Source organism: Lissotriton vulgaris, chromosome 7 (genome assembly GCF_964263255.1).
Source record: "Lissotriton vulgaris chromosome 7, aLisVul1.2, whole genome shotgun sequence".
NCBI classification, from domain to species: Eukaryota; Metazoa; Chordata; class Amphibia; order Caudata; family Salamandridae; genus Lissotriton; species Lissotriton vulgaris.
Genome location: NC_141695.1, coordinates 989,854,497 through 989,926,585, shown reverse-complemented (window position 1 = coordinate 989,926,585; position 72,089 = coordinate 989,854,497).

The following is a 72,089-nucleotide window of genomic DNA, read 5'->3' as shown; positions in this document are numbered from 1 at the left end:
AAGGGGAAGACTGTTCCAGAGCTTGGCGGCAGTAACGGTGAAGGACCTGCCGCCAGTCCGAGAAAGCTTGAATCTAGGAACCATCAGCAGACGAAGGTTGTTAGATCAGAGATGTCTGACTGAGACAGAAATTTTGAGACGCTTTCTCATGTATAACGGGCCAATTCCATGTATAGCCCGAAATGTCAGGATCAGTATTTTGAAATCAATGCATCGTAGAATGGGGAGCCAGTGAAGCTCTTCTCGATAGGCTCTGACTGAAGTACGGGCAGGGATGTTACCGATAAGCCGAGCCGCCGCATTTTGGACTATTTGCAGGCGATCAATGAGGTAAAGGGGGGCACCTGCATATAGACTGTTGGCATAGTCTAGATGGGTGGTGATAAGAGCCTGAACCACAGTTTTACGTGAAGATTGAGGGAGGAAGGGGAAGATTTTCTGGATCATACGTAGTTTGGAGAAACAGGACCCTACCACTTTGTTGACTTGAGCATTTCCAGACAAGGAATTGTCAAAAGTGAAGCCGAGGTTGCGAGCTGCCTGCACAGGAGTGGGAGGGGGATTCAAGATGGGAGGCCACCAAAGGATTGCAGGAGGGGGTGATTTCTTACTGAAGAAAAGAACCTCCGTTTTATCAGTGTTCAGGGCAAGATGATTAGCTGACATCCATGTGCAGATGTTACCAAGGCAGTTTCTAAAATTGGAGAAGAGGGAGTCAGAATGGTCTCGAAATGAAAAAATAAGCTGAGTATCATCAGCATAGGAGACCACCCTGACCCCCCAGGACTCCACTACCTTGGCCAAAGGAGCCACATAAACATTAAACAGTAGTGGGCTCAAAGCAGAACCTTGGGGCACTCCGCACAGGAGAGGTTTGTCCTCGGATTCAAAAGGGTGTATCATAACCCTTTGAGAGCGACTAGACAAGAAAGAGGTGATCCAGGCCAGCACTGTCCCACCGACCCCTAGCTGTTGTAGGCGGGTGGTAAGTATTTTATGGGAGACAGTATCGAAAGCGGCGGATAGGTCGAGGAGGACCAACATGGCCTCCTCGCCCCTATCCACCGATTCCCTGATGATTTCGGAGACTTCAAGCAGTGCGGTCTCAGTACTAAAGCCGGACCTAAAGCCGGACTGAGAATCATGTAGCAACTGGTTAGACTCTAGGTACAGTGCCACTTGTTTCTGTACCACCTTCTCCAGAATCTTAGCAGGTTTAGGCAGGAGCGAGATGGGACGATAGTTGCTAAAAAGTGAAGGGTCGGCACCAGGTTTTTTCAGTATGGGGACAAGCCTAGCCTGTTTCCAGACTAAGGGAAAATGACCATGTGACAAAGAGGAATTCCAGATGGAAAGAAACGGGTTCACTAGAATAGGGGCAAGAATGCCCATGACTTTGGCCGGGACAGGGTCCAGAGGGGAACCAGACTTAACATTGCGTAGCAAAGCTGACGCAAGGTCTGGAGTTAGCTCAGTAAAGGAATTAAAGGAACAAGAGGGGGGACAAGAATAATCGTCGGGGTGATCCAGAGTCGTTGCAAAGGAAGAGGAGAGTTTAACTATCTTTTCTTGAAAGAAATCAGATAATCCATTACAAAGATCTTGTGAGGGAGTACAAAGGGATTTTGAAGCGGGGGGTGAACAAAATCTTTTACAATAGAAAAAAGAGTTTTTGAAGAATTCTGCGCCTGCTGAATAAGATTGGAAAAGTAGGTTCTCATTGAGGAGCGTTTAAGTTTATGGAATGCATTCAGGGCAGATTTGTAAGCCAATTTGGCTGAGGGATCATAGTTGAGACTCCATTTACGCTCCAACCGCTTGCACTTACTCTTCTCTTCGCGTAGCCGAGGAGAAAACCAGGGAGCAGAGGGACGGGATCTGGATGAGGTGACAGGGGCAAGAGGGGAAACCAAGTCAAGTGCATCGGAGAGAGACGAGTTCAGTCTCAAGGTTTCTGAATTGAGGTCATTTTGCTGATTAAGGTGAAAATGAAAATGAACCTCTAAGGAGTCACAAGTAACTTTGGTCCATTTACGTCTTTTTCCTTGATTAAGGGGAATAGGGGGAGGAGGGGAAGGGGCCGAGAAAGAAAAAGGAATAAGGAAGTGATCGGTCCAAGTCAAAGGGATGGGGGGAAAGGTAGAGAGAGAAGGAAGATTAGAAAAGATGAGGTCAAGTGTATGGCCAGCTATATGGGTCGGACCAGTTACTAATTGGGGCAGGGTGAGACCTTGTAGGGTATCTAACAGAGAGGATGCAAGAGTGCAGGAAGGATTATCGATGTGAATATTGAAATCTCCTAATACAGTAAAATAGGGGTGTTTAAGCGAGAAATCAGCGATAGTGTGCATCAAAGTAGTAAGGGAGGAAGAGGTAACAGCAGGGGGTTTATAGACTAGTATGCCTGCACAGATGGTACCAGCGGGGTCCATTATTATAAAGTGAGCGGCTTCAATGAGGCCCAGATTGGGGATTTTTGTCAGATTAAATTTGAGATGGGATTTGGCGATAATCGCAAGGCCCCCTCCGGTCTTAGAATTGTCTCGATTGATGCCAGTGAAACAATAGCCAGGGGGAGTAGCCAAGGTGATATCCGGATTGGAGGAGTCTTTTATCCAAGTTTCGGTAAGAAACAGTAAATCCCAATTATGGGTTTCAAGAGATAGCCAGATGTCGTGGGCATGGGCTGGAAGAGATCTGCAATTGAGTAGTGCGGCCTTTAACATGGTAGGAGGCTGTTCATTGATAATAGAGTAAAGTAACGGTGCTTTAGGTACCATAGGAAGAGAGAAATTACACTGAGGGCAGGAATATACAGTATTTTCTAGGTTAGAGGCATTACAGCTGGTAAAGGGAACACAGGTAGCATGACGGAGGTGACGCAGTTGCTGTGAGGACCAACAAATTTTAGAGGCAAATGGAGCAGGGGTACTGGCGCTGGGCGCGGGTCCGGCGCGGACGGGCGCAGACGGGCTTGCCTTCGGCGCGCCATCGGCGCGCCCGCTGCACCCGCCCGCTGCGCGGACGGGAAGGCCCCTTCCTTATATCCATGTCCAGCTGGGGGGTGGGAGGAGGGTGGGAGGCATCCAGGAGCTGGAACGCTACCCTGCCTCCCCCCAAGATGGCGGTTCCGTTTTACCCAGCCGGCGAGAGCGCTGCGCTCGGCTGCACGGCTGCACCGGTAAAGGACTGAAGATCGGGACCCCTGTGACGACTAGATTTCGTCAAAACATACAGGCGGTCAGTGTCCGATAATTAAAATCTCACAATTAAGATATGTACAGTTTTAAAAATAAGCCGGTCAGCGTGACTGTAGGAGGTCGTAAATCACCACACAGATAGTTCAAAGCTTAAATTCACACACTCTCACACAAGATAGGTTTGGGAATGGCTTTAGCAAAAGAAATGCCCCCGGCTTCCGCCTCAGGGGAGAACAAGTAATCTAAATGCAGTATCACAAGCACTCCTTATGTAGTGAGGGAGGGCGGGAGGCGTCCAGGAGCTGGAACGCTACCCTGCCTCCCCCCAAGATGGCGGTTCCGTTTTACCCAGCCGGCGAGAGCGCTGCGCTCGGCTGCACGGCTGCACCGGTAAAGGACTGAAGATCGGGACCCCTGTGATGACTAGATTTCGTCAAAACATACAGGCGGTCAGTGTCCGATAATTAAAATCTCACAATTAAGATATGTACAGTTTTAAAAATAAGCCGGTCAGCGTGACTGTAGGAGGTCGTAAATCACCACACAGATAGTTCAAAGCTTAAATTCACACACTCTCACACAAGATAGGTTTGGGAATGGCTTTAGCAAAAGAAATGCCCCCGGCTTCCGCCTCAGGGGAGAACAAGTAATCGAGATTGAGACCATTCCATCACATATTCATACAAAAATGCTGTATATGTGCTAGAGGCTGAGGTAAAATATTGTCTCTAGTATCCTAAAAATAGAAGCTCTGTTCTCTAAGAATAGTTCTATTTTAAGCAGAGTACCATGTGCCAAAAAAAAGTAAATATTTTGGAAAATGTAAAAAAATAAGTTCCCTTTCAGGGGAAACAAATTGTTCCAAATATTTTCGGTAGCTTTGTTTATTAAAACTGAAGGCTGAATTCAGAGGTCAGGGAACGCTGTGTGCTTGTTAAAATATTTTCATTCTCGTTGCTCAGGGGAGAACATCATTTCAGACAGACTTGCAAAAAATTGGTCTACAACATCAGGTGAAAGTTCGACCAAGTTTGAAAATGCGGCAACTGTGCAGTTCTCTGCATGATTGCTATCATCGATGTTAGGATCAGCAATGCTCACAGAAGGTTGTACCTGTTTGGTGCTGCTTTCCTCTCGTACCTCACCGCCACCTACTCGTAGTGGTGAAGTCTCAACGTATGCCGTCATCAGAATAGGTAGCCGCTGGGGACAACACGATGCATGAGTCGTTACAGGACCTAGCAAAGTATCGATATCCATTGGTACTGCTGATGGAAGTGTAAGACAGACGTCCAACACGCATTCTTCGCCGCATAGCAGACATCGAAGCACAGTTAAGATGTAATCTTGCCAAATCGGCATGAATGAAAGAAACAAGGTTGTACTCAGATCTCTTAGCCTGGCCAATCCGAGGACCTTAGTGATACGGTCTCGGTATCGTATTGCTAGGATCGTTTCTTCCATCGTTGCTGGAGTCTTGTGTGTGGATTGGCTTGCCATATCGGTGCAGAAGGAGCAAAAATAAAATTCCTTCCACGAGTCCCAGGTTAAGGGTAGGCCGCCAAAGACAGAATGGACAAAATTCGGGAAGATGCCCAGAACTGTTTCAAAGGGTGCTAACAGTCCCGAAAAAACTGTCTTAAATACATGTGTGATGCCACTGGTATCAGACATGTTTAAGATTTGGCTTAACATTTCTACGAAATGCACGGGGCAATTTGTCGACAAAAGGGAATGTATCTCTGCCGATGTCCTTGCCACTTGCAGATCATACGTTTCTTTGGATGACGTTAAAGGCACAGTTGTCTGCAAAAGAATAGACTTCATTCTGCTTAAAGTATCAATTCGAATAGAAGAGATATTCAAGGAAGGCCATAACGCAGCCCCCATATCTGGATTGCTATGTGGATACAATACTTGCATACAGCAAACGACCCTGGAAGTTACGGACACGAGATAGGCTTTTCCTGGCACCATGCCACAACAGCTGTGGTCACTTATTAAAACGTAACTGCCGTTAGAAAGTTGTTTAAAAAATGGCTCTATCTGTTTTGCAGGCGTGCCATGCAGGTGACATGAAAGGTTATTTGAAGACCCTTTGCAGGCTCCATGCAAATTAATCTCTTGACACAGAAGTGTACCGCTTAGTGATTTTTTACAATTGTTACCACTAAGATGGTATCGGCATCTGTGCAAACGGCTTCCGTAGCTGCTATCACCCGGTCAAAAACAAAAATAGACAGCGATATACTGCAAGCTGTCAGTGCTTCTGTAAAAGATGACATAAAAACACTCCAGAAAGGCTTTCCAGTAAAGTACTCATACATAACTGATGCGAACAATGTTCCATTTGCTTGAATCCCTGGAGTGGGGGATAGAGCAATTCCAAACATGGAACACAGATTAGGACTAATTTCAGTGGCACACGAAGGGCTAGCCTCTGCACATGCTGGTATTTCCGCCACAACATCATTATTAAAACAGAGATATTGGTGGCCGGGCATGAGAAAGCAAACTAAGAACTATGTTCTAGAATGCGAAATATGCCAAAGAATGAAAGTATTAACAGTAAAACGACCAGCACAGACGCCCCTTCTAATCTCAGATAAACCGTTAGCATGTGTTTACCTGGACCACTGTGGTCCCTTAGAAAGGGATGGCAACTATAATTATATCATGGTTACAGTGAATTCCTGTACGAGATTCATTTGGATGTGGCCCCAGCGCTCGGCTGACGCCAGAACTGTCATAAAAGATTTGTGTGTCTTTATCGGCACATACGCAATTGGCATGCTACATTCTGATCAGGTTCCTGCGTTTAGCTCTTGAGCTTACAAAGAGGCCATGAACAGCATGGGCATTGCATTGCGGTACTCTTCTCCTTTCCATCCTGAGGGAAATGCGGTAGTGGAAAGAAAAAACCAGGACATAAAGCAATCTATAACGACGAGGGTATTAGGTTTGGGTGTTGGGTGGGGTCAAACATTTAACAATTGTCCACCGTAGTCTTAATAATCTGCCAAGAAATTCTCTAAAAGGTCTCACTCCATACGAACTATTGTTCGGTACTAGAATGCACATTCAGGATCTTGATTGTCACACTTCAGTGGTAAAAGAAAAATCCTTTGATATCAAAGACCGTTTGGCTGTTTTACAGGATTTAAATGAAACAAGAAAAAACCTGAGTAACATAAAGTTGAAACAACAGCCGACAGCCACTGAAGAAAAACCACCTGTCCCAGCTAGAGTTGTCTGGATTCCAAAGATGGGATCTGGTCAGAGAGAAGATCGCGGTGAAGAAGGAATTTGGGCCTTCTTACAGAAAAGCAGTTTCTGTCTTAGCTGTCAGCGGAACAAGATCAGTTGTACTACCGCCTCTTGCTGGTAAAAAGGAGAACCGAGTTGTATCCATCGACCTGGTAAAACCACAATCATGTGGCCAATAATAAGTAGTAGGCCCAGTGGACTTCCAAGAAATAGCAGAATACCAAAATTTGCTACAATCCAAGAGGCTCAAACTGAGAGACTAATCACATTTGATAAATCTGCAGTGAATAACAAAGGACTATACAATAATGCCATGGAACGTGTGCCTCTTGAAACCCAAATTGCAACAGTTCATCATGAAACACCAGTCTACAATGATGTAGCCTCTGACTATGCTAATGAAACAAAGAAAAATGCAAAAGCAAATGAAAATCCGGATATAATTCCAACAATTGACAGAACTGCATCTGGCTACTTCATCAACTTCGACGACTTTTCTGAAGATCCAAGCGAGCATGAAGAAATGCCCGCAAAAAAACTTTCAAAGACAAAGTAATTGAACTTTTTCACCAACTAAATATACATTTCTGATTTCACCATGGATTGAATTTTGGATTGTGTTAGGTGTAATTACTCTACTGCTTTGGCTTATCATGGTTCTATGTTTAGGAACATTCATAGATGGAAAATATAGTACAATGGACACAGCAAGTCAGAACATCAACTTGGTCCTAAAGCCTCACACATCCTCCTACATCGAGAAAAGAGAACTGTCACCAGTAAACATCTCAGCCAATCCAATAGCTGATGGGGTAGCATGGGGTAGCATGGGACAGAACTGATTATGACATTTTTGGCCCGGTTGAGCTCCTGAAATATCTACACCAGTTCAAGGTTTCATTAAGTGACTTTGTGACACCCAGTACCTTTTCTGATGATTGGGACTTCGAAAACATTAATAACATGATGTCAGATTTAGTAATGTCAGCCAAATTTACAGAACATGATTACTTACAGGGTTCATCGAATTATGAAGAGTTATACTGTAATAATCATTTTAGGGATCACTGTTTGCATAAAACTGCTCAGCCTAGAAATGTTTTATCAGATAACCAATGGGAACACTGTCCAACTTCGCCAAAAGGCAGCTCGAAAACATTTTATGAGAAATTCCAGTACTTCTCAGGGTTTAATACCAGTGATCCAGAAACGTTTTATTTTAAAATGTTAATTAGGACAGGAATGAAACAATGTTGACAAATACTAAATTGATTTATTCTGAAAAATGTTATGACAAAATGTCTACATTTGGTTTCAAATTTTGGAAAAACACAATTGAAACAAAAACGATCTGGGGTACCAAAGATTGGCAAGTACAAGGCCTAGAAGCATTATTTAGGGCCTGCATGATCCCAGAACAAATTATATTCTTGAATGACAAAATTCAACAACTACTTGTCTTGGCCTAGCTAAGATAAAAGACTTAAATACACCGTCTATTCCAAAACCCATAACTGATAGTGACAGCACTACAGATGTGGAGAAAGACATATCCCATATTTTACACCAAACAGAACACATCCTGATTGGAAAAAGTGGTTGATCTGGCCAACAGACACAAATAACTGTCAAGATAGATTCCTGAACAAAACTCAGGGGTTCAAAATGACCAGGCCAGACCCAAGATACTCCCAGAGACAACATCGAGGGATAGTTACAACATACAGTGTAGGGAAACTATGCCTTGAGTGGCTAGAGAAATCCACGCTGGCCGAAAATAAGCAACACTTGACTTTACTTAAAGATGGTGCTGACTTGCGTGATTTCATATTGGGACCACGCAAACAGCGTCCAAAATGTTTCATAGCGCCCGGTATATACGCTGCGTACAACGAAGCTTGGAAAGTAATGCAAATTGAAACAGCAGAAAAAATACGAGAAATTGATCGTATAAATTTGGAAAAATCCCTTTCTGTAGTGGACAATGGGTTAACGACTCTGTCTTCCAGAATATATTCACTGGACAGCATTGTATCATCTGCTTTTGATATAATAGAGCAGGGTTTACTAATGTTACAACATGGTCAGTCTTAATTACGTCCTATTGTACAGCCTGGTTGGACGTTGCAAAATCTGTGTTCAGGCTACGTCCCATGGCGTTTAATCAACACAATGTCATTATTCGGTATCTTTAACCTTACTGATAAACAAATCAGTTTGGCACTAAAAGGAGCAGACTATACGATTCTGAGCATTGAAAAACTTGAGAGATTACCATTGACAATGTCAGAGAGACCTGTCATTGAATGGATAATACACGGAACAATTACAATTCCAATAACAACTTTCCAGTTTAACCTCTTGGCTGCTAATGACAAGGGTAACTCGTCATGGACTTTCCATTGATTTCAATGGAAAACAAAGGGTCCTTCAAAGAATGCCTTAGCAGTAAAGGGGTTAAATACTGCCAAGAGTATATACCTGCGGGCCAGTATGAAAGGTTGGGTAAAGAATACATCAAATCAACCTGGGGTTTACCTTATACACACAGATGTTATAGTGAAGGGAAAAAGGAGGTGGAGTTTTTACGGGAGAGAGGGGTCTGTGTGAAAAAGCACGACTGAGTTACTCTAGTGTCTTGTGTCAGATTATCGCCTTACCAAATGTTGGGCGCCATGTACTGTAGTTCCTATTTTCCCAATAGGCTCTGCGCATTGGAATAACATAAACAGCAGTGTAGACGTAGGACTGAGGTCATCTAGGTCTCTACTGACTATGTTAGACTTAATTTAGGTTTGCGCCAGCTAGCTCAGAGGTTACTAGAAACTTTCTTGAATGAATAGGGCGGGATGAACTTCCCTGATTCAGACGAGAAGGGATTCAGTTTCTGACAACCGCATAAACATGACAACTTTGCTCCCTCAGAATAAGAGTGTATCTCTAGAGTTGTGTGAAAACAATAGACAGCTATTTCACTCAGTCAACCGTGCATACTTAGTTTCACCAGAGTGCAGAGAAATAGAGAGACGGGCGTTTGATATGGTTTCTTAGCCATATGGTACTTTAAAATGTATAAAATATATACATACATAAAAACATTGACTAACGTACTCAACTGGTGCTTCTAACTATGCCTACCCCAGTGTACCTGACCTAAGCCTAATACTTGGGAAGGAGTAAGTAAGTAGCAGTTTAAGTTAAGTTGGTTAAGATTGTTTTGCCAAGAATCTGCATCAAGAATTCTCCAAAGGGTTTAGTCAGCTCCGTACCTTGTTAATAGAATGTGGGAGGTCTGGTATCTCTTTCTTCAGGACTCGATCTCCCTGCAACCCGCAAGGGTAGCTGGAAACACTGGAGCTGGATTTTCTCGGCTGGAGAAAAAGACAGCGTCTCTCTCAGTGCGTCAAATGGGAGGGGCTGCTTCCGTGGGCTCTCACATCAGCTGGGCTCTCGGGCAAGTAGATAGCCGCTCTGCTCCAAACCACTGTGTGTTTGCTTAAGGCAACTGTTGGTATATTTATACCTGAAAGGTGCCGAGTTTGACGTAAGGTTGGACATAAGACGTCACTAAGAACTAACAGTACTTTCTGGACTCCAGGAGTTCTTGTTCAATTCAAAACAAAAGCAGGGGGGATTTCCCGGGCTGCTGGAGGCTTGGTTTGTTTAAAGAACGCGTTGTGCTTTCTAGCAGTCGATGGGAGTAGCCGTGCTGTGCTTTTGACTGCATGGGCTATTACTGAATATGTATATGATTGTTATGCCTTTATAAGGATATCATTAATTATAACCACATAAGGGCATGAATCGGGAATATCAAATTAGGGTCCTAGATAGAAATACAACACTTCATTCAAGTTTGTTGACATTTACATGGGAATGTGTACTGCGTGCTACACTGAAGAATAGGTATACTCACACCACACCCAGGCTTATATATATATATCAGCTTATTCTCAAAAGGATCATTGTATATATATATCATATTTCATTATTTGTTTCCTAGCACCAGAGATGGTTCCAAACATTGCATATGTTACCACTCTATATATAGAAAAAGGTGAACCCTAAGGTAGCGAATCAAGAAAGAGTCATATATATATATATATTCCCTGTTTGAGGTCGCCAGTAGGTAGTTTATAGTTAGGACCTAGTTTCTAGAGGAAATCTGCAACCTTCTATTTGGAATAACTTTGGCGCTGGTCGACAAACTTTTGCGAAATTCTCCAAGAAAATGGCCTGCTCCGCTCCTTCCCTGAAAGTTTAGGGGTGATTCGTCAAGCGGGGCAGAGAAAAAAGGGGGGGTCCCAAAACGTGTTTTCCCCATGTAATTTTCCATAGTGACCTTTTAGTGAGGCTACAGCCCGAACTGCTGAAAGGAATTACACCAAATTTGACAAAAAGGTAGAGTTCGGTTTGCAGATTTCGCTTTTTGTTAAATGGTGTAAATCCCTTCAGGAGTTTCTTAGAAAATCTAAGGTAAAATCATAGATATAACTATAGACAAAGTACCATACGCGTACAGTGCGCGTACCTTCCCGAGCATAAACTTTATGCTAATTGGCTGTCAACACTCCAAACCAGGAACTGTTGGCAGCCAAACCGAGGCACAAGAAAGCAGCAAAAGAAACGCGAAAAACATGCAAGGGGGCCAGAATAGAAACACACTGAACCCCTAGGCCTGCTCAGGGGGTCCCACAGGACCCCCAAGGCCCAAAACATTTTATATATTTTTTTAATTACGGGATACGCATAGGTACGCGTACCCTGCAGGGAAAAAATAATCCGGTCTGATTTTTTTTCTAAGTAGCCCTCGGGGGGACCAAATCCCGGGGGCTTTATAATAAAAAGTATGGGGGGGCCCAACCCCCCCACACAGCCCTGGGGACCCCTGCCCCCAGGGCAAAGTAGGTATAATAGCGGAGGGCACATGGCCCCCCCACAGCCCCGGGGACCGCCACCCCTGGGGCTTGGATGTGAATGATGGGTTGGCCTCTAAGACTCCCCAGCCCCGCGGAACGCCAACCCCGGCATCGTTTTAAATAAAAAAAATTAAAAAAAGCTGTGTGGGGGGTTCAAGCCCCCCCACACACACCCCGGCGGACCATCACCCCCGGGTTTTAACTGATGGGCGGGGGGCCATGCAGCCCGCCTCCTGGAGCCCTTGATGGCCCTGGGGACCGCCACACCCAGGGCCGGCTCCTGCAGTGTCCCGGGGTGCCTACCCCAAGGACACTGGTGTTTGCAATAGTTTTTGAAAGAGAGAGCAGGAAACCTGCTCTCTCTTTCAAAAATCAAAGTGGTTTGCTTTTCTGCATTGGGAGCAGCGTGTTAGCTGCTCCCCATGCAGAAAAGCAATGCCGGCTCCCGCACGATGCGGGGAGCCGGCAGGTTTCACACATGTTATAGTTAGCTGGACATTTCACTCATACAAAACCATTGAAATTCCCCCGTTATAGTTAGTTCACATAACTATAACTCGCGAGCCCGCAATGCACTGCTGATATCACATATTGCATCGCTCATGACATGGTCAGTGACATCACTCATGACATCACTCATGACATCTCAAATTGCATCACTGATGACATCATCCTTGTGAAAGAGTGGCAGACCTCCTCTCAGCGTAATATAACCTTTGATACACAAATTCAAAAATAGAAACTAACATTTTCAAAACAATGGAGATACCAATACCAGTTACAACAACCTATTCAGTAATTCCAAAATCTACATACACATCCACTCATTCACCAACAGTTCTATAAAGTCACTCATACATGTACTCACTCATCATATGTACTCATACACCATTTACTTGCATATACAGCTATACACACACCACTACACTTACTTCTACATAAAACGTACACATACTTAATCTCTTAAACAATCACTTATAGAAACTTATTTATACAGGAACTCTTCCAATCTCTCACTCTCACATATACTCACTTATATACATCAATACTCACATATACTAGTGTAAAACATATGTACTTACTCATAAAGACACTATTGAGATAGTCATTCACTCATTAACACACCCATACACACACTAATCTACCCATACAGTCCTGCACATATGCTGTCTTAAAAAACATACAAACAGTGAGTTACTCATTCATGCATCTATACGCTAAGTAATGTCCCACACCGAACCATACAGACACTCATACTTATACTCAAAAAACAAACTAATAACCCATATGCACACTCATGTAGCTTCTCACCAACCCATGCAGCCACTTATACACAAAGTGAGACACTGATACAGATATTTAAATATTTAAACATTACTCGTTAATACATGTAGTCACTAAGATACACTTAATAAGTTAGTTGTACAATCAATTTTACAAAAAACCCATCCATTTAGACACTTATTTACCCATTTATTCTTCTGTCGACCTTTAGATATGCATATTTGAAAATATTTATTTTTCAGAAAGACACACATTCATTGGATGATGTCATCAGTGATGTCTTCAGTGATGTCATTTGAGATTTCATCAGTGATGTCATGAGTGATGTCACTGACCATGTCATGAGTGATGCAATATGTGACGTCATCAGCAGTGCATTGCGGGCGCGCCGGTTATAGTTGGCTGAACTAACTAGAACGGGGGAATTCCAATTGTTTTGTATGAGTGAAATGTCCAGCTAACTGTAACATGTGTGAAACCTATGGTTTTTTTCAGTGAAAATATATATAAATGAATGTCTGACAAAATATCGATAACACAAAAATCGATATACAAAAATATCGGAACAAAAATATCGAAGTCAAAAATATAGGAATCCTATCCCTAACAAGGTAAGTACAAATATATCGAAAATAAAATAAAGAATGACAAAAATATCGTTTTTTGTAAAATATCGTTTTTTAAAAATAAAATAAATATCTAATATTAACAAAATAATACTTAGAAATGTAATAAACATATTTAAAAATGTACTATAATATTTCAAATGAATACATAATGTAATACAAATTAATATTAATAAATATATAATACATAATATATTTTTCATTAATAATAACTCTAAATTAATGATTTTCATAACTTATAAACAAATAAAAATATAATAAATTACTAATACATTTATTTACATAAAATAATCACATAAATAACAATTAATAACAACATAATAATAATAAAAAAGCTAAATACATTTTAGATAGCGTATGAGTAAAAATTACTATTCCCACTCCAGAGAGTGCAACAGTAGGGAAAGTGTTGGCTAGAGTAGGGGTAACAATTACTATTCCAACTCCAGAGAATGCAACAGTAGGGAAAGTGTTGGATAGCGTAGGGGTAACAATTACTATTCCAACTCCAGAGAGTGCAACAGTAGGGAAAGTGTTGGATAGCGTAGGGGTAACAAATACTATTCCGACTCCAGAGAGTGCAACAGTAAGGAAAGTGTTTGATAACGTAGGGGTAACAATTACTATTCCAACTCCAGAGAGTGCAACAGTAGGGAAAGTGTTGGATAGCGTAGGGGTAACAATTACTATTCCCACTCCAGAGAGTGCAACAGTAGGGAAAGTGTTGGATAGCGTAGAAGTAACAATTACTATTCCAACTCCAGAGAGTGCAACAGTAGGGAAAGTGTTGGATCTCGTAGAGGTAACAATTACTATTCCAACTCCAGAGAGTGCAACAGTAGGGAAAGTGTTGGATAGCGTAGGGGTAACAATTACTATTCCCACTCCAGAGAGTGCAACAGTAGGGAAAGTGTTGGATAGCGTAGAGATTAAAATAACATACTTATAAAAATTTCTTTTTTTTAATAATACAAATATGATCTATTAAATAAATATAAAACATTTACAATACATATACATAATTATTAAAAACATGATTAGCAAAATATATGTAACCTAAAAAAATCATGAAAAACATACCATTTTATAATATTTAATTACCAATTAATAAATAATTAACAATTATAAAATTAACTTAACAATTATTTTTAATTCATTATTACTTAATTACATTAAAATTAGTTCCCACCATATTCCCCTATAAACACACAACCCGCAACATAACACATCTATCAATTAATGAATTATTTAAAATTAATTACCAATTAATTGCAATTATTTACCAATTAATATAATTTAATGTATGCTTCCTAATTAATTCTACATAATAAAATTACTTCCCACCCTATTCCCCTATAAACCCATAACCCACTACAGAACATATTTATCAATTAATCAATTAATTAAAAATAATTACCAAAATAATTAAATATAATTACCAATTATTTTAAATTAATGTATGATTCCTACTAATTAATAATTATTTCAACATTATTAAATTACTTCCCACCCTATTCCCCTATAAACCTATAACCAGCTACAGAACATATTTATCAATTAATCAATTAATTAAAATTAATTAAAAATAATTCTCAATTAATTAATTAATAGTTCCTACTAATTAATAATTAATTTAACATAATTAAATTACTTCCCACCCTATTCCCCTATAAACCCATAACCCGCTACAGAACATATTTATCAATTATTCAATTAATTAAAATTATTTAAAAATTATTCTCAATTAATTAATCAATAATTCCTACTAATTAATAATTAATTTAACATAATTAAATTACTTCCCACCCTATTCCCCTATAAACCCACAAGCCGCTCCAGTACTAAAAGACAAGATATTAGTAAAATCGAAATTATTTACTTCGATAATACTGACATTGATATTTAAAACTTCGATATTACTAATATCAATATTAAGAGTGTCGATATTACTTACCTTCTATATTATGTCCCATCGATATTTAAACTTCGATATAATTGTATATCGAAATTTAAAACTCGATATTTTGTCTGTGTACCCATATATATATATATATATATATATATTACCTACTGGCGGTCGCCAGTAGGTAGTTATAGTTAGGATTTTTTTCAATGTTAAATCTCAAAATTCTATTTGGAATAACTTTGGAGCCGGTTGACGAATCTGCCTGAAAATTTCCACAAAATGGTCTCGTCGAGCTCCGGTCCTTCCCAGAAAGTTTGGGGGGGATTCGTCAAGCGGGGGCCGAGTTAAAAGCGGGCCCCAAAACGCGTTTTCTCCATGTTAATTTCCATAGGGCGGTCGATTTCACTTTTAGCCCGAACGGATGAATGGATTTCCACCAAACTTGGCAAAATTGTAGGGACTGGTAGCCCGATGTGCCTTTGCTATGTCTCAAGATATGTGCTCCAGTAAAATTTGAGTAATTTAAGTTTAAAAAAATATATATATCTGTAAGCGCGCACCGGTGCGCGCACCGGCGAGCGCTCCGGTCGCGCCACGTGAGGTGCGCACTGAAAGCTGATTGGCTGTCGGGTGTCTGAAAACATTCGAAACAGACCGGAGCGGCCGCCATCTTGTGTCTCGGTAAAATCGAGACACAAGAGGTGTCAATAACAAAGGGGGGAATTGACCATAAGGGGGCAGGGTAGACCCCCCCTGACCCCCTAGGTTTAATGTGGGGGCCATAATAGGGCCCCGCGGGGTAAAAAAAAAAATATATTTTTTTGATTATCACGGGGGGCGCGCATGGTACGCGCACCGGGGAGCGCACCGGGGAGCGCACCAGGGAGAAAAGAGAATGGCAGAGTTTTAAAATTTAAGTCATTTTATATAAATGGGAGGTAGTCCTGAAAAGAACTGTTTTTTTATTCTTTTTGTTGTTTTATATTTTTTTTGGGAGTTTTTAAACTTTTTTTGCTTTTTTTGGTTTTTCTGAACATTTTTTGGTTTTTTTGTATTTTTTAAGGAGAGAAACAAAAACCAAGCATTTCAAACGGGCTCAACAGGAGAAAAAAAAAAGGGCAACAAATTAATATTTCCTTTGGCACTTGTGGTTTTCCCAAGCACGATTAATAAGAGTGATGCATTGCTCACCATAGCAAATCGTTTGACCACAAAATTTACAAACCATTTTAAAATTTGAAAAGTTGGTTTGTATGATGGAGCATGTCTCCCTAACTTCCGGTCCTGATGGGGTGGGAACAGTAGTTTTGGAGGTGCTGGCAGAAGATTGTACAGGGTTTTTGGCCAGTTCCCTGACCTCTGCCCTAGAATAGTTGTTGGGATGTTTTCTAACCATATGCCGAATCATTGTGTGGTTGCCGAAGGAGTACTTCTTGTTGGGATTCCCCCTTGACATCTCCTGATGACAGATAAGGCAGGTTGCTTTAGGTGCATTCACTTTTTTTTTGTCACTCGGGATAGAAAAAAATTGCCAAATGATGTGCTCTTTTGGTTTGTATGTTATGTTGTCCTCTGGGACGAATCTACTGTCCTCTTCGTCCTCATCCTCCTCCTGTTCTGGATCTGCACCACTGTGAAGTTGAGGAGGTCCTTGTGGTGGTGGTGGTGGTGGTGGTCCAGAAGATCCAGCAGCTGCAGCTAATGTAGCCATTTTCTATAGATAAAAGTAAAGGTCTTCCTCTCTCAAAGCAAAAAGGTAGAATAAGGAAAAAAGGTGGGGGCTTTCCTCATTTTGAAAAAAAAATATCCTGAACCAATGAGAAGTGTTAATTTTAGGTCACATGACTAGGGGTTTTATCATTATGAAACCAAAACTGTTATGAACCAATCAAAAGTGTTATTTTTAGGGCACATGACCCGACGCGCTTACGCTACGCGCCCAGGGGCGTGCCCGGGGGCGTGCCCCGGGTCACGTAGCGTAAGCGTGTCGGTGCGCTTACATCGTGCGTTTCACGCATACGCGGCTACGCGATACGTCACGATCATGTTTTCGTTCGCGATATTGGCGCTTACGGGACGCTCCCCGGTGCACGCCCCGGGGCGCTTCATATAATTGCGCTTTCCGGGGCGCTACCCGGGGCGCGCTCTGGGAGCGCTCCCCTCCCCCCCCCCCAAAAAAAAAAGAATAAATAAAAAAAAATGGGGAAAATTGTATGGACTGGAAGCCCTATTTTTAAGTTGTTTTTACGAAAATTACCTTTGAAAAAATATATATTGGGATACATTGGGCTATATATATGTTAGTGCCCAAACGTAGCCCAATGTAGCCAAATATAGCCCAATGTAGCCAAAAGATGGCCACCAGAGACAAAAAAAAATTTGCCCAAATATCAGCCAGATGTAGCAGAACTGTAGCCCAATGACAGAATGTACCAGCATTAAAAAAAACCTATGAAATTCACTGAAAAAACCATAGGTTTCACACCAGTTATAGTTAGGAATTAGCATTTAAAAAACCTATTAAATTCACTGAAAAAACCAGAGGTTTCACACCAGTTATAGTTAGCTGGAAATTTTACTGACATAAAACCAATGAAATTCCCACGTTATAGTTATTCGGACTCACTATAACTTGCGCGTGCAATGCACTGCTGATGACAACATCCTTGTGACACAGTGACAGACCTCCTCTCACTGTAAAGTAACCTTTGAAACACATATTCAAAAATAGAAACTAACATTTTCAAAAAAGTGCATATACCCATACCAGTTACAACAACCAATTCAGTAATGCCATGTCATGAGTGATGTAATATGTGATGTCATCAGCAGTGCATTGCACGCGCAAGTTATAGTGAGTCCGAATAACTATAACGTGGGAATTTCATTGGTTTTATGTCAGTAAAATTTCCAGCTAACTATAACTGGTGTGAAACCTCTGGTTTTTTCAGTGAATATATATATATATATATATATATATATATATATATATATATATATATATATATATATATGCAAAGTAAAACGGCGTCCCAAGCGCGCACTTAGGCACAGCAATAACCACACCAACAAATCGGGTCTGCCAACAAGTAGGGTTTATTCACGCCATAAGCCCTACGTGACGCGTTTCGCACTCCGTGAGTGTAGGTGTGAACAAGCACTCACGGAGTGCGAAACGCGTCACGTAGGGCTTATGGCGTGAATAAACCCTACTTGTTGGCAGACCCGATTTGTTGGTGTGGTTATTGCTGTGCCTAAGTGCGCGCTTGGGACGCCGTTTTACTTTGCATATTAACTACCGGATACCTCACCGGCAGCGCGCCACCCCCACGAGACGACGGATGCCCCATTGAGGTAATCTTTGGACTCATATATATATATATATATATATATATATATATATATATATATATATATATATATGAGCACAGGTTCCCTCTCTCTAGATCTGCGTACGCGGTCAGAGCCTCCACGCCATCCACAGAAGGAAAATACGGACCACCAAATCAGCAAGAAGTTCTTGTTTATTTATATTCACAAAGCCAGTTCAGCGACGCGTTTGGAGCACAAGTGCCCTTGTTCACGCTGCAGTGAAAAAATAAAGCAATCACAAGCCTTTTTTAAATGCAATACAAAATGTATGTCACCACCCCCTGGTGGTAACCTCCCGTGTCACGTGGGTGACAACAGTGAGAACAGACTATTGCTGCAGCGGAGATATGTAAACAGCACATTATTATACAACAGTCACAGGTTAAATCCGAAATTTGTGAGAAAGAGGTATAAGAGTGTACAAATGGATAACTGGTTAAATCCATAATACCTCTCAAAATATCACTGTTTCTAATAACATGAAGTGGTAAAGGTTAACTAGACTCATCACTACAATAACATCAAAAAATAATGGACAACAAAATGTATGTTTCTTTGTGTCTCTAATACAGTAATTAAAACCTGAGATATTAAGAGACATGTAAACCACTGACTGCGATGTGCAAAATTTAGCAATGTTTCGATAGCAGCAAAAGACAATAGTAAAGTGCATGAGTGAAAGAAGTGCAAAAGAGGTGATTGCGACGAAAAAAATGTCATAGTGCAATATTGGCCGCATTGTAACCGGACTTCAAATGCCGTATGTAAATAAACACCAAAATTCAGAGCCCTGAATAAAAATGGTCAATAAATACAATAAATCATGGCAATCAAAGTCATAAATGGTAAAAGTTGGTATCAAAAATGCAGTATCAAAAGATGTTAAAAACGTGTATATATATATATAAAAGAATTCACATTATCCCATATATTTACAAGAGAAGTAGACAAGTCACATAATCAACACTAAATTCATAGAAAAATATATATATACAGTGAGCAAGGACGCTTTGTCCGAAACGCGTCTGTTCGGCATTTTCACCCTGCACTTTACGTCTACGCGCTGGGTTCTGTGCTTGTTTTGATGGCAAGGCTACCGGCTGGATTGTGAAATATATATGTATATATATATATATATATATATATATATATATATATATATATATATATATATATAATATGTAATATATATATATATATATAATAAAGATCAGTAGACATTTAACTCACTCCTCTAATGTGATAACTCTTTACTGTTTACAGCCTACCACCTTCCAGATGGGTCCTCCCCTGATTACCACTGCTACCTTGTCATCTTAATAGTGTCAGGTGCAATTGGTGAATTGGAGAAGTTGAGGAACCTACTTCAGATCCATGATGTTCCTGCTGAAAAAATAGGTGAGATTCTTACACAGCCGCATTGAGTATTTATTTATATGTCTAACCTCTCACGAATGTCAATTTGAAGCTCTGCCGTTTGTGATTTGAGGAAGAGTTGATAATGGTGGTAAATTTGACATAGGATTATACATACAACTTATCTATCAGTAGAATTAAATAGTACTGTTTGTTATGGAGGATAAGGTGAGTGAAGTTCTGTTTTGAAAGTGGAACCTCCGTTGTGTTTTTCAAACCCAGAATACTATTAAAGAATTTGGATCGGAATTTACTTTGTAGAGCAGCTCCTCTTTTTTCTCGTCCTCAAGGTATTACGGTGGTTTTCAAGCAAATTTACTTTAGTCTGCATTATAGCGTCTGCATAAAATTTAATTAAATGAGTGGGGAGGTTGAGTACTAGAAGGGAGGGCTTGGGTGGGCTGTGGTACAATGAGCAGGTATGTGGTAATAAGTGTTGCATATTGATGTTCAGGAATATTAGAACGTGGGTCTGAAACTTAGCTGCGGGTGTGAGAAGAAGTATTCTGCAGAGTCCAATGTCATATTTGTACTGCTTTTAGGTCATTCAGAAATGTCATAATTCTCTGAGTCAGCCATAACCAGGGCCTGGCTGGGGCCTGCCCCAGTAGGCTGTATTGATAACCTTTCTTCCACGAGCTAAGGCCTCCTCTTGAAGGAAGAGAAGATGGGTGGAGCTACAGGCTCATCCATCAGCAGCTATCACTGGGTGCCAGGCACCAGGCTGCATCAGGGAGAAGGCAGTCCTGAGGGGGAAGGGGCTTTTTCAGAGACCATGTGGCAAAAGACCCTGGACAACGCCATCTTGAACCAACCCAGAGGCCTGGGCAGGAAGGGGGGAGAAGGTCGCTGTGTGATAGGGAAAACAGAGACTTCCTGCCTGCCCCCGCCCCAAACTTCTTAAAAAGCAAGCAAGAGGAACTCTCTGGGGTGTGGTCTGCTGAGGCAGAAGGTGCTGGAACCTGGAGCAATGGGCAGTTGGAAGGAGGAACCCCCTGACTATCCCAGGATCCTGAACAGCACGAGGAGAAGAGATCAGGACCAGTGCACAGAAGCAGGGGCCTCTGCACAGGGAGAAGAGAGGCCCAGGAGGAGAACAAGGTGAAAGGCTGTTGCAGGGAGCCAGTGAGGAGAACTCCCTGCTGAATACCCCCTCTCAGACACCCAGAGGGCAAAAGGGAGTACTCCCAGTGGCTGTGTAGGAAGAAGGTGGATACCTGACTATGTTTACCCCAGATTTTTTGCCTAGTATTTAGCTGGTTTTCGACTTAGTTGGTCTGGGTCCTGCTAATCAGGACCCCAGGCTATCTGCTCTCTCTGTAAAATGGACTCCATGTACCCTAGGTACATCTCCAATTGGATATTGGGTCACCTTATCAGCCCCTGTACAGTGCACTATAGGTACCCAGGGCATAGGTGCATCCAAGGCCTACCAGGGGCTGCAGCATATCTTTTGCCACCCCTGGCTGGCCATCCAAAATGACACAACTGGCTGATCATTCAGGTGGGGCAAGGTGGTGTAATCACCCCTTGCTTAGATATAGTATACCTATGTCTAAACCTATATCTGGACACATATACACCTATAAGTCACTCCTATGGCAGGCCTTAACAATCCTGGAGGCAGAGTGCTTGGTTTTATGTGAGATGGTGCTCTAGCATGAGCTGAGCCTGTCTGCTGCTTTCGGAACCATGTCCTTTAGCTGTTCTGGGATATTGCCATACCATATACTCTTAAGTGCATTATAATCCTCGCGGTTACATGCTATCTATGGTTTGGCTTTATCAAATCATGTCGTGTAAGGAGTCATATGCTTTGGAATACTACCCCCTCACCAGTGCTGGCGACGGGCGTAGCATTCCACCCTTCTAGAGGGAGATGACATGTTACTTTCCTTAAACGTGGTTAAATCTAACCAGAGCCTCAGCATCACAAAATGGATGCTGCTGCCACTGACACGAGTCTGGCCTCCTGCTGCTGACCAAAACTCCGGCAGGGGAGGCTTGGACAATAGGTTTTCTGTCACAGGGAGGTGTTGCACCACCCCAGACAGGAGATAGTGGATTGGGGCAGGGAGGGCTGAATTAAACTAGACACTGCCTGGGGCACACAAGGTGTCCCATGCAAAGTCCAGTTCAAACCGGTGCTGGGGCACCCCAGCCCCAGCTCTGGCACAAAACTGGACAAAGGGAAAGGGGTGTAACCACCAGCTTCCTGGGTCCCACCCATAGGAGGGACCTAGCAGGTGATCCAGCCCCTTGATTTGGAATAAAGGTAGGAGCTGTGCCAATGCACAGCAGATCATCCTGACTGAAACTTTGAAATGAAACTCTGGACCCTTCGACATCCTACTCAATGTAGAAGACTGCAGAATCTCCCTTGTCGTCAAGGAGTGGCCACCCTGTGCAAACAGGCACCATCAGCGCATCAAGGTTTTCTTTGTTGTTGCTCCCACCGGAGCTCGACCAACAGAGACCAACAAGACCTGGGCTCCCAGACATCCGACAGCCCGATCCACAGACCCAGCAAAGCTGAGACCCATGGAGGCAACATGAGACTTGGGACCGGCCATCTTCAAAAGTCAACGAAGTGCTTCCTGTGCAGCTCCCGAGGCACCCTCAATGCTGTACTTTGGGGTTTGAGAAGCTCTAGCCCTGAGCAGCCTGTGCACCAAAGATCACCTCTCCATACTCACCGAGTGCTGCGTGGGGCTCTTTTGCACTTTTCCTGCTTGATGTGTTGTCCGGTCACTTGCCCCTTGGCTAGTGGCCTCTGAGAGGATGAACCTACAATCTTGAACTGCTGGTCTAGTTGCTCCAGACTGACCCTAGCTCCTCTGAAAAGGAGCCACCGATCTGACCTTCCCGGTCTGATCCAGAGGACATCTTTCAGTCCTGCGTGGGTTGCATTTGCCAAGGCTTGGTGACTTTGATTCGAGAACCGACACCGCCGACAGCAAGAGCCTTCGTTGGACAGCTCGTGTTCACTAGTTGGTCATCCTCGATCCTTCCTGGTCCACGTGGCAGTGGAGACAAACTAATCGACAGCGCCTGATTGCAACCTGACATTGCCTGGTTCCGCCCTGGTTCCATCCTGGTGACTGGCTAGTGACCTAGACTCTGTCCCCTCTGCTTTCAGGTACTGTACATCTTAGATCCACCCTTGTATCCAACCGGACTCTTCTCTGCTGGCCGCCTGCAGCATCTTTTCCTCCAGGCTCCATAGAACTTCACGAAGAAACCCGACACACTTTGGCACCTATGCACCCGCATCCTGTGGGTGAGGTAACGAGGGTACTCCGGTGCCCCTGTAGTGACTTATATCCCTAGTGACCTAGTTTCAAGTGGCTAAGTTCTAGTCCAGTCGTAAGCCTCCTAAACCTATCACTTTCTGATTTTTACGCACCATTGACTTGTATGGTAAACGCGGTTGCCTATAGACACTGCGCCGGCATCCTGTGGGACTCCTATGTCCTAACCTTCGTTAGTCCAGTGTAGGCGCAGCGATTCCCGTATCACTTACCTGGGGGTCCAGGAGGGACTGAACCCCCAACGGAAGATTAAAGCGGCCGGAAGCACACATCGCGGCTCTCCCTGATGCAGAGGGAGAGCCACTGCTATGCTATGATATTCAAGGAAAGGAGAGGAATTGCTCCATAATGCCTTGCTGGCCCGGACATGCCTGCAATAGAAAGCTTTGTTTTCTTAGCTCGTGGTGGCCCCAGGAGGATGGGGTCACCAGCAAATGTGTGCAGGGGAGCAGGAGGAGCGCAGATCCCCCCAAAGTTATTCCAACACCTTATGTATATTTGTAAATTGGTGCATAGTATTGAGTAGTGTGTGTTGAATAAATGTACTCTTACTTTTATAAAGCAAAGTACTGACTAGACAATCAATTATTGAGTTTTACTTCTGCGCGCCTGCAAATGGCGATTACTAGACCACACCACCTCCTTTGAGAAAGCCTCAGACTGCTCTGCAACATTACCCACTGAGAGTCAGGCGCTACAATTGGGTGTTTGGTTCCCAGTGAAGGACAAATGTTATTTGTGCAGGACTCACAGATACTGCCTAGTTTTACAACAAGGAAAGACGTGGACTCTTCAGAAGTAGTGTCTCCATCTATTTTTTGGCACAGTAGAAGGATTGTGTCAGCTGGTGATTGTCTGAGAAGAGTCCCACACCCACTAACAGTAGCAAGAAAAGCCTTGCTATTGGGTCTCCTCCAGGCCTGTACTGTCTGGATTGTCATCGTGGTGTGGTGCACCGTGCAATGTTCTTTAAATGTATTCTTCTTGCTATAGCTGGGGTGCTAGTATTGATTAGGCTTACAGACTATGCTGAAAGTCATGAAGGTGGTAGGCAGAGAGCCATTGGAGGTTATTGGGATTAAGTTTACATTGTCAAATTTCTGAAGGTCCTGGATTGTGGCCGCTGAATATAGAATGTTCTTCAGTCATGTGTTAAAGGCTGGGGGAATGCTGGCCAGTACAGCCTTGATGTGTTTATGCTACAATGAGGTTAGCTCCTAGGTGGCTGTTTTGAAGTAGTCACTTGGTTAGAAATGTTTGATTCTTCAATGCAGGGTCAATTCAGATTATTAGAGAAGTGCTCCTAATAGGTCATTAGTTGCATCCCCACCGGCACACTTTTACTCCTCTGTCAAAAATTAGGATTCCACATTCTTTTTGAAAATGATGATACTTCCTATTTTATTGTTTGTGATTTCAAAGAATTTTCTTTTTCATTCAATGATTTAGTTGCTCACACACAACTAAATCATTGAATGAAAAAGAAAATTCTATGAAATCACAAACAATAAAATAAGAAGTATCATCATTTTCGAAAAGAGTGTGGAATCCTCATTTTTGACAGAGGAGTAAAAGTGTGCCTGTGGGGATGCAGCTAATGACCTATTAGGAGCACTTCTCTTATTATCTATCGACGTCCATGAACGGAGGACGCCACTCATAGAGCACATGGAACATTTCATAAAACAATCAAATTATTAAAAAAATCAAGGCTGTGCACCCACCTCACCCTAATCTCAGTTCAGATTATGCCACATAGCAGTGGTGTTGTGTCTAGTATATGTCCTGAAGGTGAGGCGGGTAGCAACGGAGAAGCCCTGGGATTTGGTGCTGTTAATCCAGTCTGTCACTCGCTTACTTCCTCACATACTCATAGAGTCTTTGTTTGACAGTTGACGGGAATGTGCTATGAGTGGACCGCTGCTGGGGCAGAATTTTATGAAGCCACTCAAAGCTTCATTGAGACCAAACAGCTCTGTTTTGTACTAATAATGCTGATCCCCTCTACATAAACCTCAAGAGGGCATAACGATGTATGTTGTCTGCTGGTACAAGATGGGGCAAAGCAGCCATTTTGGGTTTCACAGAGCAGAATTGTCTCCCTCCAGCCTTTATTGAGGGAGAGGGTAAAAGTGTGATTTTATATCTTGCACTATATGTAAGTTGGGCTGGGACAACCAACACTGGTTGTCAAGAACAGTCCTGGCGTGGTGCGAATATGGCAGTCCTGAGTATCACTGAATTATGGAGGGATGCTGGCCATTTTGAAGACTCTGGTACCTTCTATTCTTTTGCATTTTTTACCTGCCAAAAGAAGAAAACCAGATTCAAACAGATAGAGTACCTCTACAGCCACAGAACATGTTGTGACCACAGGGCCTTCGATTGGTGGTACAGCTTTTCCCCATTCTGTTACCCCTACTAAAAATCCCTCTTATGGATCCTGATAATACCTTGTGGCAGCCAACTAAGGTAAACTGCCCACACTCTGTCTCCTCTTCTTCTCACCCTACACACTTCAAGCACCTTGATCCAAGACAGGACAATAACACCACTCTCGTATCTGCGTAGCACTCTTCCCTGCTTTCACATGGCCACACTGCAAATACACCCCCTTTCAAACAAAGTTCTTACTCACCTTGTAGAATGATCCCAATCCAGAAGAGCACTTCAGCTCCTCACAAGGGACACAAAACATTACACAAAGGCAGTTTTAATTACAAGAAATCCAGGAACAAAACAAATGCAGTGTATGTGCCCAGTGATGCAGGAGCACATGGTCAGAGAGTAGGAATGTTTCAGTTCTCATTTATCACCTTAAAAAACAAACTGACAAGTGTGGACACTCAAGCTAGGGGAAGTGGGTGTGGCCTTGTAAGTACATGCATGACTGGTAGTGAAAAATGCTAAAATGCGCCTACTTTGAAAAAACTTTCACACTACTAGGAATCTGGGTACCCATTGGCTGGTAACAGACACACAGGACGTCAGAGAACTGCTGCATTGTCTGCCTCATTTTCATCCCTTCAGTGGAAAATTGCACCAGCTAGAATCTTGTAACATTACCTGGGTGCTGCATCCGGGGCTCCGGTTGCATCACAATGACGGAAATTCTTTATAAACATCTAGTTTTTAAGTCAAGCCTAGGTAGCTCTTGTGTAAATGCTTTTTTCTTTTTTCTTACTTTGCTTAATAGTCCCTCCTCTTCTATTCTTGTAACCTCCCATAAGGACTGCCCCTCTTACACGTGCTCCCTCTCTGTCTGTTCATATACAATGTCAGAGCACTATATTCCTAATAATCTGGTGTTGCAGAAAAAAGCTGCCACTTCCCAACCGCACTTCCCCGCCAACAGGCTGCCATCCGGAAATCCATCGGGCAGCTCTTTCCGGCTGAGGGATTCCGATAGAAGATTCCCACAGCCTTTTTGTGCCGGCCTTTCCAACGAAAAACAACATTCTCAGGCAGTATGGAACATAGGCAATGTAAGACAAGGAGTTCACGAAAAGGTTATGTTAAAAAAGCTTTAGATTTTAATGATTACGACAATTATTAAAAACAAAATCAATCATTTTCAATGGTACATTTGAGAATCATTATATGTTGAACCATAAAAGAAAGCAAATGATGGTAGCTTCGACGCGCGTTTCGACACAGGCGTGTCTTCGTCAGGAAATACCATCTGGTTAAAAAGTCTAAAATTAAGTTAAACCACAATTAGAACTCCGTTTATACTGTACATTGCTCAATAGATAATCATACATATATTTGTGTGTGGATACAAAGTGCTGCTCACATGATTTTACTTTATTCAAAAATATACTACAACATTCCTATCAGTGAAAAATATATACAACACCTATACTTACATATAGATATAATCATACAAAATAAAGCAGTGAATGTAATTATGAGAGCATATGCATATGATATGTCCTATTAGCTATAACAGTCAATTCTAAAATATGTTGGTTTCACAAATTGATAAGCAACATGATTAGCAGACGTGAAAATAGAGAAGGAGAAGAAAAAGAAAAAGAACAGAATAAAGAAAAGAGAAGAAAATGGAAGAGAGAAGAAATTGTCTGACATGATTGTAGGCAACTATAGTTCAAATAGATTGCATGATGGCCTACAAAGTGGGCTTACTGAAACCCTATTTAACAAGAAAACATGAAAATGAAACCTACTTATTAAAATCCAGGTGGATACGGTCAGCCTTGTTTAATAGAGATGTTGGCAATGGATATAATCAGCTGGAAAAAACAAAAGTTGCTAGTTTAACAATAAAAGGGGCTGCTGGTCAAATCTCTTTTTTAAAACAGAAGCAGCGAAAAGTCTGCCTCCGTGGTGGCCAGGCATGTCTGAAAGTTAACTGTCCCGATTTTAGAAGGAGACAAGAAAAAATATTTATGGTACAGACAATTAAAGAATTGAGGCAGGAACTTGCAGGGTAATTCAATGAACTCTAGGTTGTGCGAATAAATTGCCTGAATTACAATATATCTAGACCAGCACCTGAATAACAATAGATAAATAAGCCTTTGTATCGTTATGGGTTTCCTCCCCGAACCAGGAGGGATTGGGGGTGCAAACCAATTTGTTAAACCTAAGATTTTGTCAAAGGGTTTGCGGCTACAAACAAACCTGGAGAGTAGATTTCTCATTTCAAACAGTGTGTTGCAGACGATGAATAAAGGGTGGACAGGCAGCTGGAGCCAGCGTTTAAGAAGATTCTGCGCATGTGGTGCTGTCTACGGCTTGCTCTGGTGTTTGAAAAAGTACCGGGGCGTCTACTAAATGGGGACGGAAAAAGAAGGAGAGCTAAGAACGCTTTGCTGGTGATTAACACTAAACACGAAATACAAATGCAACCATGAAGCTCTCTGCTTCAAACCTGGTGAGTTTTGTAGATAAAACAGGAGTAGGGTACCCGTCAACCGTGTTGGGATTGGGGCGTAATAGTATAAGTACAACAATGTCCCAACTGGTATTAATTAAAGGTAATTAGTAAAGATATGTAAATACATTATCTGAAAGGAAACAAGGAGACTCTGTATAATTCTGACGTGTGCTAAAAGCATCATTTTATGTATAAAAGATTTTTTTGAAAAGGAACAGAAATATATTTTACAGTTATAGCAGCACTGCAGTATATAAATCACAACAACTGAAAAACAACCCAAATTGTACGTGGTGCTCTAGGTGTGACAGTGAAAACCAATATAGCGACGCAGGTGACAATGTGAAACAGCGTGAGTGGCGCAAGGTGACTGGTGAGTAAATATACAGTGTATTCATTGATATACGGCGGTTCAAGATAGATTAGAAGTTCATTTTAAACGTATTCAATATGTTCAACCGCTTCGTATTTTGCGCCAGTATTTGCGCTGAAAGGTCGACGGCGTTTCGATCCAGGTTACTACAGGATCTTCATCCGACTGGGTCGTGGGCAGTGCTGGGGACCGATTCACTGGCAATCAATCGCCGGATGTCCACAACTGCCAGATTATATGTTGAGCTTCTGATTGTGCAGATGGCAAGCGGGAAATTCCGAAGTGCACTGGGACTTCTTGGCCCGGGTTCATGTAATTGCGTCCCTTGGCAATCCTGGGTGCAAAAATGGCTGCAGTGTGGCCAAACATGCGCATTCTTAATTGGCTGTAAAGATCGGGGTCAGAAATATCGAGTTCACTCCCTATCCCGGAACCAGTTAGTTTCCTGGTCGCCGAACCCTAGCGTGGTCGGCTGGTTCAGAGTCAATCTCAAATGAAGACAACCTCACGGTCTGTCCAAGGGATCGCAAGTCTCCGTGAGTCAGAAGTTTACCTGATAATTAGGGCACTGCCACCGCTTGTGACTGTGCTCTTATTTTAATGGCAGTCCTGTTAAAACTGACAAGTTTATCACAGGGCGTGTGAATGGCTTGATAATAGCCATAAAATTGGGTTGCTGGTAATGTCAAGGTTCTGCAAAAAGGGAAAACACAAAAACAAAAAAAACAGTAAGGCTTTGGGAATCTGGCTTCGGGGCCCCCCACCTGGGGTGCAAGACTGCCGAATGGTGGCTTAGGCGGCACCTAAGGTGCCCCCATGTAGATCCCCCGGTTGATCCCTACACCCAGTGGGAGGCCCTTTGAGGGGCCTTCCACGGGGTGCAGGGATGAACTGCACCTCTGCTCTTTGCAATGCGAGCATGGATTCCATTCGGAATGCATGCTCCCATTGTAAAGAATAGGATTGCGACTGAACAGGGTTCGGTCACATCCTTCTTGCTGGGCTGGAACTGACAACAGGAGGTCATTCGGTTCCGGTTCCCAACTGATGTCGGAAAGACTCCGGTCCATCCGACACTGGAATCGGCCCCAAAGTTGTAATTGAGCCCAAAGTGGATGGTGCACTAAAAATGCGGAAACAAAATAAATCATGCCTCTTAATCCTCCTTGGCCTATCTTCTGCATTCAATACGGTTAAGCATCACTACGTACTAGATCCATTGGAATATGGGATGGGAACTTCCAGTTCTGTTCTAAAACGTTTCACCTCATTTCTCCATAACAGAACACAAAAAGTTGAGGCAAATCAGTCCTTGTCTAAGACTGCTTCTGTCATATTAGGTGACCCTCAGGACTCTTCCCTCTCACCCTCTCACCCACTCTCTTTAACTTCTTTATGGAGTCACTAACGGAAATGTTTAGGTCATCTATCATCCACTATTACAAGTATGCTAATGATATTCAACTCTACCTGAAAGTCTCCTCCACTGAAGACATTAGATCCCTCAACTCAACTCTACAAAACACCTAAAATTGGCTAACAAGCAACAACCTCAAACTTCACACTCTCAAAACTGACGTTCTCCTAATCGTCCCACCCAATCAGTCTCCCACCATTAATGAATGATTGAAACAATTAACAGCCTTCAAATGTCTACCCCAAGTTAATGATTCAGCAATATCACTGGGATTAACTCTTGATAAGAACCTTAATATGCTGAAACACTTCAGTGCAGCCATTAAAGGAGCTAACCACTGAATGAACATCTTTAGAAAGTTAAAACCATTCCTCCCCCGCAATGACTTTAAGTCTGTTGTCAAAACCCCTAGTGATTCCAGATAGGACTATGGAAGTGTTACCCCTCTGAAGCTTGCCCAAATCCAAAACCTTCCCAATACGGGGTTCCCTCAACTCCACTCCAAGGCTCAGCACAGGATCAAAAAGAAACAATCACAGCACCCCTGATATGAAAGCTTGCAACAGGCTCCCTTATGAAGCAAGAATTCAACTGAAAATTGCTGGCATGACCCACAAAGCTCTTCACTTCAAAACCCCAGGCTACCTCACTCAGAAGCCTGAACTTTCAGGAGGATCTAGACCCTCTAGAAGCTCCAGCACTTTACTCCTGAAACCTCAGAGATTCATTAGAAGAAAACCTATAACACAGCCTTCTGTGGCATGGCACTGAGAATTTGGAACTCCCCCCCCCCAGGGATTAAGGATGAACCCTTCAACCACATCCTTCATGAAAGGAGTTAAACCATTACTCATGAACACATTTCTGCCCTAGACCCTAGTAACTCCCTTTCCAAGCAGTCTAGACTCATCAACCACACCTTAAGATTACTGCTAGCCTGTTCCACTATTGTTATTTTTTATTATTCCCTGCCAACACTGAGTGACACCACCCTTATTGGGGATGCTGCCTGATGAATCTTGTACTGTACAAGATTATGATATTATGATCACTGCTTGTTTTTGTCCTGCCATATCCAATTGTCCTACTACTGAGATGATACTGGCCCTAGTTAGGGTGTTGCCTCAGACTGTTCTAGTTTATGACACCAATTGTACTACTTGCTTCTTATGGTATTGTGTCGTTTAATCTATTGGGCATAGCATTGAACCATCACAACCCTCTTCTGTGGTGTTTCTTTATCATATAGTACTCTAATTTGTTCTCATTATGGTACATGTTTTATTGCGTGACTATATACTTTCTAGCAATTGTAAAGCGCTTTGGTACCCGTGAGGGTCATGTTCACGCAATATAAAACTCTTCAAATGAATAAATAAATAAAAGCCTAACCAAGCTCCGAAATTGCATGCAGCTACAATGTTATATGGTACTTGAATACATTATAACAACCTCAGGATTTACACCTCAGATTTTGCTGCCTCACTAGCTAGGATCCATTATGTTCTTAAGGAGTTAAGGGGGGTTTCAGGCTATGGTGTTAGTGTCTCTAAAACTGAAATTATGGCTTGGGATCTGCCATGCAATAACACTATGTTAAAAGGCAAGGTTAGATATGTGGGGGTTCAGATATTTCAAGAATTGGAAAAGCTGACATTTGTGAATTTTAATAAGGTTATGTTAGAAATCAGTGGGCTTTTAAGAGCATGGGCGAATCTTCCTCTATCTGCGAATGGTAGATCAAATATAATAAAGATGTCGATTCTACCCAAGTATACTTTTATTTTTAACACTATCTCATTTTCTTTAAAAAGGAAACTCAGAACCCAATTCACAGAAATAACTTAAGACAAAATCCTAAACTTACTACCATTTTGGTATTCACAGAAGGCACTTACTCATTTTGGTATTCACAAAGGCACTTACTCATTTCGGTATTCACAGAAGTTAGAAGTCCTAACTTTAGGACTCCTAAATGTCTTCTGTGAATACTGAAAGTCTTAAAGTTAGGATTTTTTCAGTTTAGGAGTAGTAAAGTTAGGACTTCTAAATGCCTTCTGTGAATACCGAAAGTCTTAAAGTTAGTATTTTTCTCAGTTTAGGAGTAGTAAAGTTAGGACTCCTAACTTTAGGACTGCTAAACTGAGAAAAATCCCAACTTTAAGACGTTCGGTATTCACAGAAGGCCTTTAGGAGTCCTAACTTTACTACTCCTAAACTGAGAAAAATTCTAACTTCAAGACTTTCGGTATTCACAGAAGGCATTTAGGAGTTCTAAAGTTAGGACTCCTAACTTTAGTGAATACCGAAATGAGTAAGTGCCTTCTGTGAATACCAAAATGAGTAAGTGCCTTCTGTGAGTACCAAAATGATAGTGGGTTTAGGATTTTGTCTTAAGTTAGTTCTGTGAATCGGGCACTTAGTAGTTTTATCTGGTCAGCTAAATGGGGTTTAAATTACTTAGAGGAAGCTGTGAAGGAAACAGGAGAAGTGGGGAGCTAGTCGATTTCCAGCTACGTTGCTGGTCATTTAGGTGGAAGAACTGTAGGCTGCAGAAATACAATTACCTATATAAGTTTGGTGATTACATGTTTTTCAAGAAGGTGAAATAAAAAGTGCTCCAAGCAGCTGACAGACTTAAGCTGCAAATTAGAAGAGTGTTTGGGATACCCTATTATACTAAGTTTGCTCCTATTTGAAACTCACCTGGGACTCCAGAGGGCTTCATGGAATGTTTAGCTATAACCCTGAAGATGGCTGGCATAGGGAGATGGGGTTAGCCATTGTGGGATGGTAGTTTGTTGCAATGAGAAGTGAATTTGAGTGCAACAGGGGAGAAGTTTGCTTTGTATAAGTTTTAGCACGTTGTCAAATGAGCAAAGTCATTAAGACTAGGGACTCAATGTAATTCAGTTTGGGAGTCCTGGTTTCATGAGGGCGCCCCAAAGAAGAAGTAAGTGGCTCTGTGATACTGGGGTCTAATGGAAGCAGCGAATGTTGACTTTACATTGCCAGAGGAGCTATGGAAGAAGGACTTGCCATAGTTGGATAATACTGATAAATGGCAAGTATCTATGTGTAATCTATATGACACAGTAACATCAGAAGAAATCATCCATTTAGCCTACCACAGAGTGTACTAGACCCCACTGAAACTGTCAAAACTGGGGAGGAGTCTGAAGAAGCAATGTCAGAAGTGCAGACTGGTGAAAGCAGATGCCACAACATTCAACGTTTTTGGACAAACGTGGGTAAGGTAGCTTCTGTGATATTGAATCAAGAGATAAAAGTAAGCCTATTACTGACTATTGTTGGCATACTGGATGACAATAACTTGAATTTCCAATTACCAAGGGAGCATTGTTTCTTGCCTTTTCTTTTGATATTGGTTGCCAGGAGAGAGAATTGACGAACATGCCTTTCCACAGCTTCCCTAAGCTATATAGAATGGATATAACCTATCCAAAAGATTCACAGACCAGAACTGTAGATAAATCAAACTAAGGGATATGTGGCTCCTGGGGGAGGACTGGTGTGATAAAGAACAGTCAAGATGAGGGAAAGATGATAATAGAGACTCAGCCAATGATCAGACACTAAAATCAACCATTTTAATGTATGTGTTTTAAGCTGGACATTTTGAAGAGGTGTTCCTTGTGGACTGGTGGGTGCAGGGAAACAGCTTTTACAATGCAATTTAAACCACAATATACCTTTACAATATAGTCTTAACCAGGCAGGTTTTGACAGCTAAGATGTGGCCCATTAGGATGTTTGGCAGATCACAATCAACAGGCTTTCTGTGTCGATTCGCCAAACAATCAAACTCATCGGTACGACCTTCGCATTACAAAGCAGTCGGTCAGACCCCTGCAGCCTGGGGGAAAGACCGATGCCACTGACAGCATCAGAGATCCTGTTGGGCCGCTGGTCAGAAAGATAATCCCCAAATGGTGGAGGTGCCTGCTCAGTTATCAATTTTTAACAGCCTTCAAATGTCGGCCTTTCTGACATTGAAAGACTTTCAAAAAGTGACGTTGGGGGTCCCTAGCAGGGCCCTGTCCCTTTTGGCCTCTGCTATAAGGCCTGGGGGCACCTGTGGTGCCCCCTAAAAATTCATGCATCGTGTGGCAGGCGCCACATGGTGACTACGACATGGTGCATGGATGCTGTCAAAGTGTCTTTTTTCTAATCCAACTTGAATAGAAAAGATACACTTTCCGACCGCTGGGAAGGCGGTTGCATCATAATAGAAGCTGGACTGCTGACTCCTTGTAGGGCTGTCCTGTTTTTGCAACAATGTCAGTCCGACGCTCGTTCAACCAACATCGTAATAGGCCACTCTCTCTTTAGCATTAGTGTCATCACACATTAATTTACAACTACTTTTAGAGTTAGATATTTAGCACTCATGGCATTACTACCCAATTTTTTTTACCTCTAATGTTATTACTAGTTCTATGTTTTACAACTAGTGTCATAACCATGCATTTTTGTTTACTACTGGTGGAATTAGTACTTATGTGTTTTACATCTAGTGTCATTGCAGCACATTGTGTTACTACTAGTGTAATTAGTACTTATACGTTTTATCACTAGCGTTCTTACCACAAATATATATATATAGGTAAGTATATAAGTAATATATAGGTAAGTATATAAGTAAGTATATGTTATAGTTATTTGGTGAATGTTCATTTTAGAATTCGATTTTATATTATCTACTGATGATAGTTTTTAGGGATGGTATGTAAGGGTATTTGATGAAGGAGTGTATTAATATTAGTATTTATTTCAATACTTTAGTACTCAGTTATGAACTGCATTTGTTTTAAATTAATGAACATTTTGTTTTTTTATATAATTAATGAAAATGCAACATTAGTATTTAGGAATGGGATGCTAGGGATATAGGGGCATTAAGTGAGTAAGTGTTTTACACTCAGATATTATTTTTAATTCTTTACTATAAATAGATAATAATTGTCATTATGTATTTGTACAAAAAAAAACATATATTATAACATACGTTGGAAAAATATAAGCACATTTATTGTGATATGTAGCCTCTTTTTAAACATTTTTTAGCTATTTTCCTATAGTTTACCATTAACTTCAATGGCAAACATTGTCCTTTTTCTGTTTTTACTTTTCAGTTGGAAGCATGTGGTTGTACATATGTTTGTACGGTCGGTGGAGAGTCACAGTCAAGATCAAAAGCCAGCAAGAGCTTTGGTCAAGTAAGAACAATTTACATTATAATACTAAGCTTATAGGTGGCTATATTTATTGTAAGGTACAGGCGGAAAGTAGTTAGATGTTAGATAGTAATATCTGGTGTTTTTTATGTGTTTTTTATCCTATTGCCATTCCTATGCAGGTTGTTTCATTTGCCCACGTCAGGGCGTTTTTTTTCTCAAAGTTTAGAAAAAATACAAGTTAAGTTAGTACAATTTTTTTTAACTTCTTTGAAATTAAAGCAACCTTTTAGACTACTTGATATTGTTTGCACTTATCTCAGACAGAAGATCATGTGGTTTCAGGATGAAAATGAAGATATTGAATACAGTAATAAAGGGTTTTTTGGGATATTATAATTTGAAAACAGTGTTCATTTTTTGAGGTGATGTTTTTATTAACAGTGATTTTGATATGGATGTTCTCTATGAATGGCTTTTTCAGTAAATCATGTTGTTTTTAGGGAAAACTCCAGTACCACTTTCCTGTTCCCCGCATTTCCTTCCTCCTAGCTGTCCAGCCCAATTCGCAGACTACTTAATGGCGGTTGCTGCGTGGTGAAGGTGCAATCCACTGACCTTATCAGTAGGCCTGCTTCCTTCCTTACGCAGCTCTGCCTGATAGCTGTCAGTGGTTCAAAGCCCTCCTCCCCCTCCTCATCCCTTGTAGTCTAGTGGCAAAGTGTCTCTGCTTTGCTGGTGGGGGTTGTCTCTGGCTCTCCTCTTCTGCCTTTTTCTCTGAATCTTTTCTGTCATTTTCACCCTTTATGCACTTTTTTTTTCTCCTTCAGCATCTTTTTCCGCTTTCACCCTTGAGCTGTGATTCCCCACAGACCCGCCCCCCTCCAGTGCCACTGTCCTGCTCCCCCATTTCCCTCCTGCCAGCGGTCCAGCCCCCGCACACTACTTAATCACACCTGCGCTTAGCAGGCACACTGCGGGCATGTCGTGAGTACACCAAAGGCAAGCCCATCAGTGCCCGTCTGTGTCTGGACCATGCCCAGTGCCACGGGCTCAGGTCCTCGGACCTTCCACCCATATGACTCTAGCACTCTCCTCCCCCTTCCCCCTCAACACTGGACTCCACACTGCCTCCCACTTTGCGTCACCAAAGTACACTCAAGGACCTTTTTCCTGCCAAAACTGCAGCTGCACCCTTACCCACCTCTGCACTCCCACCACCCAACTGATCGATAGCACACCCGACCGACTCATCTGTATCCTCCTCAACACGTCCTTTCACTACAAAGACACCACAGAAATCTTGGACCTCTTCGATTCCGTCTCTCCTGACATTGCCTTCCTCAAGGAAACCTGGACAAACCCCAGCTCTGACCCGGACATTGCCACCACCATCCTCAACGGCTACAAGATCACTTACCAGGACCACAGAAACAGACTAGGAGGAGGCATTACCATAGTCTACAAAAATACCCTCCACCTGACCACCCACTCGGATGACCCAAAGACAACCATGGAACACCTCCACTTCCATATCCAGACCAACCCCAATACCACCCTCCATGTCACTCTTGTCTACAGATCTCCTAACCCCTGCCCGCCCTTCACCAATACCATTATTGACTTCATTGCACCCCTGGCTCTCGCATCCACTGATTACATCCTACTTGGCCACCGCAATTTTCGCCTGAACAACCCCAATGACCAGAACACCACATCTGTTTTGGAGAACCTTGTCAATGTAGAACTCAGGCAGCTAATCACCTTTCCAACCCACGCAGCAGGACCCATGCTCAGCCTCCTCTTCTACGCCAGCAAAAACATCACCTACAGCCACCCCTTGGAACTCCTCTTGACTGACTACCACTGCATGCACTTTGCCTTCATCAAACCCCCTGTTCACCACTGCTCTTCCTGCCGCCTGCTGTAGCTGGAAAAAGGTCACAGAAGAACATCTCACTGCTTCCCTCAGCACTACCACACTACCAACATCCTTTGATGCTCATATCTCAGCACACAACCTCCACCTATGGATCTGAAACTGCTCCGACACTCTGGCACCCCTCAAGAAGGCATCCAGCAATCAACACTCCAAGAAAGCCAGTTGGTTGCCTCCACCTACCACAAGTCCAGACACACCTGTAGAAAACTTGAGTAGAGATGGAGGAACAAACATCTCACCACAGACGACACACTCAAGACCAAGAAGAGCATACACTCTGGAGCCCCTTGGACGCATGCCTGCACCACATCTTACATAGAGCAGCCTCCTCCATCACCTCAGAGCTATGCTGCACCATCAATGTCTCCATCGAGACTGCCTCCTTCCCCAGTGACCGTAAACAAGCCGAGATCAAACCCCTGCTGAAGAAGCCACCACTGACCCAACAGACTGCAAGAACTTCAGACCCATCTTCCTTCTCCCCTTCCCAGCCAAGGTCATCAAGAAGGCCATCAATGCCTAGCTCTCTGAGTTCATCAAATTGAACTATGTCCTGGACATCTCCCAATTCATCTTCTGTAGAACCAACAACACCGAGACCGCACTCCTTGCTGCCACCAACAACATCCACTCCATCCTGGACTGGGGCAAAACAGCAGCCCTCATCCTTCTGGACCTCTGAGCCACCTTCGACACCGTCTCCCACTGCACCCTAATCATGAGACTGCATGATGCTGGCATCCATGACAAGGCCCTAGACTGGAACTACTCTTTCCTCACTGGTCGAACACAGCAAGTCAGACTATCTCCGTTCCTCTCAGACCCACAGATATCAGAGGTGGAGTTTCCCATGGCTCTTCCCTGAGCCCTACCCTCTTCAACTTCCACATGGCCCCACCTGCAGCGTTCGTTAGGAATTACAAACACACTGTTGTCTCCTACACTGATGACACCCCACTGATCCTCTCCCTCACCAACGAGGTCACAGCTGCCAGAAACAACTTCTACAAAGGGATGAAGGCCATTGCCATCTGGATGAAAGACAGTTGTCTCAAACTCAACTCGGACAAGAATAAAGTCCTCATCCTGGGACCCTACCCTCAGCTTGAGATGACTCCTGGTGGCCTATCGCTCTGGGAACCCCCCACCCCCATGACCCATTTATGAAACCTTGTCATCATACTGGACTCCTCGCTCACAATGAACTGCCTGATCAATGCTGTATCCTCATCCTGCTTCCACGCACCTTACCTGCTTTGAAAGACATTAAGATTGATCCCCACAGAATCCAGAAAGACAGTCATTCACACACTCACATATGACTTTTTCTGTGGAGAGAAAAATAAAGATTATATTCTCTGTTGAAAATAAAATATTTATTGTTAGTTACTAGTTTAAATCTGTGAAAAAAATTATTGTTATTGTCCAAAAAATTATTTTTATTTACCTTGAAATTGTTGAGTTTTTTGTTTCTGATGACATTATTCGTTGCTTGAAATCTTCTTTAAGAAGTAAAATATAGACCTGGGAACCCTGGACCTTCTACCTTTGCTGGTACATTATTGGTTGGTGTATCTTTTTTTAAGTATTCTGTAGGTTAATTTTTCTTTTATCAATTTTGTTGGTATCTTTTGTAAAAAAAATGCAGTTATTCGTTTTTCAAAATATTTTGGGCCCTATTAGGATGGCGGACGGACCTGCGTCCACCCCAGAGGAGGAGGGACCATTCGCAAGTGCAAATTAGGATGTGACTTCCACCCTGGCGGTCACATCCTGTATGTTTAACATTGGGGCGGGTGCTGCTTGAAGCAGCACCCGCCGCAATGTTAAAACTGCATGCTTCGCATTTGCATGCACAGAGCAGCAGGCACCGCCCATGTGCACCCCCACCCCCCTGTCACCCTGGGGGCCCGCAACAGGCCCCCAAAGAAATCACCGTATGCCTTTCCATGGCTGAGAAGCCGCAGCGGAAAGTGTCATGTCCCATGGAGGTGTGCAGTCTCGAACACTGCATTGAGAAGTGTTTTGCAGGTGGAAACTGCAGTTCCCATGATCCTCAGCGATGCGCGGGATGCCTCATGCTGATGACGTCACACGCGGAAGCATTCAAGACGGAGTCATGGACAACAGCGCCTCGCCGTTGATTCTACGTTCATTGAAGACACTGTAGGGGTGTTATTCACCAGGTTCCCGAGTATCCTTTTCGTGAGCCGCTTGGCTCATCAGTTTTTCGTTCCTCGAGTATCCCGTTTGGAGCCTTTGCTCGAGTGGGAAGAGACTTAGTGTGTGGTTTGATCAGTCGGCTGTGGCTCCTGTTCATAGTAGCTGAGGTGGAGCCTTCGTTTTGCTGGCTGGTATCGGACCTTTCCTTGACTCTCCGTTGTCGAGAGTAAACGTGTCTTTGCTAGTATTAGCGCCCGGATCTGGACCTCGGATCTAGTTACTTTGATTTATGTTCTTTTCCTGAGAATAAGTGACATTGGTTCCTCACCCCCGGGGCCAGTAATCCCCTTGAGCATCGTACGATCCTGAGGACACCCGGACCTGACAGAATCAATGGCCCAAGAAATGTAGTCCTCCCGATCGTACGATACAATGTCCACCATAGACGATGTCATGGCAGCCCTGGCATTGGTGCAGTCTGAGTTTCAGGCTTCTAGGGCGGAGACCGCTGCATTACAGGCACAGGTAGACAGGATGAGCCGGAATCCCTTTGATGCGGGTACCACGCCGACTTCCTCCCTGGTGGTGGAAGTACCTGCTCCAATACCCCTAGCCCCCCCCGGAAAGATTCTATGGGGATAGCAGTAAGGTACAAGTATTCCTTACGCAGGTGTTACTACACTTCTCCTGCAAGCCTAAGGTCTTTAACACGAATCATGCCAGGGTGGCCTTTCTCATTTCGTACCTAGCAGGGGATGCTGCTCAATGGGCGGTGCCTTTAGTAAAGAGAGATGACCCCATATTGAGGAATTGGGAGGCTTTTCTTCTAGACTTTGAGAAAACTTTCAACCGTAGATCAGCAACTCTGTCAGCTGATAGGGAATTGCTAGACTTAAAACAGGGAAACAGAGATTTGATTGCATACCTCAATGATTTTCGAAGGCTCATAGCAGAAACTGATTGGCCAAAGGAGAAACGACATGCCATCTTCTACAAGGGTCTGAAGGAGGAGATGAAGGACGTATTGGCACAGATAGATCCTCAGCCCAGCACGTGTGAGGATATGATTAGTCTGGTTCTGAGATTGGATCATCGCCTCAGCGACAGGAGGGGAGAGAACCGGTGGATGGAAAGGCTACCTCCACGTTACGAACATTCCAGAGACACTGAGGGGAATGCAGCACCTAAGCCGGAACCCATGGAAATAGGGGCAGTAAGGTCTCCTTTAACTACTGAGGAAAGAGAATATAGACGGAAGAAAGGATTGTGTCTATATTGCGGCCGGAAAGGGCATTTCATCAGGGAATGCCCCTCGAGAACAAGACCCAAATCCGAATACAAGAAGGTATCTGTGGTTGCTTCAGACCAGGGGTCGGGAAACGAGAAAGCTTGAAGGTGGACAAAGGGATCCCTTCAAGTACTTTGTTCATCCCTTCGTTGGACGGAGATGGGATAAAGGAGGGTCTACATTTCTATGTTGATATCAGGTTGGAGATACACAATGAGTGGTTGATGATCCAAGCGATGTTGGATTCAGGAGCAACGGGTTGCTTCATGGACAAAACCAAGGCTACAGGCTTAGGGCTTGTACTGCAGGAAAAGGAGACACCCAAAGCAGTTTTTGCAGTGGATGGTAGAAAGCTAGATTCGGGACCTATCAGGTTACAAACCGAGGATCTCAGTATGTCCATGGGAATGGAACATCAGGAAAGGTTATTCTTTAACATCATTCATGCACCACAATATGGAGTAATCCTGGGACTTCCATGGCTGCGAAAACACAACCCCACAGTGGATTGGGAAGGACAGACCCTTCAATTCACATCGGAGTATTGTCAGCAGAACTGCTACCCATCAAGACATAGTCCCGCTTCTGGTCAAGCTTGTATATATCATATAGCCACTGCAATAGAACAAGACGTGGAACTCCCTTTTGAATATCAGGAGATGGCGGAAGTCTTTAGTGAGGCTAAAGCAGAGGTGTTACCACCTCACAGACCTTATGATTGCCAGATCGACCTGATTCCAGGTGCCAAGATACCCGCGGGGCGTGTGTATGCACTTACAGAACCAGAAACTTTACATCTTCGGTCGTATCTCGATAAGCTGTTGGAACTCGGATTTATCAGAGAGTCAAAGTCCCCGGCTGCCTCCCCGTTGTTCTTTATTCCCAAAGCTAATGGGGAACTTCGTGCTTGTGTGGATTATAGAGCTTTGAACGCCATTACGATAAAGAATAGATATCCTCTCCCTCTCATCAATGTGCTGCTGGAGCAGGTGAAAAAGGCGGTGATTTTTACACGACTGGATCTTAAGGGGGCTTACCACTTAGTCAGAATGCGACCGGGGGACGAGTGGAAAACTGCCATTAAGACCCACTTCGGGCTCTACGAGTATCTAGTAATGCCCTTTGGGTTATGCAATGCGCCTGCCGCTTTCCAGTTCTTCCTGGATGATGTACTCAAGGACTACTTGGAGAGCTTTGTCGTGGTATATATAGACGACATTCTGGTTTATTCATCTACCAAGGAACAACATGCAGAACATGTGAAAGCTGTCCTGCGTACTCTCCTGGAACATAGACTTTACTGCAAGCTCAGCAAGTGTGGATTTAATACTACCTCTTTGGAATTTCTAGGGGTGATGCCCACGCCGAGAGTACAAGAAATGTCAGAAAGAAAGATTTTGGCAGTGAAGAATTGGCCAATACCCAAAACAGTAAGGGATATCCAGTGTTTTCTTGTGTTTGCGAATTTTTATCGCAGGTTTATTGAGAACTTTTCCGCAATGGCCACACCTATGACAAAACTCTTGAAAAAGAAGGCGCCATTTGCTTGGACAGAGGAAGCACAAAGAAGTTTTGAGAATCTGAAGGCGGCCTTTGTTTCAGCACCCATTCTTGTACATGCAGATTCCGACAAGCCTTACATAGTAGAAGCCGATGCTTCGGACTCCGCGGTAGGAGCCGTCTTATCTCAACGCCACACTGAAACTGGCCAATTGCATCCTGTGGCCTACCTCTCACGTAAACTGAATCAGGCTGAACAGAATTACGTTATTTCAGAAAAGGAGTTACTGGCGATAAGAACCGATTTTTGGGAATGGAGACATCATCTCATGGGGGCTCGGCATACAGTAACAGTATATACTGATCACCGTAACTTGCAATACATGGCAGCGGCCCGCCACTTAACACCAAGGCAGATGCGTTGGATGATGTTCTTCGCTGAATTCGATTTCATCGTTACCTACAGGCCAGGGAAGGATAACAGAAAGGTGGATGCTTTATCTAGGCAGTCCGCTAAGACAGAACCCGATGAAGTATGTGAAGAATCCATTATCAACCCGGAGAAGGTTATTGGTGTAACTTGTACCCAGGCATTTCTACGTAGTGTCGCTAGAAACATATTGCAGGATGGGTGGAAGAAATGGTTGACGACGACGACGAGTGGAAGGTGGTTCAGGGACTCCCTATGCGACTGAAACAACTATTGTTACCCATCCAGGCATTAAGGAAGCAAGCGTTCCAGTGGCGTCACAGTGCACCTTGTGCCGGACATAACGGATCCGGTAAGACACTTGAAAGATTACAGAGACAGTTTTGGTGGCCGAATATGAGAAAGGATGTTGCTGCTTGGGTAACAGGGTGTCCTGTTTGTACTCAAATGAAGGCTCTACGTACCAAACAATCTGGACTATTACAGCCTCTTCCTACTCCTGAAGTACCCTGGGAGAACATTTCTATGGATTTCGTGGTGGGCATGCCTGTTGACCAAGGTTGTACAGCCATCCTGGTAGTGGTGGACTATTAGACGAAGATGGCTCATTTTATCGCATGTAAACAGGTTCCTTCTGCTAGTTTGTTAGCTCGTTTAATCCTATCACACATAGTAAGGCTACATGGACTACCCAGGGTGATAGTATCAGACCTGGGCAGTCAATTCACAGCTAGATTCTGGAAGACCTGGTGTAAGGCCCTGGGAATAACATCTAACACATCCACTAGCTTCCATCCCCAAACGGGCAAACTGAACGGGTTGATCAAACTCTAAAGCAGTATTTACGATGCTATGTGGATGTCACAAAGGAGGACTGGGTAGACAGATTATGGTTAGCTGAAATAGCGTACAATAGTGCGGTACACAGTTCCACTAGATATGCCCCATTTTTCAGTACATATGGTTTTCATGCCAATTTCACACCTTTCCTACATCCTGCATTGGCCACACCAGTTCCAGAAGTACAGGAAAGAGTACAGGCTATTCAGGAGACGTGGCAGAAAGTCAAGGGTCATTTGAAACACGCCAAAACGAGTTACAAGGCCTATGTTAACAAGCACAGACAATCTGGTCCGGTGTATAAAAAGGGGGATTACATATGGTTATCAACTAAGAACATATGCTTTAAATGTTACATTATCTTCAATCCTAAATACATAGGTCCTTACAGGGTGGTCAAACTTATCAATCCTGTGGTGGTCAAGTTGGCACTCCCGTCATCTTTGAGGATACACCCTGCCTTTCATGTGTCTCTGGTCAAACCAACACGCGCTGTGAAGAGAATCAGCCCTGCAACAGTTGCAGTAGATGGGGAAGAAGAACATGAGGTGAGAGGGATTGTGGATTCAAAAATATACCGCAACTGATTGTGGTATTTGGTGGCATTGAAGGGGTATGGCAATGAGGAAAATTCATGGGAACCCGCATCGGGTGTTCATGCTCCTAGGTACGTAAGACAATTCCACAAACAATTCCCATCCAAGCCATGTCTCTGTCAGTGTTCTTCGGGGGAGGGATGTACTGTCATGTCCCATGGAGGTGTGCAATCTCGAACACTGCATTGAGAAGTTTTTTGCAGGTGGAAACTACAGTTCCCATGATCCTCGGCGATGCGCGCAACGCTTCATGCTGATGACGTCACACGCGGAAGCATTCAAGACGGAGTCATGGACAACAGCGCCTCGCCGTTGATTCTACGTTCATTGAAGACACGGTAGGGGTGCTATTCACCAGGTTCCCAAGTATCCTTTTCGTGAGCCGCTTGGCTCGCCAGTTTCTCGTTCCTCGAGTATCCCGTTTGGAGCCTATGCTCAAGTGGGAAGAGACTTAGTGTGTGGTTTGATCAGTCGGCTGTGGCTCCTGTTCATAGTATCTGAGGTGGAGCCTTCGTTTTGCTGGCTGATATTGGACCTTTCCTTGACTCTCCGTTTTCGAGAATAAACGTGTCTTTGCTAGTATTAGCACCCGGATCTGGACCTCGGATCTAGTTACTTTGATTTATGTTCTTTTCCTGAGAATAAGTGACATTGGTTCCTCACCCCCGGGGCCAGTAATACAGTGACTGGGACAATTGCTTTCTGAGTGAAGAAATATTATTTCACTACTTGTGGGTATTTTTCCTGGGGTACAGTGGAACTGCACATTGTTGGACATCAAGCCATACTGATGATTATCTTCTGTGTTGCTGAAGAAGCATTCAGCAATCTTTTGACCTGGTCCCAAAATTGATATTCAGAGAGGCATTACTTTATGGGAGTGTCTGGTTGCGAATATTCGGGGTACAACCCTCCAGGTGAAGCTAACCAGGAGAACATAACTATTGAGGGATCTGTGACTAACTATTGCGTTATCTTTTGGATTTTCTTGCAACAGGGGTTTAATGAGCTTCGCCTGGCAGGCTGTTTTCCATTGCCCTCAGTTGAAGCCTTTTCCGTGATTACAGTTGGTACGTGTGTTCAGTACTATGTGTTAGTATGTAAAGTACTTGTGATTGGAAAGATAACCTGTAGATCTTTGCATTCTAGATTTGTGATATACGTTCTACATTCCGATTCCCAGGCAAAGTCAACCTTTTTCCTTCCTACAGGTACTAAGCTTATGAGTGCATTTATCTCTTGTGAAGTGTTGTTTTATGCTTCTGGGTACTTGTCTCTAATGTATGTGCTTGACTCATAGTGCCTTGTTCTTGTTACAGCTTCCTCTCCCCGCTGTCCCCATCCTACCCTACCTGATATCCCTCGCTTGACCACTCCTGCGTGTCTGTGTTCATTCAGACCAAGGGGATGTCAAGAGGTGGAACCCCTTGAGCATCGTACGATCCTGAGGACACCCGGACCTGACAGAAAGGCATCTGTTTACCCCCGTCCTAATAAGTTGGCGGTGTCTGTTAGACACCGCGTCCATATTAGAGCTTTTCCGCCGCGGTCGTAAGGTGACCGCAGCGGAAAAGTGGCGGACGGTCTTCCTGACCCCCAGCCATCCTAATCTGGTGGGGTTCTTTGAAGGCTCCGCAGCGTTTTCTTCTCATCCTCCGGGACGACGGACACTTACACCGGCCCGGAGGATGCGGAAAAAACGCAATCCTAATGACCCCCTTTGTGTTGATGGTGCTTTTCCTATTATTTACTGTTGATATTGACAATACTTACGTAAATATTTTTGTCTTTGTTGTTTAGGATAGGTCCTGTAGTAAGGAAAAAAAGAAGTTATTTATTTTTGAATATGTATTGTAAATATTTGTGCATTTTGTTTTAGTTCAATATTTGGTGCTTTTAAAATATAAAAGTTGTTTACTAGTCAATGTCCAGTGCCTGCACTGAGGTAAGTATACTTAGTGGAGATAGAATAATAATTTTGCCACTTAGTCACTCTCCAGCACCTGCTCCAAAGTAAGTACTTGTGGAGTTAAAATTGTATGTTTTCCCCTAGTTAGTGTCTAGCACCTGCCTTGAGGTAATTACTTGGTGGAGGTGGAATAATAACTTTGCCCGTCAGTCACTGTCCAGCACCTGCCCACAGGTAATTACTTGGTGGATTTAGAATCTTAATTTTGCCCCTAAGTTACAGTCTAGCAAGTGCCTTGTGTTTTGGATTTAGGTGAGTTAGAAAGTTGATATTTTATCAAGCTGAAAAATATTGTATGTAAAATAGTTTTATATGTACGAACCCAGAATGTTTTTGTTGGATACATTTTTGAAAAGTGTATGGTTGAGGATATCAGTACATTTAGCAAAATAAAAATTCATAAATGTGTTGCATAAGTAGGCAGTGCAAATATAAGCATTTCATTGGGAGACTTTTACTTTTACTTACCTGGACGGGTAGATGGTGTAGTTTGTGGTAGTCAAGTCTCTGTTCTGTAATATTTTCTGTGTGCTCTCAAATGTAATCACTATAGTAGTGGATGTAAAATTGTGGGCTGCCCTTTTCGTACCTATTTGGTGTGGTAGATGAAAATTGAAACAAAGATATGTATTGGAATGTCTGCTTTTCATTGAGTTGTTTTGTGTTTTTTGTTTGTAAAAAGAAAACATTTATTTCGCTACCTGTTTTAAAACGAGAGCAATTTTTGTTTAGAAAAGGTGAAAGTAAGGGGTCAATATAAAAGTAGTACTAGGTTGCAAACATTGTATTAGGAAATGTGTGATTTCGATATTAGTTGTTTTGTCTCATGTTTTATTTATGATGTTTATTTGTAGAATGTGATTTGGGAGATATGTGTATATTTTTGTTACTTTTCGAAATTCTTTTCTTAATGTTTTAATCGTTTTTTAACTAAAGTGATTTTCTGTATTTGTTGTAATGGCGTATTGTAACTTTATGCATGCTAACATGCTCAATGCTAATATTATGCGTGGTTATGACACTTTTAACAATGCCCTATGTATACGCTTGATAGTGTATTTCATGGTGAAAATATGCACCGTAGTAGTGTATTGTAAAAACTGTGGTTTAGGTGTGCATGGTAAAGGCACTTGTTCTATCATACATCTGTGGGTGTAAGTCAGTGCAGATTACAGTGACAGATGTGCACAGTTTAGATATCTAACTACCTGAGGTGCTATGATGCCTAAATAAAAAAAATCTTTATGAAGGAATACAGGTACAATAAATTCCTGTAGATTAAAGTTAATATAAAAATAAATAAAAAGTAGACTTTCAACCAGTTTTTCAAATAAGAGAATAAGAACTATGTTTGGCTGATGTGAACAATTTACACAGGTTATGTGCAGTCAATCAAAATTAAAGAATCAAATAGGTAAAGTGGATGTGCCCATTTCCCATGCTGTATGCAGTAGTGGGTGGAAGCAAAATGCCAGTTTAACAGACCGATGTAGGAGACCCTTTGATCAAAAGCTTCTGTGTGCAGGTCTGCTATGTATATTTTGAGGGGAAAACAATTATCTGCAGAGGACGAGCTTATGATTCAAGGTGTTGTGACTTTACTGTCCCCAAAGGGGAGTGTGAGATTGTATCATTTCTTTTCAATGATGTCTGAGGAAATTTTGGGAAAATGTTACAAAATTATATGTGCATTTTGGAAAATGTGATTTGGGGTATCTCAAGTAAAAAAATACTACCAGGACATACCTTCGGTTCAAAGGTAACTAGAGGCATGGGCCAAGGGAATGGCTTGAGAATATGTCACATGCTAAACATTTTTTGCTTGAACTGGTTTCCCACAAGACGTGTCTACTGGATCCTGTCAACTGCAGCTAAAAAGTGTTTGAAATTTCACACCTGTGTATTTCCTTAGGTTACTTCACATAATACAAAATTCCCAATAGGTTTCTAATTGCACAAGTTTAATGAAAATTTTACACCCTCCTACACTGAGTTAAAACTCTTGACAACATTTTTGTTCACTTTGCTTTATAGATGTTTCTGTCATATTTTAATTTATTGACCTTTCTTAATATTATAATGCACAACATTCCAATTGGGTCGATGTGAACATACACAATTTATTTTTTAGTATTAAAATAATTATATTGAAAAATATTTATTTCATAAACTATTAGACTTTGAATGATAGTGCCTGGACCTTGTTAGTTCCGAAATCAACAACTGAGGACTACGGGGCATATTACCAAGGGGGTTTATCTCCGCTTTTTTGGCTTTAAAAGCCAAGAAAGCGGAGATAAAATTATCTCCCTATTACCTAGCTGTCGCTAACACCAGTTAGCGACAGCTTGTAGGAGATAGCGACCATCCTGGGCCCCACTTTGCATGTCAGTGATATTTATCACTAATGATATGCCAAGTGGGCGTGCCAAGATGTTAGCGACTGAAAACAGTCGCTAACATCGCTATCTCCTATTACCAACTTTTGGAGATATTCGCGCTAAGCGCGAATATCTCCAAAAGCTAACACCTGCCCTGAGCAGTTCTTAGCCATGTTATCCAATTCGAGGTGGATAACATGGCTAAGAGCATTAGCTCGGTAATGCATGAATATCGCTGATTTTTCAGCGATATTCATGCATTGCGGCGATTTTTATCGCATTTGCGATAAACCTTGGTAATACCAAGGTTTATTTGCGGTAAAAATCGCCGCAGCTCAGCGGTAAATTATTGTCTCTAACCAAGCAATAGCGATTATTATCGCTATTGCTTGGTAATATGCCCCTTCATTACTAAAATCGGAATCTCCCATTATTAACCTCTGTTGCAAACACACTGCCACAGAACAAGTTTCTGTTTTATAATTTTAATGTTTAAGCACCTCCACTCCTTCTATTTTTGTTTCATTTTATCAGGAAAGGTCAGATAATTTTCACTTCTCCAGCCGACATAGCATGTTGACTGCTGCAGTGAGGTTGAATTACGGAGTTACACATGCTATTACAATGCAGGCCTTAACAGCGCGGTCATTTCAAGGACGGTATATTAACCACACATGCCTTTACAAGACATGCTTTTACCTTGCATATGTCTTTACCATGCATGCCTTTATAACGATAAAGTAAGTACATAGCAGGTAAGTATGAAGCTATTTTATATATATATACAAGCCTTTAAGTTCTCTTAACAAAGGTCACAGGACTTTATAGTTAGGAAATAGATTTTTTTTAAACATAGAAATCCTCTGTAAAAAACAAAGGGTACTTGGATGTCATAGGTAGTCTCAGTTTTCACTCATACAAGACCATTGTTCAGCAGCTTTAGTTACCTGAGCTATCTATAATTTATTCCCCAGAAATGCACTGATTATGACCTCACACAATACATCACTCATAGCATGGCCAGGGACAATACTGATGACATCACTGATAACATCTCAAATGACATCACTCATGACATTGTCAAGTGAGTGTGTTTTTAAGAGTTTATGGCTGTTAAACATATATACTATCCTACTACAAAAGTTAGATTAGGGAACTAGTTGTACTACTAATGAGTGATACTCTCTCTAACATGTGTGATCTGAGTGGGTGTTTGACTATATTAGTGTGTGAGTGGCAAAATGGGTGTACGAGTGCATGCATGAGTGACTGTATGGGTGAATTAGTGGATTTATTACTCGGTCTGTAGGTGTATACGTGGTTTTGTCAGTGGTTGTATGATGTGTGAGTGGGTATCTGAGTGGTTGTATGGGTGTGTGAGTTGTTTTGTGCCTGTGTGAGTGGCTGTATGGGTGTGTGAGTGGCTGTAGGGATGTATAAGAAGGTATGTGAGTAGTTGTGTGGATAAGTGAGTGGGTTTGAGAAAGACCATATTGGACAAGTGAGTATATTTTATTTGAAAGTTTTATAGAGCGTGAACAAGATCCTTGCAGATATCAGAGCGCTTTACATTAAGTCATGTTAATTATACAAACAAATAAATGCAGGTAAATCACGTATACATAACATCTTGTGCAAAGGAAAGCAGTAGGGTGCATAACAGGACATACCTGTTGAATCAGGTCAAGAGCAGACAAAGGGACTAGGATGTCTAGTTGGACCCTTGTCACAGTAAGGATTTCTAGTAAGGGTACGATTGTTCTCAGAATTTCTTTTTACTATGCCCAGGTGAATGTTTTCCATGAGAATCGCTTTTACTTCCTTTATGAAAGATACAGTAGAAGCATTCAGTCTGGTTTCTGGGGGAAGTGTATTCCATATCCTGGACACCATCCTAGAGAAGGTTCGTTTACATGTTTTCTTCTTGTTGAATCTTTGAGGTTTCAGTAGTAGGTTTTCCGCAATTCTTGAAGATCTTATCCCACCAGAGATCGACAATTTCTGTGCAAGGTAGCTGGGTGCATTTTGATTTATGGCCTTATGCGTCATGCACTCTATTTATAAATGAATTATGGCTTTAAGTGGTAGCCAATTCAAGGCTTTTAAGTCTGGGGAAATGTGGGAACTTCTGTTCGAAACAGTGATGAGTCTTGCTGCAGCATTTATTGAGACTTTTAGGGGTGCCGTTGTGGCTTTTGGAAGGCCACACAGAGAGACACTTCCGTACTCCACACGAGGGATAACTAGAGCTTGTACTTGCAGCTTGAAGTCATTGACTGGCAGGAAGGGTTTCAACTTCCTCAGTGTGTTTATCTGGAAGATTGCTCCCTTTGTTGTGTTGCTAATGTTTTTCTGCATATTGAGGTTGCTGTCAAGAGTTATTCCTGAAGATTTTGTTGAGGCCACAATGGTAGGTTGAACGTTGAGTGCAGTAAGCTGTTTGATCCAGTCTTGCATTATGGGGACTTTGGCGGGTGGAGCTATAAGGAGGAATTTGGTGTTTAGACCGTTCAATTTGAGATGGTTTTCTGCCAGCCATGTCTGGGTGTTCATGAGCATTGTGTTAAGCAATTTAATGTCTTCTAGGGTGTAGATCTTAAGATATAGTTGTGTATCGTCAGTGTACATGTCATATTGCATGTTAGACACCTGTAGCATTTCGGTGAGTGGTTCCATGAACAGGTTAAACAATGTCGGAAATAGTGAGGACCCTTGCTGGACTCCCAACGTTACTGGTACGGGTTTGGACAGAGTGTTGTAGATCTTGAATTTTTGCTCCGGTTATGGTAAAGAGAGGTAAAACAGTTTAGCACCGACCCCTGATAGACCCATTCTATGTTTCAGAAGATCTATCAGATTCTCGTAATTGACTGTATCAAAGGCTGAGGATAGGTCTGGCAGGATGAGTAGGCATGATCCGTTCTGATCAAGGATTTGTAGCGCATTGTCAATAATGTGTATCATGGCTGATTCAGTGCAGTGATCTTCTCTGTAGCCTGATTGGTGTTTATTAACAAGGTCAAAGTGATCAATATGTTTAGTCAGTTGGTGATGTGCACATTTTTCCAGTAATTTGGCCACGGTAGGAACATTGGAAATAGGACGATAGTAGTTTAGGTCCGTAGGGTCAGCTGTGGGTTTCTTTAGGATGGGTGATACCTGTCCAACTTTGAGGGAGTTCCGGATGCAGCCTTGTTGAAGTGAGCTGTTAATGACTTTGGTCCAGAGAGGCAGAAGCCATGGGGTTACATTTTTAACAGCATTTGCAGGGAGAGGATAGGTGAGGTGATTGGCAGGCTTCAGGGCATTAAGAATCTTGCCTAGGCTTCTTCAGTGTAAGTAGCAAAGGATTACCAGGCTGCGTCGTTTTTTAGGTCAAACTTTGAGTGTATTTGGTGTGGCGCAGCTGGCAGTGAAGGGTAGGTTTTCGTATGAGGACCCGAGTGTAGTAATAGGTAAATGACCTATTACTACACTCGGGGAGATCCTTCTTGATGTTGTAAGTCTTCTGATTAAATATGGCAGAAAATTCTTCACAGTTGGGTTGCATGAGGGCTATGTCTTGTAGCCATTGAGGTGCATCCTTAGATTGGGTTTTGAATAACTTAAAACGTTTTTTTGGACGACTTCTTGCTTGGTCTAGTTGGTGGCTGAAGAAGTCTGCTTTAGTGTGCTTGATCTTTCTATAATAAGCATTTCTCTTTTTCCTTAGTAACTTGAGGTGATTAGCAGATGGGACTGATCTCCAATTGTGTTCATAAGTTCTGAGAGACCGTTTATCCTCTTTAAGTAGCCCATTCTACCAGGGCTTAGAGTCGTTATTGGAAACTCTCTTTAGATGAAGGGGGGCTACCTCGTTAATTATCGAGGTCCTGGAATTGAGGTAGTGGTTGGTGAGATCATGGACGTCGGAAGAACTGCAGGGAGCAGAGGAAGGTTGTAGCTGGAGAAAGGTAATGTGTTGGGGTTGAGGTTTTTCAAGTCTCTTTTTTATACCTTTGGTTTTTTGGATTGAACGAGATAGGTTTCACTGTTTCCTTGATAAAGAAGGTGATAATATGATGGTCTGACCAGTGACAGGGTTGGATCGACTCCAACTGAATGACGTCACTTTTGGATATTATTAAATCCAGGATTGAGCTAAGCATGGGCGAATTTTGCAAATTCGCGATCCGCGAATTTGCCGATTTGCGAATTCGCGATCTGCAAAATTCGCGAATTTTTGGTTTTTTGCGTGTTCGCGGGTTTTTTGCGTGTTCGCGGGGCTTTTTGCGTCTTCGCGAGCCGCTTGCATAGCGAAGTTACCCATGCAGTCGTTTATGGGAGAGGGAGGGAGAGAGAGATAGATAGATAGATAGATAGATAGATAGATAGATAGATAGATAGATAGAGAGAGAAAGAGAGGGAAAGAGAGAGGGAGAGAGAGAACGAGAGAAAGAAAGAGAGGCCGGATCTCTGAAGGGCCAGATTCCTCAGTTGCCCCTACAGAACATACAGCTTTTTATTTTTAGCAAAATGCATATGAAAATTGTGCTGTAAAGGTCTCTTTTAGTTTAACCCCTCCTGACAACTCAAAATGGGTGTATTTGCCATCCTCTCCCTTCTTCCTGTTTTTTATATCTGTAAGTGCTTCCTGATGAGGTTTAATTCCTTGGACAGGTGCCTCGTTGCCTACTTGTAACTATTCTCTGACCCTGCTCAAAGGGTCAGAGAATAGTTGCAAGTAGGCAACGAGGCGCCAGGAAGCAATTAGCAGCAGGTGTCCAAGTTGAAATTAATTTGTTTGTAACCCTTTTGTAAAAGGTTACAAAGAAATTAGGTCCAACTTTTGCACCTGCTGCTGTAACCCTTGCTTGGCTGAAAATTCGCCCCCGCTGATTCGCGGATTTTACCGCGATTTCGCGAGATTCATGGATCACGAAATTGCGGAAAATCCGCAAATTCGCCCGCGAAACGGATTTTATGCCCACCCTTAGATTGAGCCTTTATTATGTGTAGGGCTGTTGCAAATTTGGGTGAGGGCTAGATCATCTGGGAAGTTTTTGAGACTATTGACCACTGCGTCGTTGTCATTCCAATGGAGATTGAAGGCGCCAAGGAATATTTGGGTGTTTTGACACCCTGTGTTCGTAGAAACCATATCCATGAGGTGTTCAGTGAAGATGAGGTTGTCCCCAGGTGGATAATAGATGATGTGTAGGGAGCATACTGGTTTGCCGATGATGTTTAGGGATATGTATTCGCAAAAGGGGAATACGGGGATATGGCTGTGTTTACAGTGATGTTGCTACGATGTATACCGGCGACACCTCCGCCTATCTTATTAATTCTATCCAATCTAATGATCTCGTAGTTAGGGGGGACTAGAATGTCAATCAGTGGAGTGGAGGATTCTGTTAGCCATGGTTTCGGTTAACATTATCAGGTCCATCTTCTGTGAGATGCTGAGGTCAGCTATGTCCGTTGTGTGTCTAGAGGTAGATCTACAATTTAATAGTGTGAATTTAAGATGGGGTGGGATGAGGGAAGAAGTGGGATCCTGAATGCGAGAGACTCTTCTTAGGTTGTTGTTGATGATTCCTCTATTGTTGTGTGTAGAGGACCTGTGCAGGTTGAGGGGATAGAAGCTATGGTCATATGAGTGGGAGTTAAGGGGTTCGTAAGAGAGGGTTTGTAAGAGTGTAGTAGAGAGAGAAGATCGCTCTCCGAAAAAAACGGATTGATGCTTCGCATTGGACGGGTTGATATATTATGGGAAGGAACCGTTTTCCAACTAGGTAGAGTAAGTTTTGTGGTAAATGTTAGGTGGTTCGGGCGCTCGCTCAATTTAGACGTTCTTGAGGAAATAGTCCACCAAGATTGTCTCAACATCACCTCCTTAAAAGATTGGAGTTCCTTTTTGATTTGGTGAAGTGCGGTCTTAATCTTATCCAGTCTTCGGTCTGGTGTGGTTATGAGTGAGGTTGGTGGCTGTGTTATGCATGTGGATGGCTGAGATGTGGTCAGGTTAGGTGTGTGATCAGGTGCAGGTATGAGTAGAGTTGGCGGCAGTGTTGCAAGTGTGGATGGGTGAGTTCTGGATGTACAAGGCTGAGTTGTTGGGGTAGCTGGCTGGTGTGTGGGTATGGGAGGGATAATTGGGAGCGGGGTGTGCCCTGAGGGCAGCATGTTTTTTCAGAGTGGAAATGAGGTGTCCTATTATGTGCCAGCACCTGACCTTGGGGGTTGGCTGTGATAGAGGCATCAGTGGATGAGCGAGTGACTGTGTTGAGAGGATGAATAGGTGTGTGACTGGCTGTATAAGTGAACAAGTCTTTGTATGAGTAGTTGTACAGGTGAGCGTATGGCTGTGGGGCTGAGTACTACGCTGTGTAAGTGGCTGTATGGGTGAGTGAATGGATGTGTGAGTGTATATGTAATTGAATGAGTGTGTGTGTGAATGGCTCAATTGAGAAATGACTGGCTGTGTGAGTACTTGTATGGATCTATGAATGGGTATGTGAGTGATTATGTGGTTGTGTGAGTAGGTGTACAAGAGGATGCATGGCTGTGTGGTGGGTGTGAGAGTGGTTCTGTGGAGGATGTAATTGGTGATGTCATGTGAGATGTCATCAGTGATATCACTGACCATGTCATGAGCAATGCAATATGCATCGTCATGAGCAGTACATTGTGGGGATTCAGGTAACAACAGCTGCTGAATTTCAATGGTTTTGCATGAGTGAAATCTGAGCCGAACAGAAACGTCCCTGTAGCCTTTGTTTTTCACTGATGTAATTCTAATCGTAGTTACAGTAACTTGAATTTACTTTCATAGGCTACATTGACTAGTTTCACTTGGAAATTTTTCTAAGTGTGGAGTTTTGGAACTTAAAACAATTCTTCAAAAATCAGCCAAACTACGAATTCAGATTTACTCACCTGTTATCTGGAGAGACCTCAGTGCTGCATCTTTCAGCTCACTACTATTCCTGAAAAGGAAATTTAACTGAACTTACCAGTAACTTGAATTTCTTTCCACAAAATATAAAATAAATAATAAATATTACAATTTCAATATTTAAAAAAAAAAAAATTCTATTTATATTAAAAATATGTAATATAATTAAAACAATAAATATCTACAAACAAATACTTTAAAACAACGTAGTATAAAAAAATAACAATTAATACATTTAAAAATTATCATTTACAAAACCTTTGAATTTCACTGAAAAAACCATAGGTTTCAGCCACGTTATAGTTAGGAATTAGCATTTAAAAAACCTTAAAAATTCACTGAAAAAACCATGGGTTTCACACATGTTGTAGTTAGCTGGACATTTCACTCATACAAAACCATTGAAATTCCCTGTTATAGTTAGTTCAGCTAACTATAACTCGCGCGCCCGCAAAGCATGCTGATGATGTCACATATGACATCACTCATGACATGGTCAGTAACATCACTCATGACATCAATGACATCTCAAATGACATCACTGATGACATCACTGATGACATCATCCTTGTGAAAGAGTGGCAGACCTCCTCTAACCGTAATATAACCTTTATACACACATTCAAAAATAGAAACTAAAAATTTCAAAACAATGGAGATACCAATACCAGTTACAACAACCTATTCAGTAATTCAAAAAATTACAAACACATCCACTCATTCACCAACAGTTCTATATAGTCACTCATACATGTACTCGCTCACTCATCATATGTACTCATACACCTATACATCCTGTTGCTCACCGATACTCATCCATAGAGTTACTCACACACATACTCACACATGCAAATAAACTATCAAAGATCCATTTACTTGCATATACAGCTATACATACTCCACTATACCTACTTCTACAGAAACGTACACATACTTACTCTCATAAACAATCACTTATAGAACACATACTTATTTATTATACAGGAACTCTTCCAATCTCTCACTCTCACATATACTCACTTATATACATCAATACTCACATATGTACTTACTAATAAAGACACTATTGAGACAGTCATTTACTAATTAAAACACACCCATACACACACTCATCCACCCATACAGTCCTGCACACATGCTGTCTTCAAAAAACATGCAACCAGTGAGTCACTCATTCATGCATCTATATGCTAAGTAATATCCCCCACCGAACCATACAGACACTCATATTGATACTCAAAAAACAAACTAATAGCCCATTATAGTGACCAAATATTTTGTCCTATTTCTGAGTGATGGTGTCTTTGGTCTACTACCATCCTAGTATAGTCGTTAGATCCCTATTTTTAGCCTATTTGTAGGGCTTGCCTATTGGCTTTGGCATGATTCTATATCTCTTTTGCCTCTTTTTGGGCCTAGAGGCCTAAACTAGAGGATAGCCATCTTTCCTTTGCAGTATTTATCTATTTGCAGTTTTTGCCTATTGGCTTTGGCATGATTCTATTTCTCTTTTGCCTTTTTCGGGCCTAAAGGCCTAAAACTAGGCAGCAGCCATCTTGTCTTCCTGCCTAAGTTGTCTGAGGCGCTTGTAGGTCAGAAGTGATGTTTAGAATTGAGCCTGTTATTCACTAGTTAGAAACCAGTGAGGACCGGGCCTTATCGAAGGAATGTGCTTACTTCCCCGGGCTCTAGATGCAACTACAGCTGGCCACTGTGGGAGCGCAGGGAGCTCGGGGCTTGGTCCAGGAATTCTGTGGGAGGTAGCTTGCTGGCTGGAAATTTCCATGAGCAGAGAGCTTCCCATATTATCAGAAAACAAAAGAGCAGAGAGGTCAGATGGTTTTTGGAATTGAAGAAGTCAGATGGTTTTTGGAGTTGATGCAGTCGGTTGGATCAGTTTGGCCAGATGGAGTCAGTTGGTTTGCAGAGCTGGAGCTGAGAGCTGGAGCTGTGAGTTGGACAGCTGATCTGTGGAGCAGTTACCAGGCAGATGGAAGAGTTGGAATTTTTAGCAGACGATGAAGTTTCATTTGGAGTGCATTTGGAGTGAAGCTAGTACGTTGGTGATGGTGAAGGAGAGAGTCCTAATTCCACCAGAGATAGGAACAGACAGTTGGACCCTTCTTAACAGGGTGAGGTATTCTTAGCTAGTTTGCACTATATATAATCATTCACCCCCTTTTGTTTTCCTGTTTGCATCAATAATTCCCTACTGCATTATTGCAATGTTTTCTTTGTCTTGTCATTCTAATAAAGAGATCCCAATGTGCATTAGTATCATTTGTATGTTTTCCTTTGGGCGGCAGTAAGTGGGCTTTTCATAGCCAGGTGCTGACGAACAGAAGGCTGGTGATCCCCTTCTTACAGGTAACTGAAGACAGTGAAGTGTGCTGCTTTTGATCAGAGAATAACTGCAAATGCATTAGTCAGATATGTGTATCTTTTAGGTGTGTATGTGTGCATTCTCATGATTAATTATTTTCCCTTTCATCTATATTGCTATTCCTCCTTGTCATTCTATTAGTGTGTAAAGAGGCCCCAATACGTAGTAATTGCACTTGAGAGTTGTTTACTAAGACAGAATTAACCTTTCTTTTTAGCCAGGTGCTGTCGTATGGAAGGATGGGCAATTCCCTTTTTACAGGTAACTGAGAAATGGAAGACAGGGTACTTTTGATAGAAAATAACTTCCAGTGAATATAAGGCATTTAGAAACTTCCCCAGTAGAGAGAGAGAAGAAGGTATTAATAGGACAGTGAGATCGCTCAAGATAGGGCTTTAATGAGAGCACCAATTGGGGCTGGTGTGTAGTGAGATCGCTCTAGATAGGGCGTTAATGAGAGCACCAATTGGGATTGGTGTGTAGTGAGATTGCTCAAGATGGGGCGTTAATGAGAACACCAATTGTGGTTGGTGTGGTAGAGTGAGCTGCTCTACACTATGAGATGGAGGGTAGAATAGTCCGGGCCAGATTGTCGCTGGGCTATACGGTAAGAACATAGGATGAGACATGGAATTCCGTAGTTATTAGTGACTATTCTTAGTAATCCCTTAGATCTAGCAGTGTTTTTGATGATATAAGCTTGTATATTGCGAGCGCCCCATTCCCGGGTAAGTACTCTGGAACCAATGTAAATAGGGTCCGGGAAGGGATGGTGTTACGTTGTGGGTTGTATCTAGGTGAGTGGGTGATTCTTGGTCTGAGAATCCGGTCATTACACCCATAAACACACTCATGTAGCTACTCAACAACCCATGCAGCCACTTATACACATAGTGAGACACTGATACAGATATTTAAATATTTGAACATTACTCGTTAATACATATATTCACTAAGATACACTTAATAAGTCAGTTATACAATTAATTTTACAAAAAAACATCCATTTAGACACTTATTTTCCCATTTATTCTTCCGTCGACCTTTAGATATACATATATAAAAATATTTTTTTTTTAGAAAGACACACATTCACTGGATGATGTCATCAGGGATGTTATTTGAGAAGTCATCAGTGATGTCACTGACCATGTCATGAGTGATGTAATATGTGATGTCATCAGCAGTGCATTGCGGGCCCACAAGTTATAGTTAGCTGAACTAACTATAACGGGGGAATTTCAATCGTTTTATATGACTGAAATGTCCAGCTAACTATAACATGTGTGAAACCTATGTTTTTTTCGGTGAATTTCTAAGGTTTTTTAAATGCTAATTCCTAACTATAACGTGGCTGAAACCTATGTTTTTTTCAGTGAATTTCTAAGGTTTTTTAAATGCTAATTCCTAACTATAACGTGGCTGAAACCTATGGTTTTTTCAGTGAATATATATATATATATATATATATATATATATATATATATATATATATATATATATTACCTACTGGCGGTCACCAGTAGGTAGTTATAGTTAGGACCTAGTTTCAATAGGAAATCAGCAACATTCTATTTGGAATAACTTTGGCGCCAGTCAACGAATACATGCGAAATTCTCCAAGAAAATGGCCTGCTCCGCTCCGCTCCTTCCCTGAAAGTTTCAGGGTGATTTGTGAAGCAGGGGCCGACAAAAAAAGGGTGTCCCATAACGTGTTTCCCCATGCAATTTTCCATAGGGACCTTTAAGTGAGGCTACTGGCCGAACTGTTGAACGGAATTACACAAACTTGGCAAAAAGGTAGAGTTCGGTTCACAGATTACGCTTTTTGCTAAATGGTGTAAATCCATTCAGTAGTTCCTGAGAAAATCAAAAGTAAAATCATAGATATATCTATAGACGAAGTACGGTACACCTACCGTCCAAGGATTATACGCGTACCTTCCCAAGCATGAACTGCATGCTGATTGGCTGTCAACTGTCTGTCAACACTCCAAACCAGGAAGTGTTGGCAATCCATCTTGTGTCTCAGTAGAATCGAGGCACAAGAAAGCAGTGAAAGAACAGCAAAAAACATGTGAAGGGGGCAGGGTAGAAACACCCTGATTCCCTAGGCCTGCACAGGGGGTCCCACAAGGACCCTAAGGCAAAAAAAAAAAAAATATATATATATATATATATTTTATTAAATCGAGTGCTACGCGTATGGTACATGTACCCTGTGAAAAAGAAAAAAAAACGAAGTCCGCTTTATTGTTAATTAGCCCCCGGGGGGCAAAATCCTGGGGGTAATGTTTTGATTTATAATGGGGGCCCAGAGGGGCCCCCCAGCCCCGGGGACCACCACCCCCCAGAGCTTTACCTGTATGTATGCCGTGGGATCACGGCCCCCCCAGCCCCTTGGACTGCTACCACCCGGGGCTTATTTTATTATTTTGTTTAATTTTTTTAAAAACCTGTGTGGCGGGCTCAAGCTCCCCCACATGCCCCGGGGACCACCACCTCCCCGGAGCTCTAATATTAAAAATAGGGGTGTCCCTTACAAACTCCTCAACCCCCGGGGCTTTTCAATGTTGGGAGGGAGGCCGCGCGACACTCCTCCTGGAGCCTTTGATGGCCCTGGGGACCACCACCCCCCAGGGCCGGCTCCTGCAAAAAGCAGTGTCCCGGGGTAGGCACCCTGGAACACTGCTGTTTGCTATGGTAGGGCTGGAGCCGCGCCGTTTCCACCCTACCATAGCAAACTGATTTCCTATTTCAAGTAGGAAAGCAGATTGCTTTTTGTTAGGGAGAGCAGCATGTAAGTTGCTCTCTCTGACAAAAAGCAATGCAGGCTCCTGAAGGACGTGGGGAGCTGGCTGGGACCGTGGGGGCATTTGGGCCCCACCACGGTCCCGAACGTTGGATTTGAGCTCCGGGGAAGGGGTCCTCGGGGATTATAAAAATGTTTGATAGAGGCTATTTTTTTTACAGTAGATTTACCGTATGTGTACCATGCACGTACGTACAACATACTGTGCAAAGTTTGTAAGTCGTCTCGTAAGCATACCTAAGCAAGAAAAAGAAAAATATTTTTCAGATATTTATGAAGAGTATGTGTTTAGATGTTGGGTGGCTCTAAAAAGAACCCTTGTGTTTATTGAGAGATTTTAGTACCTACACAAATAAGTACCGATGCAGAGTCTAAAGTTCATGAGGAAGACTCTGTTCCCTTCATCTGTAAAATGTACACCATCCCTCCTATAGATGCCTTGCATATTGAAACGCAGTTTGTTGTTGTAAATGGACCCCATTCTATAGTCTCAGAGAAAAGGAGAAACAGATTTATTCACATGTTTCCCAGCTTTCTCAATCTCTGGACAAAATTGATTGGACCAGTTCCATTTCTGTCTTTGGTATATGTTGGAATACACAAAGGCAGTTTGGGGCAAAAGTGACATCAGCTCTCCAAAGGTGTCCTTCATAAGCAGTTTCAGCTTCCACCCCATGCAGGATTCATACAGCGGTTTCAGAAGCATGGTTTATATATGAATGGATTGATTAACACTTTTTTGACCCTCTATAAGGGTATCAACTAAATTCTCATGTGGATATAAATAAGTACACATGTTGATGTTCTATTGAAGATTGTTGTTCCTTACTAAAACCTCACTATATCCCTTCATGGCACACCCCCACCCCCCTTCCCATTTCCCGTTCACCTGTGGGCACTTTTAATTCTACGTAAATGCATAACCTTTTGTAAAATGTATAATTAGTGACCATTTTAGGACCGTGTGAATTAAAACATTGTGCCTTGGAATTGTATTGTTGTTTTTTCTAATTGTACAAAGTACTTTTTTACTAATTGCTCATATTCTTTCCCCCTTTCCTAGTCTGGGACCCCTCTATCTATAACGTTCAATCACCCAGGTCCCAGGACTACCAATGGGTTAACCCTGTTTTATACAGTTTGCTATGGTAGGGCAGGAGCCTCACGGTTCCCGCCCTACCATGGCAAACTGCTTTCCTATTTGAAAGAGAGAGCAGGTAAACCTGCTCTCTCTTTCAAGTAGGAAAGCAGATTGCTTTTTGTTAGGGAGAGCAGCATGTAAGCTGCTCTCTCTGACGAAAAGCAATGCCGGCTCCCGAAAGACGCGGGGAGCCGGCTGGGACCATGGGGGCATCGGGGCTCCCCCCACGGTTCCCTGCCCCCTACTTAGTATTTGAACCCCAGGGGATGGGGTCCCCAGGGATTATAAAAATTACTGATAGAGGCTATTTTTTTTACGGTAGATTTACCATACGCGTTCCATGCACGTACGTATGATGTACGGTGCAAAGTAAGCTTACCTAAACAAGTAAAAATCAATTAAAAAAATATATTTCACAGATATCAATCAAGCTTATGTGTATTTAGATGTTGTTTGGTTCTAATAAGAGCTTTTCTCTTTATTGGTACTTATCAGTAAGTACCTTTTGCAGAGTCTAAACTTGTTGAGGAGGAGTGTTTTACAGTGTGCTGAACTTTTGACTTCTGTGGACAGTTGACTTTTGCATGATGTGTTGGGGGTAGGGTTCAAATTTAAGTGAGTTGGAAAGGGCTCAAATGTTCAACCAATAGAAATGTGTGTTTGGTTTTGAATTAATGTGTGAAGCAATTTGATTTGTTATTAATATGTATGTATGTGTAAATTGAGAGGGAAAATGTGCCATTTTTGGTTTTGGTGTGAACACTGAAGTAGAGAGATTCTGTATAAGAATATCTGCTGTGTGACTGGCATTCTTCTTAATCTACAAATCAATTTGAAAGGTGACTTGATCCCTTTTAAGGGAATGTTTGTGGTGCATTTTGTTTTTAGTAAGGGTAATGTGTTTATTCTTCTAAAGTTTGTAGAATCATATTCTGAGTTTGTCTGCATTTGGATAGCTATTGTGATAAAATCATTTGGTAAGTTAATGTGTTTAGTGAGTCACCTTTGTGCAATAAAGTGTAGTACTAAAAAATGTAGAATGCGTGCATTCACTTTTTCAGTTGTAGAGTAGTTAATAGTGTTGCTTGTTTATAATTAGGCTTGTGTTCTAAATCTACAATTTTCCAGTCATTATAAATACACTGCTGCATACACTTTTGGGCAGATTTATAAGCCCTGTGCGCCTCTATGTTGTTGTATTGTGTCACTTTTTTGATGTAATGTTGGCAAAAATAATGCAGTAAATTGCATATGTATTGCAAAATGAGTCAGGGTTGGCCACTGAAATGTAGTAGTTATATACATGGATTGTGTGCAGTCACTTAACCATTTTAGAGTAGTAAATGTGTTTGGGTAAAATGCATGGTCTTATATTTTTTGTCTAGAATCACACTGAGCGTCTGTGTACATTAAGGAATTATACTCGCTCCTTTTTCCGTATTCTCCTCCCTCTCTCCTCACAGTCTCCCTCTCTCTCCTTATACTGTCCCCTCTCTCCTGATATTCCCTCTCTTTTCTCATTCTCACTTCTCTCTCCTCATAGTGCTCCTTGTCCTCATACTCCCCCTGTCCTCATATTCCCCCCTCTGTCCTTTTACTCCTCCCTTTCTCCTCATATTTCCCCTTCTCCTCATATTCCCCACTGTCCTCATAGTCCCCCTCTCTCCTTATATTCCCCCTCTCTCTTCATTCTCCTCTCTCTCCCCTTATACTCCCCCTGTCTTCATACTCTCCCCTCTCTCCTCTTACTTCCTCTTCTTTTTATACTCCCTCCTCTCTCTTCTTACTCCTCCCTTCCTCCTCATACATCTCTCTTAACAATTCCCCAGTCAGTATACGTACATTGTTGCATACGCTCTTGGGCAGATTAACAAGCCCCTTGCGCCTCTTTGTTGTTCTATTGTGTCACTTTTTTGATGTAATGTTGGCAAAAATAATGCAGCAAATTGCATATTTACTTGCAAAATGAGTCAGGGTTGTCCACTGAAATGTAGTAGTTATATACATGGAATGTGTGCAGTCACTTAACCGTTTTAGAGTAGTAAAGGTGTTTTGGTAAAATGCATGGTCTCATATTTTTTGTCTAGAATTACACAAGTGTCTGTGTACATTAAGGAATTATACTTGCCCCTTTTTCTATATTCTCCCCCCTCTCTCCTCACAGTCTCCTTCTCTCTCCTTATACTGTCCCCTCTCTACTGATATTCCCACTGTTTCCTTATTCTCACTTCTTTCTCCTCATACTGCTCATTGTTCTCATTCTCTCCTGTGTCCTTATATTCCCCCATCTGTCATGGTACTCTTCCCTTTCTCCTCATATTCCCCCTTCTCATATTCCCCACTGTCCTCATAGTCCCCCTCTCTATGCTCATACTCCATCCTCTCTCCTAATATTCCTCCTCTCTCTTCATTCTCCCCTATCTCCCCTTACACTCCCCCTTGTCTTCATACTCTCCCCTCTCTCCTCTTACTTCCCCTTCTCTCATAATCCCTTTTGTCCTCATATTCCCCTCTGTGCTCATACTCCTCCTCTCTGTGTTCACACTCCCCTGTTTCTCCTCATATTCCTCCTCTTTCCTCATTGTCTCCCCTGTCTCCTAATACTCCCCCTTCTTTTTATTCTCCCTCCTCTCTTCTCTTACTCCTCCCTCTCTCCGCATACCTCCCTCTTAACAATTCCCCAGTTAGCATACATACATTGCTGCATACACTGTTGGGCAGATTTACAAGCCCCTTGCGCCTCTTTGTTGTTCTATTGTGTCACTTTTTTGATGTAATGTTGGCAAAAATAATGTAGCAAATTGCATATGTTTTTGCAAAATGAGTCAGGGTTGTCCACTAAAATGTAGTAGTTATATACAAGGAATGTGTAGTCACTTAACCGTTTTAGAGTAGTAAATGTGTTTTGTTAAAACTCATGGTCTCATATTTTTGGTCTAGAATCACACAGTGCGCCCCTTTTTCCATTTTCTCCTCCCTCTCTTCTCATACTTCCCCCTGTCTCTTCATACACACCCCTCACTCCTTATACATCGCCTTTCTCCTCACACTGCTCCTCTCTTTCTTCACACTACCCCTCTCTCCTTACACTCTCCCTCTATTTCCTTATACTCACCACTCTCTCCTGATATTCCCCTCTTTCCTCATTATCACCTCTCTCTCCTCATTCTCCCTCCTGTCCTTATACTGCCCCCTGTCCTCATATTCCCTGCTCTCTCTTCTTACTCCTCCCTCTCTCCTCATACATCCCCTTCACCTCATATTCCCTACTGACATCATACTCCACCTCTCTGTCCTCATACTCCCTTTTGTCTTCTCATATTCCTCCTCTCTCTCTTTATTTTCCCCTCTATCTCCTTATACTCCTTCTTGTTGTCATAGTCTTCCCTCTCTCTTGTTAGTCCTCCCTGTCTCCTCATACTCCAACCTTCTCCTTATATTCCCCCTGTCCTCATACTTACCCTCTCTGTGTTCATACTCCCTTCTCTCTCATCATATTTCTCCTCTTTCCTCATTTGTTCCGCTCTCCTCATACTCCGTCCTCTCATCATACTCCCCCCTCTCTTGTGATACTCCACCCTCTTTCCTCATACAAATCCCTCTCTCCTTATACACACCCGTGTTTCCTTATACTCTCCTCTATTTCCTCATTCTCACCCCTCTCTCTTCATATTCTTCCCTCTTTGCTCATACTCCTCGTCTATCCTCACACACTGAATCACTTATAAATTTAGTCAGGCACTCTCCTGACAGAAGTGTAATCATTTAGTCAGTACTCAAATATTGATGCAGTGCAGTAGGCCTTAGTAGATGAACTGCTTGAATCCCTTACTTAGTATATATGCATTTTTGTATCCATGTGTTATTTGTGTTCCCCATTCCGTATCTTCATACTTCCATCAAACACTCTGTGACTGTTCTTACACTATTATAATGACCCATTTAGGAGTCTGTGATCATTTCTTAAGTGCACTAAAACTCAAGTACCTAAAAATTTAGGGGCCGATTAAGATAGCGGTGAATCCGCATCCTCCGGGCCAGCAGAAGCCACCGCCGGCCCGGAGGATGCGGATGCACCGCTGCAGTGATTCTAAAGACCCCCCGCCAGATTAGGAAGGCTGGGGGGTCATCGGGGGACGGGAAGACCATCCGCCGCTTTTCCCCCGCAGACCGCGGCGGAAAAGCTCTAATATGGTGGCGGTGTCTATCAGACACCACCAGCCATATTAGGAATTGCATTGGGACATGCCTTTCCGCGGCGAAAGGCAAACAGTCTTTTCTTTGGTGGCCCGTTGCTGGCCCCCAGGGTGAAGAGGGGGTGGGTGGTGCACATGGGGGTACCTAAGGTACCCCCTGCATTTACATGCACAAAGCAACAGGCACCACGCGGTGCCAGCCGCTTTGTGCATGTAAATGTGAAACATGCTTTTTTAACCTTGCGGCGGGTGCTACTTCAAGCAGCACCCGCCGCAAGGTTAAAGATCCAGGATGTGACCGCCAGGGTGGCGGTCACATCCTAATTGCACCAGAGGGACCACCGCTGCCCCTGCTGACGGTCCCTCCACCTCGGGCGTGGCGGACGGACACAGGTCCTTCCGCCATCCTAATGAGGCCCATAGTTAGGTACTCTCCTTACAGAACTGTAATCATTTAGTCAGTACTCAAGTACTGATGCAGTGCAGTAGGCCTTAGGTCATGGACTGTTTTAAACTCCTATGCAGAATATATGTATTCTTCTATTAACCTGTACACGTGTGCTTTATATCTTCAATTCTCCACTCTGTATGCTTATACTTCCACCAAACACTCTGTGCCTGTTCTTGTAGTACTGTAGTGACCAAGTTAGCAGTCTGTGGTAATCCATTCACTGCACTAACACTGAAGCACTTATAAATTCAGTCAAGCAATCTTCTTACAGAACTGAAATTATTAAGTCAGTGCCCAAGTACTTGTGCATTGAAGTAGGCCTTAGGCCATGGACTGCTTCAAACCCCTGTACACTATGCATGAGGTCTTCTATGCACCTGCAAACTTTTCTTTTATACCTTCAGTTCCGTGATTATAGTATGTGTTTCCCCTTGTACTGTTCTAGTGATGCATTTAGTAGCATATACTAATCCATTCACTGCTGAAAAGTTGAACTACTGATAAATTCATTAAGGTATTCTTCTTTCAGATGTAGTTCTTGAAAGATTTATACAGTGTGTATGCACTTCTGTTATCAGTTACACAGTTGATTTTTATACTTAGTCATTTTACATTGTATTTACTTAGAAATAGAATAGTATATTTCATATATTTATTTTTATAATGTTATATCTTTTTTTATAACAGATTCTATTTATCAACACTAAATTAATTCTATCATGCCTTCAAAAAGTGAAAAGAGGAAACAACCTAACAAAGCTTATTATTTAAAGAGAAGTCATCCACAAGATTTACCTCAACAACAATGTGTGTACAAAAAGAAAAAAGTCCTGGTAAGAGAACGAAGACTTTTTTGAAGAATTTATGGAACATTCCGAGTAGTGGGGACAATGACAAAAATAGAAACAGTGTATCTGCAACTAAAAAGAAAAACAAGAGAAAAGAGAAAAATTATCGGAAGTCATCTTGTACAAAAACACTGTATAGTAAAAAGAGGAAGAATCAATTTCAGGAAATTTGAAAAAGAATGATTTATAATAGAGTTGTGTTGAATTTGATAAAGGAAGTGAAGAATTTATGGAACATTCCGAGTAGTGGGGACAATGACAAAAATAGAAACAGTGTATCTGCAACTAAAAAGAAAAACAAGAGAAAAGAGAAAAATTATCGGAAGTCATCTTGTACAAAAACACTGTATAGTAAAAAGAGGAAGAATCAATTTCAGGAAATTTGAAAAAGAATGATTTATAATAGAGTTGTTTTGAATTTGATGAAGGAAGTGAAGAAATGTAAAAGAAAAACAACATTTTATAGGAAGAAGAAATTTATAGAAAACATAGTTGAGAAAGCTTTAGAATTGAAAAAGAAGTTGTTTATTTTAGTAATTAATAGAATTCGATCACTAGATAAGCCAATCCATTTAATGAAGGCAAAAGTAAGTGGAGAAGAGTAATTAACATATTTTTCTGAGTTTTGTTTTGGGTGAATGGAAAAATAGTTCAAGTTCTGAGCCTTTTTTTAATGAAGAGAGTTATTTTCAGAGTAATAATTTGTTGCATGCAATTGACATCAGTGGTGGTGCTTATGAGGTTAGAAATGGTTGTCTTATTGAGAAAGAGAAAATTGTTCCTTGAAATGCAGAAGGGGTGTTAGCTGATGTAGTTTTAGGGAGACGTCCTAAAGCTCCAGTGTACACTTTGAATTGCAGTAGTATTTGTAATGTACGGCAGGAATCTATTGATTTTTTACGCTATTTCTCATGGAACTATACTAAGAAAAGTGTTAAACAAAAGATTAAGATGTTGCAAGGACTACACCCTTGCAGAGTGAGAGAAAATTCTGGATTGCAAGGTCATTCTCTGGCTTGTCTTTCTAAAAAAGTATGTCGAAGTGTTTTTCACCATTTCCGGATGTTAGCAGTACATCATACTCAAATGAGGAAATTAGTCAGAAGATTGTATTATGCAAAAAGACCAGCACTAATGTTAAAAAAGTTGAACGGTGCTCTTTTGCGTGGATTAGTATCAGATGTAATGAGTGTTTGTGAAGAAATTCAGGTTAGTTACTTTGGTCCTGAGGAACACAGTTCAGAAATTGATACAATAATAGAAGGAAATGTGGAAGAGAATGTACATCATTGTAGTATTGAACATTTTGAGCAAGAAATTACAAATTTTAAGGTGATTTCAGGTGAAAGGCCAAATTATTCTTGTATTTGTTGTCGACGAACTCATTATAAAAATCAGACCAGGACTGTTGATCTGTATTTAAAAAGTAAAAAGTAATATAATAATGAGTGGAAGGAATTTGCAACTTATTTGTTGATAGAGAATTGTTGTGATTTGAGTTCTGAACAACGTATTTGTAAATATTGTTATAACAAATTAGACGAGAACAAAATGCCTGCTAGAGCTGTGCATAATAACCTTTTGAACTGATGGATTTAAATACCTATGAGTCTCTTCTTATTCAAAGTGTGGATCCATTTTAGGCTATTGTTCGTATGGAGCCTAAGACAGAGACATTGCCTCCTTCAGATTTACAGAGAGGATTAAAGGGAAGAGTTGTGTATTTGCCTCTAGATTTAAAGAAAAATATTGAAACAATTGGTATTGAAAATGTAGAAGATGAACCTCTAGTTAATCTTGTTAATGGTGTTCCTACTAAGAGTAAGAAAATCTGGCAATAATTAGTGGATGTTAGAAAAGTGAAAAAGGCAACGTTGTATCTGCTAAAAAATAATCAATACTATAAAAATGTGTATGTGGGAGAAGAAGAAATAAATGTAGAAGATAGTGACTTAGGTCTCTAGGCGTTTAAGGGAGAAGCACAAGGTGAGCCAACAGGTGTATCCCCAGTTGCATATGAGTCTACAAATTTACAATATAATTTTAGCGAGCCTTAATCAAATAAATCTTGAAAATCAATATTGAAGATTACTAAGGATGTTATACACTAGACGTACAGTAGTTTAAAAAAATATTTTTTATTTGAAATTTATTATTTTCTGTTCATAAAAAACATATCAAGTAAATTTACACATTTATTCATAAAAACATAAAAGCATTTGATGCAGCAGTGTTATCACATAAATTGACAAAATATTAAAAAATTCACAATGTAACGAATTCATCACACAGAAAAATTGTCGACGCGGCGTTTCGGTGATTTGAGTCGTCACCTTCTTCAGGACAGTATTTATGAATTAAAATCACTCTAAATTTAAAACACAAAGAAACAATGTTATCATTATTGTTTTGCTGCTATCATAAGTTTCAGTAGAACATAACATTATTCTAGTTCTCTCTGTAGTCCTTTACATGCTTCCTTATTTACATTTTCTATATACTGTACCTATTATAGTTTCTATAACATCCTTCTTTATTTACACACAAAGTTTTAAAAAAAAGCCAATAGTACTAAAAAAAGCAAAAGAAGTCCGTTTGGACCTAAAGTCAAGAGAAGGAGGGACCGATACAAATTAATAAATGTAATTTCCCTGCAGGTAGAAAATGAAAACTGATCTAGCTGGTTAAATAAAAGAAGAAGAATATTAGGAAGACCAACTATACCAAAAAGGAGTATATGCTTGAAAAAGGTAACACTCGAAAAAATAAGGGTAAAATTGGAGCATATAAAAATAAGGGATGTAGAGGTCTGATGTTTCGATCTCTTAAATTTTTAGAAACCAAGCCTATCCCCTTTATTATCAAACATCGCCAATTTTCATCATAGAGAAAAGGAACAGATGTCCATGAAAGGTAATATTTGATAATCAATGTAAACCATACAATATACTTTCAGAAAATAAAAATGAATAGTTCTGACAGCGCCTTTCTAATATTTCTAGAAACCAAGGGCTTTCCCACATGATCGAAAAATCGCTAATTAATTAAAGCGACCAACAAACTAGCTAAGCTTGAGGTATGTATGAAGGTATTATAATTTAAAGTTAAACCTGTCATAGATATGGACGTTATAACCCAATAAATACAGTGGTACAAAAATGGAGGTGGCATAAATTTTATAAAAACCATCCCAGTCAGCAAAAACAGCCATGTCCTGTAGGATTGGAACGGCAAAGGTGTGACCACACAACAGTTGCGGAAGTTACAAATATTGTGTAGATGTGTCTCCAGAATAGTATCCCCTAGAGATTAATGTTTACCCTGAACATAGAAATGTGTGTAAATAAAGAAGGATGTTATAGAAACTATAATAGGTACAGTATATAGAAAATGTAAATAAGGAAGCATGTAAAGGACTACAGAGAGAACTAGAATAATGTTATGTTCTACTGAAACTTATGATAGCAGCAAAACAATAATGATAACATTGTTTCTTTGTGTTTTAAATTTAGAGTGATTTTAATTCATAAATACTGTCCTGAAGAAGGTGACGACTCAAATCACCGAAACGCCGCGTCGACAATTTTTCTCTGTGATAAATTCGTTACATTGTGAATTTTTTAATATTTTGTCAATTTATGTGATAACACTGCTGCATCAAATGCTTTTATGTTTTTATGAATAAATGTGTAAATTTACTTGATATGTTTTTTATGAACAGAAAATAATAAATTTCAAATAAAAAATATTTTTTTTAACTACTGTACGTCTAGTGTATAACATCCTTAGTAATCTTCAATATTGATTTTCAAGATTTATTTGATTAAGGCTCGCTAAAATTATATTGTAAATTTGTAGACTCATATGCAACTGGGGATACACCTGTTGGCTCACCTTGTGCTTCTCACTTAAACGCCTAGAGACCTAAGTCTCTTGTTCCGAATATGTGAAAAGGGAATCTTATATTTTTTGTTTTACACAATACCCTTCCCTTTTCCAAAAAGGGTTTCTCCTTCTTATTTTGAAATAATGAAGAAGATAGTGACTCATCATCTGGACAAAACGAAAAAGTGGATGTGTCCAGAACTGAAGAAATCTACGAACATTATAGTGTTCATCCACTTTATTCCAAAGAAGTGTTGGGGAAAACTATAGAGTTATTCAAAATGAAAGAAGCAAAGGGAAGTCCCATTAGTGTATGGGAAGAAAGCTTGGAAGCTCGTTGTTTCCCTCAGTTGTTTCCAACAGGAAAAGGAGGACGATATGATGACCGACCTGTGCAGATTCCTGCAGCTGAATACCGGACATCAAGATTGTATGCAGAAGATCCAAAATTTTGACAATGTATTCCGTATTTGTTTCATCTTTTGTTTGAGAGTGACTTGTCTGGACTTTCATATGCAGTGAACCATATATTGAAAACAGGTGTACATCTGCAAAATGTTTCGGCAAAGGAATTTATGGATAAAGTACAGCAGAAAGATAATGTTTTGGAATCTCAGCTAATTAATCTCATGGCATGTCAGCGTGGTACTAATGAGTACTGGTACCGTTGTCATGGAGAACTAAAATGTATGCTAAGGAACTTAGGAACTCCTACATGGTTCCTTACTCTAAGCTGTGCTAAATATGCTTGGGATGATTTACTTAATGTAGTAAATATTGAATATAAGACACCTGGAGAATTGTGCTCTTTGGATCCAGTTAATGTATGCAGGTATTTCAATCATAGATTTGAAGCTATGATGTATTTTATCACCAATAAAACAAATCCTCCTCTTGGAGAGGTTCTGGATTTCGCTTGGAGAAAGGAGTATCAAGTTAGAGGTGCTCCTCACATACAGATGCTAATATGGATCAAAGATGCTCCCAAATTTGGAACAGACTCCGATGATACTGTGTTGCCATTTATTGAAGAATATGCTACATGTGATATACCCAAACATACAGAAGAAAAGGACTTAAGACAAAGCCATCGTTGTGGGAAATACTGTTGTCGAAAGTACAAATCTAAGGA